The sequence below is a fragment of the Malaclemys terrapin genome, chromosome 1, assembly GCF_027887155.1.
Source record: "Malaclemys terrapin pileata isolate rMalTer1 chromosome 1, rMalTer1.hap1, whole genome shotgun sequence".
NCBI lineage: Eukaryota > Metazoa > Chordata > Testudines > Emydidae > Malaclemys > Malaclemys terrapin.
This window is the reverse complement of record NC_071505.1, coordinates 270,549,646-270,621,734: the sequence shown is the minus strand read 5'-3', so window position 1 is coordinate 270,621,734 and position 72,089 is coordinate 270,549,646. Positions and strand designations below refer to the sequence as shown.

The 72,089-nt window shown below is 42.6% G+C and overlaps 1 protein-coding gene and 1 long non-coding RNA gene across 2 annotated transcripts; both read right to left on the bottom strand.

The window, feature by feature from the left end:
- Positions 1-18,364: 18,364 nt before the first annotated feature.
- Positions 18,365-27,065, bottom strand: LOC128828383 (uncharacterized). The gene is made up of 2 exons (XR_008443186.1): positions 26,980-27,065; positions 18,365-19,977 (listed from the first exon to the last, which is right to left on the bottom strand). It is a non-coding gene; the product is annotated as an uncharacterized LOC128828383 (long non-coding RNA).
- Positions 27,066-37,354: 10,289 nt separating this feature from the next.
- Positions 37,355-57,437, bottom strand: LOC128839396 (uncharacterized). The gene is made up of 5 exons (XM_054032412.1): positions 57,007-57,437; positions 55,609-56,012; positions 49,529-49,580; positions 48,711-48,837; positions 37,355-37,574 (listed from the first exon to the last, which is right to left on the bottom strand). Exons 1-5 carry the CDS (start codon positions 57,407-57,409, stop codon positions 37,355-37,357), a joined length of 1,206 nt encoding a protein of 401 aa, XP_053888387.1. The 5' UTR covers positions 57,410-57,437.
- Between the last annotated feature and the right edge of the window lie 14,652 nt (positions 57,438-72,089).

Genomic DNA, 72,089 nt, shown 5'->3' with positions numbered 1-72,089 from the left:
AAGCCAAAGACCCACCGCCCCAAGCTCCACCACCTGGGGCTGAAGCTAAAGCCTGAGCAACTTAGCTTCACTGGGCCCCGTGTGGTTGGGGCCCCAGGCAATTGCCCCACTTGCTACCCCCTGGTGCTGGCCCTGGCTTTTATATGCAGTAAAACAGTTGTTGTAGCACAGGTGGGCCATGGAGTTTTTATAGCATACTGGGAGGGTGGGGGGCTCAGAAACAAAAAGGTTGAAAACCCCTGCTCAATGGCAAGAGAGAACAACTTTTCTTCACCTTTTTTTTATAGCAGCCTTTCAAATATTTGAAGACCATTCTCATGTCCTCCCTTAATCTCCTCTTTTCCAGACTAAATATACCCAGCTTCTTCAGCCTTTGCTCATATGGCTTGCATTCCATCCCTTTGATCATCATCTTTGTCACTTGCCTCTAGATCCTTTCCAATTTCTCCACATCCTTTCTATACATTGGTGACCAAAATTGGACTCAGTACTTCAGCTGAGGCCTAAACAGTGCTAAGTAGAGCAGTACTATCACCTCCCATCACTTGCATACTATGCCTCTATTAATGTAACCTAAAATTGCATTTGCTTTTTTGCAACAGCATCGCATTGCTGACTCATGCTGAGATGGCAATCCACCACAACTCCCAGATCCTTTTCACCAGTGCTGCTGCCAAGCCAGTTTTTCCCCATTAGTATTTGCGCATTTGGTTTTTCTTCCCTAAGTATAGCACCTTACATTGGTCTTTGTTGAATTTCATTTTGTTGTCTATATCCCCGTTCTCAATTTATCAAGATCCCTCTGAATTTTAGCTTTATCCTCCAAAGTATTGACAACCTCCTCAACTTAGTGTCATCTTCAAACTTGATCAGTATGCTCTGTATTCTTGCATCCAGGTCATTAATAAAGATGTTAAACAACACCAGACCCAGAACAGATACCTGTGGAATCCCACTTGAGACCTCCCTCCAATCTGACATCATTCCATTAATCATTACTTTTTGTTTGCGGTTGTTTAGCCAATTATGTATCCACTTAATGGTAGTTCCCACAAGCCCACATTTCTCCAGCTTGCTTGTCAGAATGTCATGTGGAACTGTGTCAAAAGCCTTGTTGAAGTCCAGGCATATTATGTACACCTCATTCCCCCTATCCACCAAACCAGTTACCCTCTCAAAGAAGGAAATCAAGCTGGTTTGGCATGATTTGTTCTTGTTCATGATATGTTCTTAGTAAATCCATGCTGGCTGCTAGTGATTACCCTTTCATCCTCCAGGTATTCGCAAATTGAATGTTTTGTATATTTCTCTCATAGTTTCACAGGTATTGCAGTTAGGCTGACTGGTCTATAGTTCCCCAGCTCCTCCTTTTTCCCCTTTTTAAAGATGGACACTGCATTAGCCCTTCTTCAGTCTTCTGGGACCTCTCCTGTCATCCATGAGTTTGACAATGTTATTCCCAGTGGTTCCAAGAGTTCTTCAGATAACTCCTTCTGTACCCTTGGGGAATAGCATCAGGCCCCACTGATTTGAATTGATTCAAATTGGTCAGAAGATCTCTGATGTGTTCTTTACTTATCCCCATCTGCATCCTTTTCCCTTCATTGTCTATGGTAACTTCGCCAATTGTCTGGTCACATCACGTTATTTTTGTGAAAAGAGTGAAGCAAAGTAGGCATTGAGCAACTTTGACTTCCTATCGTCTTCCGATACCAGCTCACCTTCTCCGCTGAACAGCAGACGCACACCGTTCTTGATCTTTCTTTTTTGTCTGACATATTTGAAGAACCCCTTCTTGTTGTCTCTAACATTCTTTGCCAGCTGTAATCATTCTTTGCCTTGGCTTTCCTGATTTTGTCCCTACATGCTCGCACTATTACCATATATACTTTCTTGGTGACATGCTCCTCCTTCCATTTCCTGTATGTGTCCCTTTTGATTTTTAGATAGCTACAAAATCTCCTTGTGCAGCCACCTGTGGCTCTTCTTATCTTTCCTCTGCATCAAAATAGCTTGATGTTGAACTCCTAGTATTACATCTTTTAGGAATTGCCAGCCCTGTTCAACTCCTTTTACTTCCTAACTGATCTTTCCATCGGACTACCCTGCCTATTATTTCTCTGAGGTGGTTGAAATCTGCGTTTTTGAAGTCCTGTGGCCTTGTTTTGCTGTTTTTATGTCCTCCTTTCCAGAGGATTGTGAATTCTATCAGATCTACTCACACTGGTGTCCCAGAGCTCCCAGTTTAGTTTACCCTCAACCATGACCCATTGCTGTTTCTACAGCAGCAGAAATCTTTCTTTCCTGTCTCCCCTCCATTCTTTCCTCACAAGATGCTTGAAGGGCAGGACTAACCAAAGGATAGTGTAAAGTAACAGAAGGCAAAGCACTGGAGCGGGGGGAGGGGAAAGAGTGGGTTTGGAATCTTCATAGCTCAAAGAGCTGTGCTGAAGTCAGCAGATCCAGTATTCTGAACTATTGGACTTTCCTTTGCTGGATTGGAAGTGGGGAGATCTGGTAGATGAGAGGTATAGGAAATAAGCTGGGAAGGAGGCAGGGCTTACTGCTTTAAAAGGCAGGATGGGGTGTAGTGAGAAGAATGGGGTGCAGTGAGAATGGAAGGGAAAAGAGTAAGCTGCAACAAAAAAAACAATTGTGAGTAGGGCCAAAACAGTGAGTAATGACAGATAGAGAAGAGATAATGATGAATAAAAAACAAAACAAAAGCTTAAGAATTTTAAAGGGAGGAGGCTGTTAAAAAAAAAAAAAACAGTCACTTCCTTTATCTTCTCCTTTGTATATTGTCCGGTTTTAGACCTTGTCTACAGTAAAGATTTCAGCCATCAGAGGCCAGCCACCGGTGCAAATTCCTAGTGTAGACAGGAACAGCCTCCATTTGCACGGATGGTAGAGCTTCCCTCTTCTTGAAACTGTCTACATTAGAGGGCTGCACTCATGCAGCTGCATCAGTGGCTGTAACCAGTACAAATCCCCAGTGCAGTCAAAGTCTAAGATTGTATATTCTTCAGGGCAGGCACCTAGAAGAAATTAAAACAGGTACAGGTACCGCAACGAGAAAAGATTGAAAGCAGACACCATATTCTGAATATATTGGATAAAGTAATGAACTCATCATAAAGACTGCCATGTACAAAAGCAAGAGATTACTGGCAATAACCCAATAACTGAGTGAAAGGTGAAATTGAATGGCCTGTGCTATACATGAGGTCAGATTAGATGATCTAATGGTCTCTTCTGGCCTTAAACTATGTGAATCTAAACTCTATAAAATGAATTAATAGAAAAAAAATGTGGATGAAACACTGAAATCTAGGAGTACATTACTGTCATTGTCTCGGCTCTCTATGAGCTAAGATCAAGTTTAGCTGTATTACAGCAGTGCAGACAGACCCCAGTTCAGATCACTGTCCCATTGTGATAGGCATTGTCCACATAGTCACAAACAGCAACTATGCCAAGAAGCTTAGAATCTATGTCTATGCTTGGAGCTGGAGGTGTCACTCCCCACTCAAGGAGAGACACATGCACTAGCTCTGACCGAGCTAGCACACTAAAAATAGTAACAGCAGCATGAGCAGCAGGAGGGGCTAGCCATTCTGAGTACATGCCCAGCATCTCGGAGGGGTACTTACGTGGGGCAGCTAACCCCTCCAACTGTTTGCACTGCCACAGCTACACTCTATTTATAGCACACTAGCTTGATCAGAACCAGCACAGGTATTTCTTTTCGAACTGCAATTTACAACTCCAGTTCAAAGTGTGGACATACCCTAAATATATAAGGAAGGTAAAAGGTGGGAGGGAAAACAGAAACAAAGAGACTGTCACTATAGCAGGTCAGTGGCTGAACCAGGAATAGAACACAGGTCTCCTGACTCCCAGTCCAGTGCCCCATCCACTCGACCGTTGGGTATCAAAAGGTACAAGGAGTGGGCGCAAAAAAGAAAAGAAAAAGGTGACAGTGAAAGAGGAGCAGAGGAAGACATAAAAAGAGGACAAGAAAGAGGAAATGTCTTTATTTTCAAAGGTGCTTAGCAGCACCTCTGAAAATCAGGCTAAGCAGAGCAGTTTGGATGTCGAGAGAGAGAGATGATGGAGTTACATGTTGGTAGGTGTATTTATAAACTTGCACAAATGGCCCCGAAGAAAGAAACTCATCCAGGTTATTGTTTGTTGGGTGGATAGTCTTCTCCATGATAAGCATTTTCACTGAGGCTCGCAACAGAGGCAGAAACACATCCATCCTAAGGACTGGCAGAAAAATAGAGACTGATTCAGGTTTGATTTTTTTAAAAGCTCAGGTAAAAAATAGCTGGCCAACCAGTTTTCTTTCTCTGATATGTTTTGTTAATTAATTACAGTAAATTAATTCTGGCACTATGCAGCACACTGGCAAGTTTGAAGCCAGATGGCATTTCTCTGTGCTTTCAGATAACTCAGTAGCATAGACCCACCAGGGGCTAACAAAAGATACAACCTCGTGTTGAGGAAGCCCGAAGTATCATGGTCATGGTGTTTTTGTCATGAAAGTCATATCTATGGCAAAAGATGACCCGATTCCTAAGGAAATAGATGGAGATTTATGCTTGTATTTCTTCACAGCTTGGGTTCTGTTACCACAATTCAAGAATCCAGATAATACTAGTTTAGAAAGAATTTATATTGAACAACTATAAGTTTGGAAGTTAGTGGTCCCCATCTGATCTCTTCTAGCCATTTCAATTAACTCTTTCAGTACCTGTGTCAGACACTTTAGTGCTGTAGGTCTCAAAACATTCACATTTGGTGAATGCTTTAAAAAGGGGTCACCTTGTTGGATTTTCCTTTGGCGATTTCTTGATTCAAATGGAATAAATGTTTGTTATTTCAAAACATGGGTACTCATTCAGCTTGGGTATCACAATGGCCACGGGAGTTGTGACCACCCTGCCTTTACAATATTGCTTATTAGGAGGGGGACCCCAGATTGATCCTGGCAAGATGAGAGAAGGGTCCTAAAGGGGCCAATATGGAAAAGGGGGCTTGTGATGGTTCTGAGAGGGCTGAATTAGGCCATGTGGGCCCAATCAGCCAATTAAGCAGCTAATGATGGTGATATATGTGCTGAGTGGGTGGAGCTAATTGGGAGGAAGCTCACTTGTGAAGGAACAGGAGGGGCCTGTATAAAGTCTGGTAGCTGAGAGTAACAGGGGGCTGCAGGGAGGTAGTCTTCAGTCATTTCCTGGGAGGAGGGTTTGGGGACTACAGATCCAAGGTCGCTGGGAGGAGGGAGTTTGGGCTGGCAGACCCAGAAGAAGGTAGGAGAGGGCTCAGGGAAAGACAGCAGTGTGCAGTGGGGAACAGACCTGCACAGCTGATTAGAGGGTCCCCGAGCTGGAACCTGGAGTAGAATGCAGGGTCCAGATTCCCCTACCAGCCACTGAGAGTGGGATATGGCGCACCCCGAAGCAGTGAAAGGGAAGACTGCCTGAGACCACTGCTGAGAGGGACTTTGACACAACCTTGTGTAGGACCTGACTGGAGGGCCAAGTAATGAAGAAGAGGCTTCAGTTTTGGGAATGAGAGAGGGCAGGGCCACAGGAGAAAAGAAATGGCATGCAAGTGCAGGAAGGGGCATTGGTTGCACAGAGCTAATCCCCAGAACAGCCAGGAGGAGATGCCATCCGGGAGTGAGTAGAGCACCCTGTCACAGAGCTGTAGTATAGCAGAGTTCAAGAAACACTGTGCTAATATATACAAATTTTTTCTGGATGTTAAAAAGGCCCTATCCTGTTCCCATTAAAGTGATAAAACTTCCCATTGACTTCAATGAATGCATGATTAAGGCTGAACAATGAAATATTCAAAAGCACCTCCGTGATTTAGGAGACTAAGTCTTATTGAAAATCATTCTTGAAAATTGTACCTGAAATGAATAAGTCAGTGATGTCCAGCCTTTTCAGCCTTATAGCTGAACGTGTTTCAAAAAAGATGAAAGGTCCATAATCATTACTTTGGCAAGTTTTTCCTGTTCTGTTTCATTCCCTGTGTGTCATTCAGGCAACATGAAAGTAGAAGAAACATCCCAGAAGTCTCTTTCTGCAGATTCCCACAGTGTCAGCTGCGAGTCCCCAGAAAGCATAGAACAAGCTAAGCCAGCTCCATCCTATGCCTCCCAATCTGCAGCCCCTGGCACGGGGGGTATATGAAGGATGCAGCAAGGGAACGGATAGTGCATTGCACTCTGGCTATCCCCAGGTAGCGGGTGCATGGTTTCTTGGAGACCATAGGGAGCAAATCAGAGCAGCCCCCAGGCTGGGACAGAGAATCAGAGTCATTATGGTGCTTGTTTCTCGGCTACTGTCCCCTTTCACTGGTCATGTGGAGCTTTTTGCTAGCAGCTCTCCTACACTCAGGCAGAGCCATTCAAGTTCCTGTGCTGCTCTCCCCACAGTGCCCATAGAGATGCAGGCAATGGAGGACTAGAGCTACTTTTCTCCCTCCCCAGCAATGCACAAGGGAAACAATTGCACAAAGTGCTCCTGGCTCATGCAGAACGGCCCCCTGGGCTGCTGGGGAAGGTGTGGGAGGAGCAGAGGAAGCAGTGCCCCCTCCTCACTACAGTGACATGTCTGATTTACACACTTCAGTTTAAGAATCACAGGGCATGGTTCAGGGAGCACACATTCATTTCATAATCAGATACACATTTTCTCCTTAAAGCTGTGGCCTTCAAGAGTGGCTGTTAACACCACTGAAGTGTTCATCCTGCCGGGTCAGCCAAAAGCCAAGGAAAGTTTTAATCTGAGCCAAAACTAGGATCATAGAAGTTAGAGATGGAAAATACCTGTGCTATTAGCACCTATATGCCACAATGATTGGTGCCTTAGAAATAGAGACACACAGACAGGGGAATGGTACAGATGTGACCTATCAATCAAGATTATTTATCCTATAATATAGTGCTGTACATTTCCCAATGCTTTCTCCAGTCTGTGCGGTTGCTAAAATAGCTTAAATTATCTTGCAAGGTGTTAATAAGATCACTTAATACTTCAGGAACATTTCAAGCCATTTAATCATTTCCCCCTCTTCCAGTGTCCCCCAACATTATGAGGAAACATTGAAAAGAATGGAACACCCTAACTGCACAATTGCTGATTTTTTGTTCTGTGGTTACTAATAGCTGCTGTTGGGGGAAGTACTTCCTTATCCGAGACAGGAGTGAATACAGTAAATGAATGCAAAGAGAGTGACACATCTCCAAACACTGATAAGGGTAAGATTTTCCCAGGGGTTACGTGGGAGAGTGTGTAGTGGGAGCAGACGTGATTTGGGTACTGTCTGTGTCACAGTAGGTGCTAGGAAGGAAGTCTCCAAATGGTCGATTTACCATGACTCTCATGCAGTCACATCACAAAGCACACAGGAGTGGGCTGAACCCTCCCGGCCCCTGTGAGAATCAATCTAAGGAAGCCTGATGCCATAGAGCTGTTTCCTGTATATTGTGTGGGAAATTTGAGCAAGTGCAAACTGCAGGCAACAATGAGACAATAAATTATGATAAACAGGAAAAATTGCATTGGCTCCTGAAATCAATGGCTGGAGCTCATGAAGCATTCACAGCATTGACAAATGAATAAATAAAACAAAAACCATTGGGCTTTTAAAAGAATAGGTTATTTTATCTACACTGAAAGGCTCCTTCTCAGTCTGAAATTAATGCTCCTGGTAACTAAATATGTGCAAAATAGAAATATCAGATCCACTAAATGGCTAAGATTGAGATTTTCAAAGCTGAATAGGGGATTTTAAACAACACAATTCCCATGTCTAAGGCCATGTCTATAGTAGCGAAGTTACAGCCACACAGCTGTGCCGAGGCAGCTGCACCACTGTAAGAGGGCTCGTGTAGCAGCTCTGTGCAGATAGGAGAGAGCTCTCCTCTCAACATAATAAAACCACCTAAATGAGCAGCAATAGCTATGTCGGCAGGAGAAGCTCTCCTGCTGACATAGTGCTGTGCACACAAGCGCTTATGCCAGAAAAACTTGTCACTCAGGTGTGTTTTTTCACACCCCTGAGCGACATACGTTGGCAAAACATAAATGGCAGTGCAGACAAGGCCTAAATCTCTTACTTGGCTTTGTAAATCTCAACCTATATTGCTTGCACTATGTTCAGATTTCACTATATGTAAACACTCACCTTCAGCAATCCATTGCATTGTGCATCCATGATTGCTATTCAGTGTGTAAGAACTGATCACATCTTGAACAGGAGTGGAGGCTCTCAAACTAGTCTGTTTTGCTGTTTTTGTTTTGGTTACAGAAACTTGCTAGCAGCAACCACTTGCCCTTCCAAGATGCAATTAAATACTCTAATGGTCAAATAGCACTCATCTTATGCACAGGCACAGTGTCATCAAATTCAAAGGCACAAATACTGTGATGAAATCAGTGGGAGTTTGAGAGCACTCAGCACCTCACAGAAAATGGTTAGCACCTTGCAGAATGGAGGGATTTGAAAGCACTAAGCCTGCTACCCTGTTTCCCCGAAAATAAGACATCCTCCGAAAATAAGGCCTACTTACAGTTTTGCCTCTCGTTGTAATATAAGGCATCCCCCCGATAATAAGACCTCCCCGATAATAAGGCATCCACCGATAATAAGGCATTTTTCATTTCTGAAAAATAAGACATCCCCTGAAAATAAGACCTAGCGCATCTTTGGGAGCAAAAATTAATATAAGACACTGTCTTATTTTCGGGGAAACAGGGTAGTAACTTTGCTATCTAGCTCAACTCAGCAAAGCACATAAGAATGTGCTTAACTCTGAGCTGGGTGAGTAGTCCCACTGAAACACAGTTTAAGTGCTTGCTGGATCATAGCCAGAATGCAGCACCTTGTAGGATTGAGCTCTCAAACCTGGGAATACCTATATGAGTTATATAAGCAAGATTTGGCCAATGGTGGAGAAGTTTTCTCTTCAGCAGTGAAGGGCCCATGGGAGTTTTGCTATTGATTTGAAATAGGCTCAGAAACAGACCCTGTATACTGAAATATTATAATCAATTATTGTGCCAAAAACAATACATGGAATCTCTTCAAAAGCCACACAAATTCCTGAACTAATTTAATATATATTAACAAATTTTAGATGCGTAAAGAGCTTTTTTGTACAATGGAACCTCAGAATTACGAGGATGTTATGGTTGTTCTTTCAAAAGTTTACAACTGAACATTGACTTAATACAGCTTTGATACTTTACAATGGAGAAGAAAAATGCTGTTTTTAACCATCTTAATTTAAATGAAACAAGCACAGAAACAGTTTCTATACCTTGTCAAAACTTTCTTTCAAACTTTCCCTTTTTTTTAGTAGTTTACATTTAACACAGTACTGTACTATATTTGCTGCCTTTTTTTTTTTTTTTTTTTTTTGTCTCTTCTAATGCCTGATTGAATACTTCTGGTTCCAAATGAGGTGTTCATAACTCTGGTGTTCTACTTTATACATAAGCGTTAAACTTTACATTTTGGAAAATTGTTTAAAAAAAGTCCAAACTGGTTTTGCTGCCTTTTTAAGAGTAACCTATTATAATACATTATTTTTTATTCAAGCTTCAGCAGATCCTTATCCTTGCAGTTTACTTTCACTCAACCTTCAATTTGTAATCAACACTCCCATGTGACTGATTTTCTTTGCTAGCCTTTTGGGTTAGTGACATTAGATGAGTTTCACTGTTCATGAATATCCACAAACTATATCTCCATGAACGTTATATACATATATATCTACATACACACTTACACACACACACATCACTGAAGAAAGCACCATTTATAGAACATACCCTGTGTACATCTTAATCTCAATTAATCTAATCTATAAAAATAATTTATTAAACATGTGGTTTGTATAGAATGCATGATGTTGTGCACCACAAAGGCTTTATTGGCATTCATTTCCAAGGAGCAGCATAATTTATTTCCCACTTGAATTTCTTCTAAAAACACCATAAGATGGGCTGGGTTCAATAACTCCTCAAAGGTTCCACCCTCCTGCTGCCTGACATTCCTCCAATGAGGCCCATACTTGGGTTCGATGGTCATGGAGAGGCATCTGCAGACTCTGAGGGAAGGGAACCAGCGTCACAATGGCTCTCATCCAAAACTGGATTTTTCTCTCTACTCAAACGGAATGAGGCCCTGACACACTATTCTAAAGCCTGTAGGATGTAATCTAAGATTTTTATCCTAGAGGATAGTGGAATTGTGAGCCATATGCAGCGTTCATGTATAAAGAATATTTGTTGCCAGACAAAATGGACTGCTTTCCTGCTGGAAGTTCAGAATTAGTGGTTGAAGCGAATGCAGCAGATATGATATATTTGGATTTGAATACTGTATTTGATGCTGTGTCTCAAAGTCTTACATAAAAAGATTAATTCAAATTGGCTTGGCTAGGAACACAGTGGAAACTGGCTAAAGAATTGTAAACAAAAAGTAATGATAAATGGCACTGTGCTGAGCTGTGGGGAGGTGTCTGGTGGGCTACTCCTAGGATCAATGTTACATCCATCTTCACTGATGATTTGGAAGAGGGAGTACCATGTTGAAGTTCAGAAGAGATTTAATTATAGACACTGACATAGATGGGGGGGGGGAGGAGGGCAGTGGCAGATTTGAGGGTCCTGAAAAATCTCCCCCCCCCCACACAGCTCCAGGGCTGAAGGAGCTCTTGCTCCCCACCGTGGTTCCATATCCGTGATGGGTATATGGAGCTTTTCAGGCCTTGGGGCAGCAGGGGGAGGAGCGAGCAGGGGGCCGGGCCTCAGACGGAAGAGGTGAGTAGAGGGCTAGCCTCCAAGGGGAAGCTTCACCTGCCGCCCATGGACACTGAAATCATACAATGGGACCCAGGGATATTAGAACCATGGTAGAAAACAATGGAACAAGGCTCAGCTTGGAAAACAGAGGCTGATGCATGGCAGAGAAAATAATCAGACACGCTGTTATCAATTAAGTGAAACCTGTTATGCTGAAAGTGATTTGGGATGATCTCAGATTGCAAATCAGATGTGAGGTTGCAATAAATATGACAGCAAAATGGGACAAAGAAATGTTAGCCTGAATACACAGAGGCTTCATGCAATGGGAAAGGAAAATAACAGCACTCTCTTTGTGACTTTGCTACCTCACTTTAAATGGTGTGTTCAGCTGCAGGCATTTCATTGCCAGAAAGATACTGACAAACTGCAGGGAGTTCCAAATAAGCGACACAAGCGGTTAAGAAGCTGCAGGGACTGACCTACAAAAATAGGATAAAGGAATTTAAATATGTATAAGGTTGGATAAGCAACAACAGAGGGTGGGTAACATGATAACAGCTTCTAAATATTTGAATACCAAAGAAGGAGAGAACTTACTTAACACAACAAAAAGGGAGTAAAGAGAAAATTCCGGCAAACTTTCTCACGGCAAGATCCATTAGCTGATGGAATAGTTTCCTAAGGCAAGGGGTAGAATCCCAGTCATTTGGCACGTTTAGAATTAGAATAGACAAAACACCAGTCTAAAGTATTTTAGGGAGTTGTTCTGCACTACCAGGAGGATAGACTGGATGACCTGATCGATACTTTCTAACTTCCTCAAGTGAAATTGCATTTTAAATTAAATCAAATTCTTTTGTAGTTTTTCTTATTTGGAAAGGCAGTAACTTTATGGTGTTTTAATTTGTTTGCACAGTTCTGAGAAATGTTTCCATTTAGCCTAATCAACTCCTGTCCTTGAATATCTATAAACATAACTTTGTGGTAGAAGAAATATGTTTCTACTTCTGTGGTCACCCTTTTGCCATACTATCTTAGTGTTCACAGTATTCCTATATATCCCTAAATATTTCCTATATTAAGTACAGGAATCACCACACCAACACCATGTACTGTAATTGCAAAAGCAAAACTGGAAAGGTTTTTAAGGCTACCACTGCAGCTGTGAAATTGATCAGAAGAGGGCAGCGTATACCAGCACAAGCTCTGAAACAACTTTTTCCAGAAAATAATGTGTAAGAGTTTAGGTCTTCAGGTTTAAGTGCATGTAGATTTGTTACCTGTGATGCACCACAATATATGAAACCACAGGAAGTTGTTACCTGCCCTTCCTCAAAGAGGATCCCTAGCCTCTCTAATGGCTGCCAGATCCCATGTTCTTTCACAAGGTGACTTCACCTGATTTTGCAACTTGTATTTGTGCTGGAAACTGGTGCACATCCTATCCCCTCACTTCCCCCTTCCATCCCATCTTCTAGACTCCATGTGTCAATATCTGAAGTTGGATTTACTGGGGCAGAAAAGCAGATGAACGGGGATTGAATGAAAATCTCGTTTCCCAGGTGAAGGGATGTGTTGCTATTTCATCCTCTCAGCTTTGTTTCTTCTATTTCTTCAAATCTGTTCAGAGACTAAAGATATTAGAGCTGGAAAAGCTTCCCCTCGAGCTGGGCTAGGATCCTACCTGCTGTGGTTGCCTCCTCTTGCTGTCTCCTCTTCTGTTTTATGCCTCTCTCCAGCCAGGTCTGACTCTCTCCATTCTTTTGTTTTAATATAGCATAGAGTTCATATTTTCACTAGTACTTTTGGCTGAGATCTCAAATCTATAGTCCCATGGCCTCCAACCCGTCTCACTGCATTCCATCTGTCTAGAAGTTCAGGTCTCTTACTGTTCCATCTTTACAAAATTTTTCCTTTCCTTTTTTTCTTTCTTCATAAAATCACCAAGATGTTAGGCGTGTACTTTCCTGGGGGAAAAAAAATGCCTCTGCAGTCTTTTGAAGGGGGTGTAAAGCATGGCATAAATGCTTATTGTTCTTTTTGTTACATTAGATCACGTTACATACATGCATGTGCAGTCACACAGGCCCCACATAGAAAGTGCTTTCACATGCACATTTTTCTTGAGGCTACATGAGGAAAGGAGAAGGCTCCAGTCTCAGCCTGTTTGCTTCTGTGAATATGGCTGTTTAAATACCATTGGAATGAGCAGACAGAGTAATATTATTTGAGACTCCAACCAAGATTAGATCACGGTGCAAGACCATAATAAAACACAATCCCTGCCCTGAACAGCTTGCAATCTAACGTTCAGTCTACACTAGAAAATTAGGTCAGTTTAACCCAGGGCCGGCTCCAGGCACCAGCTTCTCAAGCAGGTGCTTGGGGCGGCCGCTCCGGAAAGGGGCGGCAGGTCCTGGTATTCGGCAGCAATTTGGCGGACGGTCCCTCACTCCGCCTGGGAGTGAAGGACCTCCCGCCGAATTGCCACCGCAGATCGCGATCGCAGCTGGTTTTTTTGTTTTTTTTTTGGCTGCTTGGGGCGACCAAAACCCTGGAGCCGGCCCTGGTTTAACCACATCAGTCAGAGGTACGAAAAATCCACACCCCTGAGTGGCATAGTTAAGCCAATTTAAGTCTTTGTGTAGACAGTGCTAGGACAAAGGAACAATTCTTCCATCAATCTAGCTACCACTTCTCCAGGAGGTGGATTACCTAAACTGACAGGAGAATACCTCCTGTTAGCATAGGTAGTGTCTACAATGAAGCGCGAGAGAGGTGCAGCTGTGCCACTGTATTGTATTAAGGATAGGCAAGTCCTAAATAGACAAAGACTGGAAGAGAAACCAGACATGTCCAGTGATTAGCCCAATCACACAACAAATTAGTAACAGCTCCACAATTAGCTCTCTTCTCCTCCTCCTATCCACTAGACCACACTGCTTCCCTGTAAAGAAAATGATTATAATAAGAATATTCAGTCTGCTGTAGAGATGACTAAAAGAAGAGAGTTATAGAAGGAACTATTGCTGGCTCTGGTAAATAAGAATACTGACTTTATTCTGTTTAGGTTTCTGTCTTTCCTCCATCATCATTGTATCTGTATATAAATGAAAAGGGTGAACACCAAATTTTACTACAGAAACGCATTTACCAAGCAGCACAGCTAGGCATCTATATGGTAGTACTGTACCAAACAGTTACGGTATCAATCAATTACACTTAAGAAGAGTCTAGTTATACGGCGCTGACTGAGCAGACCTTTGCATATTTATGAACTTAATTAGCAGCCACATATAAAATATTCAGAACTATAACTTTTAATAGTTTCAACTCAATGGCTCATAGCCACCATCTTGAATTTTTCTTTCTTCTGAGGACTGAGGCCCCAGGCACATTGAAACCTTCAACTTTCCCTGGCAAAAACATATTTGAGCATTTCCCCCATTTCAAAAGCAGCTGTAGGCACTTGCTCCTTGAATAGGGAATTCAAGATGATGGACACAAGAGAGTGCCTGTAGCCAAACTTAAAACAAGGACGTGCCATATATTATCCATTGATAAATATTGGGAAAAAAGCCCATTTGAAAACAGAATGTTACTACACTTCTGCTATACAAAACAGAAGCAAACCCAGCCTTCTTCTCCTTGGTGGCACAGAGCCCTGCCTCCAACAGAAGCAGGGCTCTTCTGCTGCATGTATGAAAACTCACAAGATGCCTGCCTGGAGGTGCACACCCCCTTACCTTAGAGCTCAAGTCTGTGGAAGGTCTGGCCTACCTCCACCCAGAAGGAATTTGGGACTCAGGTAGGGACATGCCAGGGGAAGGTCAGGGGGAGGATGTGGAACCACCACTATACGGAGAGAGGCACCTCATATTCTGACATTGAACTAACTACTATGGAACAGCTCCACTTCCCAGCATGTATGGGCTGGATTCCTTGCTCTTCACCCCCTGAGAAACTCCCCAGAGCACAGTACAGCTGCTCAGACAGACTGTGAAATGGCGAAGAATTTAGGCTTACATGTGTTAAAAGCAAGTATTGGGTCCCAATCAAAAAGAGAGGGCGACCCGCCAGTAAAGGCAAAGCTAGCCGATTCATCAGTCATCACACGAATGAGATAGTCAGGGCTCCATAATCCGGAGAGGTTCCTAAGAAGATAGTATGAAAGGTTCACAATGTAGTTAATATGTCTCAAAACAAAGGGACAGACCCTTGTGTGTAACCAAGCTACACTTGACACTGAACCCAAAGGAATGGTGCAGAGGTGGCATTATGTGATCTTTCTGCCTTCTTACTCCCCAAATCTAGGGCTGCTCTGAGTTTTGTTGGGTGGTAACGACCCTCCAGGTGCTGTTCCCCTGGCTCTGTATCCCCAAAACACTGTTGATGCGCCCCCACAATGGAAAGGAGTTTGGTATACAGGAGTCAATGGTGCAGCGTTGGCTAAGACAGTTTTACACTACTGCTGAATCCCCATAAAAAGAGGAATTTCCCAGATGGCTATTAAGCAAATTCTTCACCTCCGTTGTGCTGCTAGGACAGTGCAAGACAGTCAGAGTGGGGCTGAGAATCTGACCCAAAGCTGAGTGTGTCTCATGAAAAAAAGATTACTGAAGTCTGAAAACAGAAAAAAATCTTGAAACTAGAGTGGGCGGAAGAGACTTAAGAGTCCTCATTCCTGACTGAGACTGTTCCAATAGCACAATACTCTTTCAGCATTATACATAAGAAAATTAGCATAATCTAAACCTTGATAATGGAAAGAATCACGCAGCGCAGTAGTAGCCACTGCAAGGTCTACATGGAGTGATAAATATAGCCCGGTGCCATTTGTCTGACAGTTTAGATGATGAACACAAGTAATTCTAACATACCTACATCTAACAGAGAAACAGTATAGGCCTCAGAATATGTCCCTGAGGGACACCAGATGACATGGGAGACACAGAAACTCAAAGCAATAAATTGTATACAATAAGAAAAGAGTGCAATTACAGCTTATGGTCAAAAGAGTCAAATGCCACACAGAGGTTCAACAGTAACAGGTAAATACAGAAATAACCCTGCTGCACATAGTCAGCACAGACAGCATATGGATAGTCTTGGTAGAGAAAGAAAGAAATGAAACCCAAACATCCACAGTAAATGTCTACAGATCTCTGATGTTTCCTGCATCCACCTTTTCAACAGCCTTTCACATGAATGATTAGAGAGAGTCCCATTTTTTTTCCCAAAAATTAGCATCACATTTCCTATTGCAATTTCCAATTACTTCATGTATCTGTCTTGAGGGAAAGAACACTTCTTATATTCACTGAAAGAGAGAAAGACATCAGAACCAAATAGTCAATTAAGGGAAAAAGAAAACAACCATCAACATGCAACAAAAATCATGGAACAGACAAAATGTTTTATGTGTTCAGACTACTTTATTCTGCTGGCTACTCTTCCCCGTCCTTAATCTGTACTTGGCTATTTAGACTAAAAAAAAATTAGAGAAGGAAACATGTTTTCATATTCATCAGTAAAGGTCTCAGCACAGTTTCTGAATTGCATGTACATGCGAACCCCAATTTTATGAGGATTTTGGGGGATACTCAAAACTTTTGGATTTTTCTACCATCAGGAAACACAAAGACAGGAAACACAAAGACATCTCAGATAAATGAAGTTCTGTATAATAAACAACAACAGTAGTTTACCAAATGGTCTAAACATTTTCTGAGGAAAACACACGGTTGCAGTAGCTCTGCAAAAAAACTTTAAAATTAGGGATGTCTGGAAATCAAGAATTCCATTTCATGAAAAATTTCAAGATATTAGCATTTTGTTCCACATTAGAATGAAATTGAAACCTTTTTAAATTTCGCTTGAAAAAACATGAGACTCCTTCCCCAGAATAGCCAATATCCCAAAAGTAACTCACCTTGGAACCCAATACAAGCTTCTGTTCTGAATCAAGCAGAGCAGGGTCTTGAACCTGGCTCTCTGAGTACCTAATCACTGGGCTGCTGGCAATTCTCAGATTTCTAACCAGAAAATCAAAATTCTATCCTAGACCTGAGAAATATTTAGTCAAAATGGATAAATTTATGTGAGGGTCTGGTTTTGATGAACTGGCATTTTCTTATAAAAATGTAAAGTTAAAAAGTCCCTACCAGCCCTAATTAAAATATTCATTGGAAACTACTAGTTCAACATATGCCATAAATAGGTTCATTCTTAATAACAATGATAGCACTGGCTACACAGCATTTAAACATAGGGAGCTGGAAATAACAGATGGAACAGAGATATGAGAATTCTTAAATTCCACTACTTGTGAATATATTAGCATCTGACTGACAAACATAACATATTGAAATATTCATAGCAGCATTGTCTGTCTATCAAAAAGTTGATCAGTGAAATTTTAACCTGACACATTTTGTAAATATAATTTAAAAGCCTGTACTTTTCAAAATGGTTGAGTCTTCTCTAGAGTTGAGTGAGAAATGATTTTCCCATTCTGTGAAACTTTTTGGTATTTCAAAAATGTCCCTCTTCTGCACTGGGACAAAATTGAAACTTTTCAAAGTTTTTCATGACACAAAAAGAGAGAGCACAGAACAGCCAGGTGTTTAGGGCACTCCTATAGAATGTAGGAGAATAATAGAACAGGGGGTTGAATCTGGCTCTCCTGCATCCCAGATGAGTCCCTAGCCACTGAGCTCTTGGCTATTCTGGGGTGAGTTTCTCTCTCCCTTGGTATTTTGTAGCCTTAAAAATGAAATAAAATAAAAATTACCCTCCCCCCACCTTTTTATGGGGGAAGCTAAATTCATCATTTTAACTGTTATGAAACATGTTTAATATCTGATCCTCCACGTTCAGCACCCTAAGATGTGCACAGAAATCAACATTAATTTACTTCATCTTAAAACTGTATTTCAATTCCCAGGAATGCCTTTGTTTTTTTATGTACTTTCCTCAGCCCCTCCCTCTATGAAAATATGGCTACATCTTATCATTGTCACAAAAACAAGCTGAAAAAAACTTCAGCATTTCTACTGCTTTCAAAACATTTTTTTTCCTTTTAACCAAACTTCCTGAGGTCCAAATATTAGAAACAATATAGGGAAAAAACAAAAACAAAACAAACAAATGTACATAAGGGAACAATAGCAAACAAAGATTTGACAATGTCAAATTAATTTCTATAGTAAAAATAACTGTCTATAAACTGATTCTGATCAACATTTCTAGTGTAAAGAATTTACAATAATAAGAGCTAAGGAACTCCAAATGTATTTGGAACTGAAGGCCTATGGTTTTGTTTCATGGGTTCACACACACACACACACACACACACACACACACAATTATCCACCATATGATTATTTGTCTAGCTTTAATGATGTGCATGGAGAAACACACTAGTAAGGAAAAACAATTAATAATTTGAAAAATAACTGAACTTTCTAATGGAGTCAGTGGGAGCAGGATTGGCCACATAGAAATAAAAACTTGACCCACAGACAAGGGAATTTGATCCTGTTTTATTAGGTGACAAACGGATAGTGGCAGAATCAAAATGAGAGTTTACAGTAAGAGAACAGAAATGCAGAAAAACAGAACATACGGGGTGAAATCAGTTGCTGTGTATACAGGACATACAGTGTTATTTAGAGATGAGAAAACTGGTGTGGATCATCAGTTTGCACATCAACCCATTAACCCCATGCTGGTTAACTGTATTTTTTCAGCTGGACAGGATTTAAGACCACATGGTGAAATTATATTTTTGTTTCTCCAGACGAGATTTATAAGGAGGAAATTTAAAGTAAATTAAAACTAATAGCCATTCCTAAATAGGTATAAATTAGCTAAGTGAACTTCTTAAGAATCTATTAAACAGATGAGGGATGAACTTAGAGGGGCTATAATGAGGAAGCAAACAGACAATCTTTTCCAAATGGAGAATAAACTCTCAAAGGACAGAAAGAGGTCCCACCAGTTTTCAAGTTTGCCCAAAGTAAAACATGTTGGGAGAAGAGAGTACAGTGTTCTAGTTAAGGCACATAGGAAACCTGGGTTCAATTCCCGGTTCTGCCAAAGACTCCCACGAGTATCTGGCAGAGGAATTTTTAAAGGGGAGATCTGAACACCCTGCAGGGAATTTGAACACTCCATTTTATACACTCTATATAGAAGAGGAATTTTCAAAGCCTAATATGGGCAGTCCTGAAGTTTTCAAAATATGGCCTCTGCTTTTGGCGTGTAAGGTGCTTGGACTTCCTCACCAAGACATCCTCCCAACCCACTGTCCACATTCTGCAAACACAGTCCTACATGATATTGTAGCAGTAAAACAAAGTGTATTAACGTCACCTCATGGCCAGCTACTGAGTGAGGCATGCAAAATGTCCATCTCCTCACTGTTGCTTCTAGATCCTAATTTTGTAGATCCCGCTCTGATCTACTGCCGCCTCCATCCCTCACCCCTCAACACTCACCACCCACCACTCAGATGTGGCCAGTAGCTGGGCAACCCCTACCCATAAATGCAAAGCTTGATGCACTCTTCTTCACACACCCTTGCCTTCTGCCTTGTCTTTTTCTGCCTAGATGAATAATTTCCTCTTTCCTCAGTGGCGCATACTAAACAACATAACACTAATCGTGTGTGGCCAGAAATTCCTTGCAGAGAATCTGACATTTTTGTAAATAATTAGACAGGTATCAGTGTACTGTACTTAATACAAATACCCCTAAACAGAGTGCTTGTTGCTTTTAAACATCCTCTGGCTTTTGGCCAAGGTTCCAGCTTATACCCATTGTCAGTTACATTATTTGTGAGCTGTCATATTGTGATCTTTCCTTCACAAAGATAAAACTTTAAAAATAACTTTTTATCTTCCCATGTCCCATTTCTAATTTCTGCAGCAACTAAGAACTTCAGTGAAAGATGGAGAATTACAGATGGAGCTCGGCCATCAATAAAATATCCAGTCTAACTTGGTATCTCCCAAGCACTTGATTATGAGATATAGTACTCTGATATTATTCCTGTGAGGCAAATCCCTGCAGCAAAATTTTGCAGCTAATTTCCATGCAACTCCAGAGTCCCTTCCCTGGAATTCCACTCAGCTGAGATCTGTGGGATGCAAAGACAAGATAAACAGAGTGTCAGTGAGAAGCAAAAAAATTGAGGCAGATGGGCAAATAGTCTGATTGGGCATTTGTAGTTGACATGAAACTAAACACATTGTGAAATTAACAGAGTGTGACAGAGATTCTACTTTGCTCCTAGCATGTTCATAATGATTCATAAAAAGACCCCACTGTATAAAGAAGAACAGGAGTACTTGTGGCACCTTAGAGACTAACAAATTTATTAGCGCATAAGCTTTCGTGGACTACAGCCCACTTCTTCGGATGTAGTCCACGAAAGCTTATGCTCTAATAAATTTGTTAGTCTCTAAGGTGCCACAAGTACTCCTGTTCTTTTTGCGGATACAGACTAACACGGCTGCTACTCTGAAACCCACTGTATAAGTACATTTCCAGCAACGAAGCCGCCCAGCCAATGTTATATGTTCACAGACTTCCTTCCCACAAACATACTTGCAGAGCCCCCTTCTAGCTGGCAGCTGTGCAGTCTTTCTGTTGATGCTTGGCTTTTTTCATCAAGAGCTTGTTTTTCTAACCATTTAAACACATCGGTTTAGATAGAGAGATTAAATTGATGCTTATTTCTGTAAGTTCAACTGCGTACAGGAGAAACTAGAGTCCCTTTTGCTCAGCACAGCTATACAAAAGCTCATACAGACAGAAGGACTTCTCACCCATTAATATAATGTGATTTAAAAAAAAATATATTGAATCCAAGCCAGGTTTACAATCACAATGTGGCTCACATAATTTAAGACCAGGTTATCTCTGGCCCATCAGGGTGTGTGCCTACGCCCAAGTAGTGCCTTCTCACACCCTGTGAATTATCCAGCAACAGTCACTCATGCATTTAGCATGTACCCTGCTGCCCTTGCATGACAGAAATCCTCTCTCTGGCTCAGTGTACCACAACTCCAGCCTCTTCTGCAAGTCTCTCCGTAAACACACCTGACCTGTTTGAGGTGGTTTATTTTGGTGTAAGAGCCAGTTGGAATTCAAATTTAGACTATTTTAAAAATCAAAAATCTCTATTAGTGCTTGCAGCCAAATGATTCGTATTGGTTAGATGGAAGATCAGACTGCCTCTGGGGATAGAAGTTTGGCTTAGCAACCATGCTGACACAGCAGCTAAAAGAAGAACAGGAGTACTTGTGGCACCTTAGAGACTAACAAATTTATTAGAGCATAAGCTTTCGTGGACTACAGCCCACGAAAGCTTATGCTCTAATAAATTTGTTAGTCTCTAAGGTGCCACAAGTACTCCTGTTCTTCTTTTTGCGGATACAGACTAACACGGCTGTTACTCTGAAACAGCAGCTAAAGAGCAGGTAATGTTTCCGAGAAGAGGGACCTAGAATTAATCTCTAGCAGATTAAAACAGAAATTTTGGTCTTCTTTGCCCTCCCTATCCTCCCCCCCCACACACACACACACGCCTTACTTTCCTTTTTTTGTTCTTTTGTCTTTTATTCTGTTGTCCTTTTGGGGGTGGGGGGGGAGGGGAAATCAACCTGGCTGAGCTAAACTTGTACCATTTGTAAACTGAGTAGGTCTGACTGAGCTCAGGACTCCAGGGGGTGAAATGTTTATCCTCTGCATATTCTGACTCCTAGAGGATGCATATTTGTAAGACACAGCCTGCATGTGCTATGCTGAGAGAGGATACTGTGGGCCACATCTTCAGTCGGTGTAGATTGGCATATAGCTCCACAGATTCTGAGGGAACACCCTTAATTTACACCAAGATCATGACCTGTTGGTTTTTTCTAATATACATCAGGAGAGCTAAACTCTGTCACCTCTCTAATGGTGGACCAGACATTCCCTTCCTGCAGTTTACACTAATTAGCATCCAGTTTCTTTTCTCCTGTCTAGGCAAATTCAAATTTTCACTTACAGTGATTTCAAAACTCACAATTGTATACCGAGGTCTTTCCTGATTATAAACTTTGTTTTCAGTGTCATTTTTTGAAATGCTTCTCAGCAAAACAAATTCCCACCCTACCCCTTTCCAAAGTGGAAAGCACATGAGAGTTTTACAGGTGGATATTTGTATATTAAACAGCTAAGAGAAGTCATTCAAATACTTGTTACTGTGAAGAACTGGTTAGTTAAAATACAAGAGCTGTTGCCAAGAAACAGGCAGTGTTCCCCCACCCATCACCCTTAAAGTGACAGGAATGCCTGAGGTAATTGTTTTTAAAAAGGTAAGAAAGTACTTGAAATTCAATTCACTGTATACAGATTTAGGCCCTTCAGGTAGCAAGAGAGGTCTGTGATAATGAGATCCTAGTTCAATCATTTACATTTCTTTGGTGGTTATTTTCTTATGCAAATTTTCAGATTTTTCACAACATAGAAACAGACAACAGACAGAAGACTGAATGAGTTGTCTTCCCTGTAAATGAAAACATCTAGTCTTTCTTTACCGATGGGTCTACAGAAGGATATGTGTTTGGATTATTATAATCCAAACCACTTTGATGTTCACATCACACTGAGTTTTGGAAAACAACCCTGTTATCTGTAATTGTAACTGAGGAGTTCTTTCCTTCAGAGTAATAACACAGCCACTTAATCAAAGGCTGCAAAGCCAAATATGCTATAAGTCATAATGAAGGCCAAAAATATATAGTGGCTTTTATAATGAAGCAAGCTACAGTATTTCTCTTTACAGATCTCCAAAATTAAAGTGTAGACTGTATCTGAGGGGGGGAAAGGGGTGTTTGTACAGGTTATCTACTTGATACATTAACAGGAGAGAACCCCAGTTTATGTCAAAGAGAAAAGGTTATTGCATTTATAAGATCTGTCTTCTTTTACAAGAAGCATGACACCAACCTGGTGAGGTGGTGATGGAGGAGATAAAATAAGGAAGTAATAACTAGGGGGAGCCTTCATCATCTCTTTTAGACAAACCCTAGGAAAGGAAAACAAAACAAACCACTAACTGCCTGGTACTTACTCCCATATTGTGCAAGCAGAACAAAAACAACTTGAGAAGAAGGACTATGAGGTAACTGTTCTATTCTCAAAGCAAATGGTGATCTGCAATTTAACTGGCTTCTTTGTGTCTTCTCTCATTCTGTCTGAGGGTAGCTGCCCCTACTAGCCTTCAGGAATATGATCCCATTTTGTTGGATGTCACTAAAGATCAAACTGAACTTTCCTTGGCCTAAAGCTATGCAGAAGTCTGTAATGAAGGGTTAATCTCTGCACAACTGTAAGGCTGAAATTATACCTTGCTCTCTAAAATACAGCTTGATGTAAATTCTTGTGGGACGTTCTGAAAATCCGTGCAAGATCTCTCTCTAACATCTCACATTGTGTTAAATTTCATTTACTTTATTTATTTATTTTCTTAAGGAAAGCTTTTTAAAATACTGCAAACATTTACTGGGTAAAAAAACAAATATATAACATCTCAAAGGGCCAAATTTTGCCCATAATTACAGGTGGGTACACACATGTAACTAAGAAGATAACTTCGCTTATTATTTATTATTAACCGTTTATAGTGTGGTAGCACTTAGTGACCTCAAGCAAGTTGGGTCCCCTTTGTGTTAGGCACAGCATATTGTAAATGCCAATCTCTGCCCCAAAGAGATTGCAATCTCCAAGATTATTATAAAACCCTATGTATTTTTACCATGCACGTTTTGTACTTTTAAGAGCTCAAACATATTTCTAAATGTGTTTTGTGTTTCATTACCTGCTAACCTTTCTCATAACATAGTGAATGTGCTTCTAGCATTCCTGAACACACTTCTAGCATTCCTGAACACACTTCTAGCATTACTGAACACATTCCCATCAACTCATGAGAAAACAAGTGACTAAGCAGCTACAGGGCTCTCCTGATAGGCTGACTGTATATGTCATATTTGTCTCCATTCTTAGCTATTTATGCTGCTATCATTTATATGTTTAATTACAAAGGAAAATTTCTCTGCACTGTAATCACGTGCAAGCACACATTTTTCCCCAACAAAAGAGTTATTCTTCCATTCAGTTAATACAATATTTTTTCCCTTGAATGAATCCATGTGTAACTAAAGGAAGATATCTGAAAGTATAGTTTTCATAATACTGGGAAAATTAAAATTAAAAATCTCAAAGGGCATCCTTTTCGAATATTCATATTGTGTCCTTCCAAGCTTACATAATAACATTCCAGAGAATATTTCTGTTCCATTTTGCCTACATTTAGAAGTAAAAACGTTTCCACAGTTGAAAGGAAACCTATTTTTCAGTATTTTTTTTTTTTTTTACAATGGAACAGATACAGTTTTTGAGGTGATGTTTTCATTGCAAAAAAAAATGTGCATTTTTTAATCGAGATAGCTAACTCAAGACAGCTATCTTCTCAGTGTAAATTCCTAGTGGAGAAAATAAACTGTAGTTTTACCTCAATGTAACTAGTTGAAGTAGACCGTAAGTGTGGGCAATTGAACTGATCTCAACTACCTACATTCAGGAAAGATAGCCTTCGTAGATTCATATAGTCCAAGGCTAGAAGGAACCATTGTGATCATCACATATAACACAAGCCAGAGAACTTCCCAAAAATAATTCCTAGAGCATAACTTTTAGAAAAACATCTAATCTTGATTTAAAAATAGTCGGTGATGAAGAATTCATCACAACCCTTGATAGGTTGTTACAGTAGTTAATTATACTTACTGATATTACATCAGCAATTACCTTTATTAACCAAACTTGTAACCTCAAGAACAGCTCAATTTAGTTTGACAGAATCTATTTTCTATAAACCTATGTTGATTGGCATTCATTATATTACCTGTGTTTTGTCTCCACTAGGATTTTACATTAGGAGAGCTAACTTAAGTTAGCTATCACCATGTAAAAACACGCCTATTTTTGCAGTAGGTAAATCTTGGGGAAGTCCTGGATAAATTTTTGTCTTTGTAGTAAGCTTTCCCCAGTGGGGTCTGAATCCTGATTAGGATCTCTGGGTTCAAGAGTAAGGTAAGTAATAAATAACAACAATGGAAAGATTCAGTTTGGATGAATACCCAACACTATGGATACATATCTGAACATGAGTTTGTTAAATAAAAATGCCACAAGAACAGACTTCTTCTATTTTCTGCTTCAGGTCAGTCCAGAAAACCTGGATAAACAACCTCTCATGGGGCATTTCAATATTTTTGTTTCCTTTCCTAACCATAGCTTGAAAATGCAAAGATGCTTGAAAAAGGAAAATAATTTGAAATATATATAAATAGTTGCACTGCACCTGAATCTTTGTCTTACATTTGAAAAAGTGTGTTTAATATTTAGATATGGGATCTGTATAGGCCAAAAGCTTAGAATAAAATCTCTCCCTAATAGACCGATAAAGTGTAATATGAAAAAAATTGAGATAAAATGGATGTATAAATATTGTTTTAAAAGTTCTGCGGAGCACATACACACACAAAGACACACACATGCATGCACAAAATCAGATTCCCTACTCGTATTTCTTCCATTTAGTCAAGTGTTTATGTGCCTTTAAAAACTGCTCTCTTGGCATGAACATCATCTCTGTGTAGAGGGGTTCAGACAAGGGCTTAGCAACAACTGTATAAACAGAACACGGAGTGAAAAAGTAATTTTATTCTCCTCTACCAAGTCAAAAAACTATGCAAGGTGCAGCAGGCCTTCTCGATATGAAAACTTCCTGAAGTTCTGTCTGACTAGGGATATTTTAGACTACCTTCACTATCATACAAAAATCCAAACTCTTCTTCCTTATGGATCTGAAGTACAGCCCTGAAAATACATACTAGCATACAGCTCATACAGGAGGTCTCACTAGGAAATTTTGGGCATCTTCTAAAAACTAGATAGGACTGGTGAAATGTTACTTTGTTTTAGATCAAGACAACAATTTAGGCTCCAGTCAACCCTAAGGGGTTGGAGTGGGGGAGGGGAGGAATGATGATATAAGGCCTCATCATATGTTTTTTGGAGAAGCATTGGCCTATATGATCTATGTTTTGACCTGTCTATATTTCAGCTAAGGAGAGTGAGGTCCTATGGGCAAGCTTTCACTTTCACCCTTGAACACTTTATTGAGCCAAAATACAAAGATAAGTCCCTCAAGGGTACAGAAATTCAAATGTGCTATTCCGTACTTCAGGGCAAAGGAATTTTAAACCCAATTGCCACCAAAAAGGAAGGGTATGTCATGCCATTATGGCAACTCCATAATTCATTATACTAGCTATAGTGTGTACATCATGATTCAGTGGGTCAATGAGATTGAACTGCGTTATGTAGTATGATGTGCCCCTATAGAACCTAATGAAAATGGGATGCATTTAATACTGTATCACAGATCTAAAGAGACTGAACAGTTCATATGATTAATAATAATAATAATTTTAAATAAACATTCTTAAACATTCTGAAGTAGGAGCTCTTTGTTACTTTTTGTGAGTAGAAATGGGTATTCCAAACAAATATTCCACAGAAAGGGCAAACAAAATTTGATTTCCTCTAATGGAAAAAAGGGAAACCGGAAAAGTCTATTGGGCTAAATTCTTCATTCACTTATGCCCATGTCTGTCATGGGATGAAGAATCAGGCCCACAGAAGCTTGATTTCTTTCTCCATGTCTGCCTTGTGACTTTGGCATGCACATAAAATATAATTAGCTTTTTAATTCTCAATTGGTTGGCTGGCAGATTCAGTAGTAAACAGACAAACAAAAAGGTTTTAAATAAAATATGCTCTCCTGGCCAATTCTGGGGGAGTTGGGCAGAAGGCGGCTGAGCAGGAAAATATATGTTTGTCAGGTTCTCCTGAGGATTAGCTGTTGTTTACTTTAATCTTCCCTGAATTGCTGATTGCTACCTTCCCCTCTCTAAGGTTGCTTTTAATATATTTATATGTGTATGCACTATACACACAAAGTATAATCCTTAACATCAGAGGATCTCTCTCTCTCTCTCTCTTTGGATGCTATTCGTCTTACCATAAACTGAAAAGAGAACAGGTTTGCCTCAGTCAGCTCTTCTTAAGATACTTCTATCCAGCGTAGTTCAACAGCAATATATTTCACCTGTGCTAGAGGGATAAGTGAAGACTGTTACTATATCATAGTAAAGGTGCTGAAATGTTGATATGTCTCATGCAGTGAATACCTTGGACTCAACTCTGACTCTGCAATAGCACTTTAAAATACTTACAGCAGCTGCTGGCTTAGTTGGTAACCAAACCACTTTTAACTCTTAGCATCAGAAGTCAGTGGTGATATTAGGAATCTCATTCCATTTCTTGCTATTGGAATTCTAGGGTAAGTGTAAAAAAACAAACAAACAAAAAAAAAAACCTCATGCTTTTACCCAGTTTCATGTTCTGTCAAATATAGGGCTAGTCAGTTGCTTTCAATACAAGCTAAGCAGAAAGGGCAAGGGACAGCCCATGATGTCATGCACAATGAGACTTGCTGCAAAATCCTCTTCTATATTTAAAAAAAAAAACCACCTATAATGGTCCTTAATTTACAGGGGGCCATTTCATCCCTGACTCTTCCCTGGGTGACTGGGGAGATGGTGATGGGTAATGAGGCACAAACAACAAGGCAAGATACAAACAGCCTCCTCATTTGCACACCCTTTACAAACTTGGAGAAACTCAGGGATGGCTACCTCTGTGCCATGAAAATCACATCAAAAGAGGCAAAAAGTGGCAAGGAATAGACTGGACCATGGCCTTAGCACTCACATAACTAGCTGGCTGCAGAGAGGAGAACAGGGGAGGAGAACAGCTTGCACACTGCCATGCAAACTGGGAGCTTGAAGAGGGATAGTGCTTCCTGAGGTACAATGCTTCTCAGAAATCCCTATGGGGTGATGCAACACCACACTGCTCCAGGGCAAGTCTGTGCCTTAAAAGCACAATCTGACCCTAAATTTATCCACTTTATTTAAAAAAGACACAAAAATCTATGAGTTACACACAGCAAACAATATGCCAAAAGGTGAAAGAATCCTGAGTCTGACTTACAAACACACACAAAAATCATCGCCCTATGAAATCATTCCACCTTCCCCCTAGTGCTACAAAGAAATTATTTATTTCTATCTTTCTACCTAGGTACTTACATGCCCCTATCACCATAATACCTGAGCAGCTCCCATATATTTTAGAACAGGAAAAAAAAAAACCACACTCTTTTTCCTCCATCCTAGCTTGTAGGAGAAATGGTTTGAGTAGTTTAAAAGTTTTTGGTTGGCTGATGTGTGAGTGTGAGACAGTGTACTGGGTGTCTGTCTGTATATGTGTGTGAATAAATGATTGAGAGAAAGCTGAGTCAAAAACATGAGTTTTTTCATTCAGTTGCAAAAGTAGTGAGGTCCGTGGTCATTCCACTTTCTAGGTCTAGCTCCTGTAAATGTTCTGTTTCCTGCACGCATGAGCTTCCCCATGTGGGTCAACAGTGTGGTGGTTCCAGTGGAGGGAAGTCATGGGGGTGGAGGGATCTCAGGTAGCTAGGGTCAATGCCACTTAGACTCTCTATGACTCAGATCCTCTTCTGTAAATTGGGGTAATAATTCCTATCAGTCTCGTGTTTTTAGATTGTAAGCTCTTTGGAACAAGGACTATCTTACACAGCGCCTAGCCCAACAGAACCCAAATTCCAGCTGGTACCTGTCTGTGCAAGAAAAAAAAATAAAAAAAATAAGGGTTTGTCTACACTGCAATAAAAAAATCTGAGGCACTGAGTCTCATGCCTGGGTCAGCTGACCTGGGCATGCAAGGCTCAGGCTAGGGTGCTGAAAGTAGCTGTATAGACATTTGGGCTAGGGCTGGGGCCCCAGGCTTTGAGACTCTCCCCTCTTGTGGGATCTCAGAGCCCAGGCTGCAGCCTGACATCTACACTGCAATTTTATAGCCGCACAGCCCAAGCACTATGAGCCGCAAGTCAGCTGACCCAGGCCAGCCACAGCTATGACCCTAGTCTTTTATTGCAGTATAAACTTACCCTTACAGTAGGGTTTCCAACTTTCTACTCGCACAAAACCAAACACCCTTGCCCGGCCCCCTGCCCCTACCCCTCCTCCAAAGCCCTGCCCTTTCTCTGAGACCCCGTCCCCATTCACTCCAACCCCCTTCCCTCTGTCACTCGCTCTCCCGACCCTGACTCACTCATTCATTTTCACAGGGCTGGGGCAGGGTGAGGGCTCCGGCTGGGGGTGCGGGCTCTGGGGAGGTGTCAGAAATGAGGAGTCAGGGTGGGGGGGAGGGGAGACTCCAGGCTGAGGCAGTGGGTTGGGATACGGGAGGGGGATAGGGCTCTGGCTGGGGCCAGGGATGAGGGGTTTGGGGTGCAGGAGGGGGCTCCAGGATGGAGCTGAGGGGTTCAGAGTATGTCAGGGGGCTCTGGGCTGAGGCAGGGGATTGGAGTTGGGAGGAGGTACAGGCTCTGTGCTGGGGGGTGCAGGTTCCAGGGTGGGGCCATAAATGAGGGGTTCAGGATATGGGAGGGGGCTCTGGGCTGAGGTGTGGGGGGTGAAGGCTCTGGCTGGGGGTGTGAGCATGAGGAATTTGGGGTGTAGGAGAAGGCTCCGGGCTGGGGCTGAGGGATTCAGAATGCAGAGGGGGTTCCAGGCTACGGCAGGGGATTAGGGTGTGAGGGATGTGAAGGTTCTGGCTGGGGGTGCAGACTCCGGGGTGGGGCTGGGGATGAGTGGTTTGAGGTGCAGAAGGGTGTTCTGGGCTGGGACCAAGGGATTCAGAGGGCAGGAGGGGGAATCAGGGCTGGGGCAAGAGGTTGGGGCATGGGAGGGAATCAGGGGTGCAGGCTCCAGGCGGCACTTACCTCAGGCAGCTCCCAGAAGCAGTCTCCCAGAAGCAGTCTCCTACACAGAGGTGAAGCCAGGAGGCTCTACCCACTGCCCTGTCCGCAGACACCACCTCCGCAGCTCCCATTGACCATGGTTCCCGGCCAATGGGAGCTGCAGAGACGGTGCTTGGGGAGGTGGCAGAATGCTGAGGCTGCTGGCTGCCCCTATGCCTAGAAGCCAGAGGAGGGAAATGCCGTTGCTTCCGGGAGCAACACGGAGCCACGGCAGGCAGGGAGCCCGCTTTTGCCCCATTGCGCCACTGACCGGACTTTTAATGGCCTGATCAGTGGTGCTGACCGGACCCACCAGGGTCCCTTTTCTATCGGGTGTTGCAGTCGAAAACCAGACACCTGGCAACCCTACCTTACAGTGCAACTAGGATTAAAGAGAAGTCTTTTCTTTAAGAAAAGGACTCTATGGGCTGAATAATAGGAAAACTTCCTGATAATGAGATATATAATTATTCTGAACAGTGTCCCCAGGGAAGTAGTGAAAGCCCAAACATTTTAGCTTTAAAACCTAAACTAGATAAAGCACTAGCAAACATACTGCAGGGAATAGTCCTGCACTGGATGTGAGATGGACTGGATGATGTAATAAGTGTTTTCTATCATCTATAATTCCATTGATATTTATGTACTCACTGGCTGAAAGACAAATACTTTCATGTAAACCGACAGTCATGCCACCTGTAAGGGTTAAATCACATTTATTTCCTCAGTCCAAACCTGAATAGGAAGCTGAAGGTCCTCTGTCTTGTTAGACTCAAACTTGTTTGATTCAACTAAACTAAAATATTGATTTGGGGACTGTTAGCCCAATGTACTCAAATGTAAAAAATATATACATAGATGACGATAAACCAGGCATCTTTTTGTGATCTAATCACTGTTTGTTTTACACTTCATGATTAATTTAAGTAATTACTTTAAGGACTAAAATGTCATCTTTGATCATTAGCTCACTATTCAATTACTGTGTAACAGACTTGTATTTGAGTCTGCAACAAAGCCGTTCTGATTGCACATTGTGTGGGATTTCTAATGTGTCATTGAATGCCTACTTTGTTCATCCCTTAGTTGTCAGAGGCCTGTTTTCTACATTTAACCCTTTCTCAGTAAGATATTTTTCAAGGCAATTCTCTTTGATGCATTATTGAAGTTGACCAGATAGTTATTGTAGTTACAGTTAAGTCAGCATTCATGCATTCAGAACCTTGTTGACTCAGTTGCAATGACATAGATTTTCCCACACTGTTTACTTGACACTTGTAAGTCCAGTCTGTACCAACTTCCATTGTATTAAGCAAACAGCCCTACTGCACTAAAATTCCACTCATTGTTAACACTGAAGCAACAGGATTTTCTCCAGTTCACAGACAGCAGAACCTATTGTTATCAGAAAACTCTCTTGAGATGGAATCTGAAAAGAATCATATGACCCAGAAAAGGATTAGCCTTCAGGAAGTCTTTGGGCTTTGCCATTTTGTGAAGACATCCCCCAAGGGAACAGAAAATAACAAAGTAAAGCATATTTCTGGACTAAAGCCCATTCCAAAATAGATTCTATGCACTTTTAATTGTGTGAAAACAGAACTCCACAATTAACAGTTATTAAATGAGACTATGATTTAGGCAAGAGGGATTGTAGATAATTTAACTTGAGTGATGTCAATAAAATTTTAAATACCAGAGTTTCTAACTGAAAAGAGGAAACAAAATCATCTTTGTGATTGTGACTATAGTTATCAAACTAGAGGCAAATTACACACCATGCTGATACACACCAATCTACGGTTGTTGTCAGAATCCTCAAGGGTCTCTCCTGAGGAGAAATTTCAATTGTTTCAGATTAATTTTCCACTTTGTCCTTCACAATGTGCTGTCTTTCACGTTTTCTGGATCATGCCTTTCAATGTTAGAAACTGAATTAAGTTTTAGATCCATGCAAGCAGTCTGCCCATAAAACAAAAACTGCTGAACTCCAGCTTTTTTGTTTTCCCCTTTTAAAAAAGGAGGGAGGGAGGATCACTTACCGCTTCTACAGACTGACACCTAAGCAAAGGGTTGGACTAGATGACCTCCTGAGGTCCCTTCCAACCCTGATATTCTATGATATTCTAAGCAAATGGTATTTGCTTACCACTGAATATATACAATTCAAAGTCCATTGAAAATTGTGGAGAAACAAAGTGTACATGAAAGACTTACATCTATCCATAACTGACACAAAAAAGATAAATCTGTTCCCTTGGTTAGACTGAAAAATGCACATCTCTCTACACTGTGTAACAGCTTATATATTTCATTTTCCATCAGTACTAGACCTTGCTGTAAATATTCACTGGCATATAATACTCAACAAACAGTACAAACAGAACGGTCTAAATTGTGGCATTTAGACACAGCCCTGCATTGGGGATGAAATGGAGCCATACTGCCCCCGAGGGAATGCTAGAGACATTCTGCCCAGAAAGGCAGAACATTTCCCAAGATTCTTGCACAATCCACTACACCCCATTAAAGAGTGTTACATACTCCCCATTATGTAGCTAGCCAGCCGTGCACAAGTGAGCAGCAGAGCCATATATCTGCCTGCTCCCAACCCCATCCTGCTCTCACTCTCCCAAGTGGAGGGACTGTTATTGTAGCTCTCCCTCCCAATACATGGCCTCTTAAGGACTGACCACATGCCTTATTAAACTTAGTAGATGTGTGATCTTGTCATTTATGTCCCTTGTCTCCCTATCCGGCTTCTATTTTTTGTATGCCCCTCACTTCTGGTGTTATGTTGAATTTAATCTGTACACTCTTCTTATGGAGCTCGTCTGAACTGTATTGGTTCTGTGAGGGCTTCTCAATAGTCTCACACATGAGGAAAAGCACCATTTAGGGTAGAAAATGGCCACTCAGGGTAGGTCAACACTGCATTGTAAATCCGGGCTCAGGCTCCGGTTTGAGCCCAAACCCCCTATCATCCTCACACAAATTTTTCTGATTTGGGTCAGCAAGCCCTCAGGACCCAGATCCTAGAACACAACTGAGGCTGGGGGAGACTGGGGGTCTGAGCCTGCATCCTGGTGGGACTCTGGTCCAGGCCCTGTCATTTGTCAGTGTGTATGTAGCTTAAACCTGCGTCCCCAGACTCATATCCAGAGAGTCCACCAACATTATCCCACAATCCCTCAGCCCTGTGTTTCTTGGTCCTTCTACCCCAAAACATCCCACTCAATTCCAAAGACATGGAAGTAAGCCCTCATGATTCAAATGAAGCTGCTCAGCTGAATGAAGATGGTTTAGACCCATGCAAACAGTCTGCCCATAAAACAAAACTGCTAAACTCCAGCAGACCACTCACTTGGAAACACTGAACAGTCTCCTTCGTTAGCTATGCCCACTGATAGGAAGAAGCCCTATGCCAAGCTGCCACTACCTGGCAAGAGGAACACAATCAAATTCTGGTAAATCTCTGGTGCAAGGCAAACAAAACACTGGACTTCAGTAAGAGGGCAAGAAATGATCATGTGTGTACAAACAAATCACAGTGAAGCTTGAGGATCCACCACAGAGAGCAAGTCAAATGGCTTAAAATGAACCACCGCGAGGTCAGGGATAGTAACAGCATCCCTGGGAAACTTGCCTTTTACCTGCCTCTTCTACGAGCAATTTGACCCAGTTCTGAGCCTGAAGAGGTGCATGAGAACCTGCTAAGGAAAGATGGTGCCCCTTATAAAGCCTGAGTCACAAGAAGCTCTGGAGGATAGTCAGCAGCCACTGAATGAAATGGTTCTCATTGTGAAGGCTCATGGGCCTTGCACCTAAGCCCATGGGTCCTCAGGCTGTTCTCAGACTACAGCCACCACCCAGCAGCTCACCTGAATAACTGGAGAAGGGGGCCAGTAAAGCTCTAGCTAGCAAAGGGCTCCACCCACAAAGCTCCTGATTGTGGGAGATGTCCAGCCCCACCGGCTGGCTGGGAAGCTGTACTTAAACCAGAAAGAGGCACAGGAAGTTGTCTGAGCAATTAGAGGAATCCTTGGCTGGCAGCTTATACAGACTCTCCTGCTTAATTGTCTGACTCCTGAGCCTTGTCTTCATGCCTGTTCCTACCCTCCTTATCCCAGACCTGGTTTCCTGCCTCACTCCAGGTCCTCATATCTATGCCCTACCCCTGTCTCCAAGCCTTGGTTTGGCACCTGACTCTGACCCAACTCTGGTTCCAGGCTCCTGTTTCTAACCATTCTGCCCAACTGCACATACCCTAGTCCCGACACTTATGCTAGTCCTTGAGGAGGCTACAGCACATCCTGTGACCCTACTCAGAAGAGCTATTTGAGAGTGGCACTGGGGAGCACCCCAGCAGAAGAATTGTCAGCAGAAGCACATGAGGCAAAAGTAGCACCAGAGCCTGATCCACGGCCCGGTATGTTTCTTCATCCTCATTTGTTGTTAATATATAAATGGGAGGGATTTCCAGCTTATGACCCAATGAAATAGTTGTTATAACCCAGCAGTTATAGTGTCTTTCCATTAATGACAGAACTAACACCAGTGCTCTGCCACCCTTTTCCCCACCCCAACCACATGGAATTCAAAATGGATACAGGGAAATTAAACAAGCAGTTCCCATGAAATTTTGACTAGATACTCCCAGATTATTACAAAGATCACTGAGGCAATAAAAATGAGAGCCTTACATTGGCTTCCTTGCTAGCATGCCACACTGTATGAACAGGCCCTGCTGGACCATCCCAAGCCTCCTGTCAGAGTATTCCAAACAGGGGGGTGTGAGTATATGTTGTCCACAGGTCCCATGTTATGAGCAGAAAGTGTCCCCAGGGTTTGTAGTCCATGGGAATGAATGAAGGCAAAATGCTTTCAAGAAGGCTGAAACAGGTCTCCAATCCAACACAGAACCCTGTTGATTTTTCCCACAGATTTTAATTTACACCTGGCTAGTTTTACTTGTGTACTTCTCACCAAGTAGGAAGTCCAGGCGGTTGGTTAAATTTCAGGGCAGGGCATACTTATTAGGTCCGCCTCTGTAGCTCACAAGCCCCCCTCCATTCAAAGATGTGCTGGCAGCTATCAAATGCCTAACAAGCTCTTTAACATAGATTAATGGATGGCTTCCAGTGGCTTGGAACAGAAGGTCCTGCTGTCAGTCAGAATCTCCAAAACTATAATGTTCTCCAGTAATTGTCCTGCATAAAATGACAATCAACCCTTAGGTACTAGAACATAGTGAGTAGAACCACCCCACACAACCACAGGGGGGAAATGGGGGGATTGATACATAATTTACATTGAATTTGGAAAGTGCATTTTACCATCATGGCTGATGATTAGAGCTCACAAGACTGTCTGTGGCAAGAAATGTTTGTGGTGTGGAAAAAAATAAAACCCAATGATAAAAGGTAGCATCTGTTGACCTTGAGTTGCTGCAGCCTCTTCCTGTGCAGCAGATGCAATGTAATGTCTTTCTCATGCTCAGACAACGTGTTCTTTCTTTTGCCTTGGCAGGCCCTTCACCTCTGCTGGGCACACAAAGGCAACCAGGAGCCATGGAGGATAAACTGTGATGCAGCGGTCAAGGAGGAAGTGAGGCCAAGGTGAAATAATGGGTGAGATCCTACTGAAGGCCAGCCAGCAGTTGGAATACTAGAGAGAGAAATGCAAGACAGATGGTGAGAGAGAGAGAGAGAGAGAGAGAGAGAGAGAGAGAGAGAGGCTGGACAGCATGAAGAGCTTGGCAGTGCACTTTTTGGAGCAGGAATGCAAGTGGAAATAGAGCGCAGCAGAAAGAATTGTTTAAAAGGATGCTTGCACTCACTTAAACAAAACTGCAGGAGCCAGCTCCAGCTTCACATTCTGCTCTGGCCCCAGGCCCTGAGTCCCCTTCATGCTACCACGCACTCTTTGGGTAATATTGGAGTAGGGTGGTCTACGTCTGAAGGAATGAACAGTGATTTCATCCCCAAATGTACCCCCTGCGGTCCTCCACGTCACAAAAGAAGCAGCCTGTGCACAGAAAATGTGTTAGAAGGGCCAAGGAAAATGCAGATACAGCAGACACCCAGAAAGAGTTAGTTATTGCATGGCACAGAGTTTCAGTGTTTTTCACCCTTGGCATTTCATTTCCTCATATCCACTGTTCCCTGGGTTTTGCACTCTTTTTGTTTGTTGTGTTGTAAGTTTTGCTGGCAGCTGGTTGGCCTCTCAGGTTTTTAACATTTCATGATTGTTTGTAAATAAAGCATTCCACATGAACACAAGGTGTCATTACCACTGTTTTTTACATTTACTTTGGAGGAACTTCATCACAGTAATCCATAAACTGGGCTTTGAAGTACGTAACAAGTTTTAATAACATGCATAAAAAGGCTCATTCACTTCAAAACATCAGACACTTAAACACATAGCTTAAGTACATGTCCAGTTATTACAAACTGAATAAAAATGTTCAACCATACCATTGCAGTGAATGATAAATTGTGTGATGAGGTACAGGACCCAAGTACACAAAGTGCATAATACAAATACTATTTCATTCCCTATTCATTCATATTACTGTGTATATACATATACATTATTTTATTCCCCCTCATCCATATGGCCATGCAAACTCATATGGGCACACAAAGTACCTCTGATTTTTGTTGCATGTATGGATCCTGCCCCAGTAATGAAAGGTACACTTGCTGGCTGTGTATCTGTCTAGAAGTCCAGCAGTGCCTTGAGTCAAAATGGCTAAAATGTTCTTGCAGAAATGTCTGCTCTGCGTGGCACAAATAATGCAGATGGCATCAATGGCACTGGTATCCAAACAGTTCTTTATGCACCACCGTCGGGATTTCAATCTGCCAAATGAATATTCTACCACCAACCTACCACTACTGAGTGTGTAGTTGAACATTCTTTTGTCAGGCCCTCTGAAATCAGGGTACAGTTTCATAAGCCCCGGCAACAGAGAGTATGCGGGGTCTTAGAACAACAGTGGGGAGAGTGGGTGACTCAATTTATAACACTGCAATTTGGTGGAAATAATGTCCCTGCTCATCCATGAAGATAAAGTCCTGATCTCCAGAAAACCTGGCATCCCACATTATTTTGAATCTGCTCATGTTGTACTTCCTGCATACCAATGGAGTGGTACCCTTTGTTGTTTATGTACTCTTGCACTCCTTGCAGTGGGCAAACTATGGGAACCTAAGTCCCATCAATGGCCCCAACACAGTTTGGGAAGCCCATTTTCTCATAACCAGCAATTATTTCAGAGGCACTATTTATGCCCACCACATATGGGTAAATCACAGTCCTGATCATCTCACAAACCACCACCACCGCAGGCCAACAGTGGACTTGCCAACACCAAACTGGTTAGCCACTGACCTGTAGCAGTCTAGGGTAACCAGCTTCCAGATGGCTGTAGCACCCACATCTGGACTGGCATGACCTTCTTATACATCTGTCTTGACACTGAAGGGTCAAGGCAAGCTGCTCACAAAGCTCCAGGGACGCTGGCTTCTTCATGAAAAATTTCTAGAGCAACTGCTGCTCGTTCCAAGTCTGCATGATGATGTGATCCCCACCAGTCTGTGCTTGTGGCCCCCCTCCAAAAGCGCCAGTCTACATCTGGATAATCTGTGGTTATGGCAACAGGTATAAGCCACATCAGCTGGGTGGCGTCTGCCAAGTCTATACCACCCTCCAAGAGGCACCTTCAATAGGATAAAAGACACTGAGAAAGCCCACCAACACCTTAGGGACGCTCGGTCTGTCTCCTGAAATAGGAGTGAAAGTGTGAGCTGTACAAGTTCTTCCATTGGTGCTGTATCCATATTGTTGGGTCCAGTTGCTGGGAGCATATGCCCCAGAAATATCCCAGCTGCATGTGTTTATGGGCTAAGACAACTTTGATTATTGTGGGATGGACAGTCAAGTTTTCTCACAATACACCTTGAACAAAAGTTTAGAGTGGCTACTGCTGGTGAGGGTGCTAGGAATCCAGGGATATGCTAGGATATGTCCCCAGAAGCAAAAGATCTGACTTGGGTATGAATAGTGTAGTAGATTCATAGATTCCAAGGCCAGAAGGGACCACTGTGAGCATCTAATGTGGCCTCCTGTATCACACAGGTCATAGAACTTCCCCCAAAAGAATTCCTAAAGCACATCTTTTAGAAAAATATCTAATCTTGATTTTAAAATTTTCAGTAATGGAGAATCTACTACGACCCTTGGTAAATTGTTCCAATGATTGATTAATGTCACCATTTAAAACTGAATGCCTTATTTCCAGTCTGAATTTATCTAGCTTCAACTTCCAGACATTGGATCAAGTTATACCTTTCTTTGTTAGACTGAAGAGCCAATTATTAAATATTTGTTTCCCATGTAGGTATTTATAGACTGTAATTAAGGCACCCCTTAACCGTCTCTTTGTTGAGTTTAATAGATTGAGCTTCTTCAGTAAAAATTTGTAACCATGCTTAGAAAACTTGCCAAAATAATGAGAGATACAAAAATGAATGAAATAATCCCTTACAGTAATTCATAGCACAAACCTGTATCCATTTCTTATATGTGCTGGGAATATTTCAGATTAAAATATACACCGTTGAGCAAAAGGACTTATTTTACTTCAAACATTTTATTAAATGGTAAAACCAAAAAATGCTATGAAATTTCACAAACATTTCCCAGTACAATATTTTGTTTAATAGTGAAGTTTTAATAATGAATCCATCCTCAAGAAAATATGTAGATTTTTTTTTTTCACTTTTAGTGGCTCTGAAAAAACAAATCTTAAAATTTTGGATTCTTACCTATATTTCATGGTTTCCTTCATCATCTTGCACCAAAACTCTGAATCCAAATTAGATTTCAGAATGTTCAAAATCTGGATCCAAATGTTGAGGCTCTGTCCCATCTCTTAATAAATAATATAATCTCATTTAAATATAAATGTATAAGTGGATGCAAGTAATATAACTAGAGAAACCTAAGCACTGTTGTAAATCGAGAAGCATAATTCAACCATGTTTATAACAACTCTTCACTATGAGCAAGCGGCAAGAATTAGGAAGGTAGCCGTTGCACTCCATTATTCTAATAATTATCAAAAGAAGAGACAAAATTAACTTACTGAAATGGGAGCAAAGAAATTAGATTCCATACACCCACTTCTTTATCTTCATGCCTCCTTTCACTGTAATGCAAAAGTTATATGCTCTCTTACGGGGGGGAAAGTTGTTTTTGAAAACATATTTACATTGTGTACATGGAAGTTTTATAAATAGCTTTTTTGAGGACAAATTCTGCCCTCAGTTATCCCCATGCATTAAAGGGAAATTTTGGCCCTTTATTCTTACAGAAAAGTATCACTTTTGACCAACTTTTGGTGAAAAAGTCAAAATGTGCCTGTTTCACTTTACATAAGAAACTTTTTTCCACCACAGCTTTAACAGTGGTCCATGTACTAGCAAAATGTTAATATTTGAATTTATAGTAGTCAGGAGTGTAGAGGTAAATCAGAAGAACAACAATTATTGAGCCAAATTCTATTTTGTTACACTCAGGCAAACCCACTCAGTTCACAGTAAATGAGAGCAGAATTTGGCCCATTACGAGAAATTAATTGAGGGACCCAATCAAAATACAGTTTGCCTCTAAGCTTTTCAAACACCAAAATCAATAGGCTGTTGAGTTGTGACTACACGCTCACCCAATGAAATATGAAATAGAAACATTTTATCATCAGACCAACTTGAAGGGCTAGATATTGTTAGCAACTGTTGATTGCTGATTAACCGTTTAGTCATTGTGAACTACTGTACAAAAATAGTGTGCTGAATTCTGTATTCTTTACCAAATCAAAATTCCGATTGACTTCACTTGGAGTTTTGCCAGATTATGGAGTTTAGCATTGGGCCCTTACTCAAGTTGAGAATCTATACATTACATACATGTTGACACCACATCTTGATGTCATAGAAGCTGTTGGCCCGGCAATGCATGTGTCTGAATTATATAAGTCGGTAGCACTTTAGGTAGGACTTAATTTCTTATTTACCAAGAATCTAATGAAAAATAGTAAGGCAGATCTTTAAATAAAACGTTATGATTTTTCCCCCTAGGATATCAGGGTGGAATTCTTATAAGTGCCTATGTTATTTAGGAGTACAAGTCTATTCAAATCTCCTTTTGAAAATCTCACACATAAGTCTAAAAAGAGTTATAGAGTTAGCATTATACTTTTAAAAATTCCAAATATTTTTATATCAAGTGAATCACAAAATACAGGAATCTAAACCTTTTCTAAGACTGTTCTGAAGATATTCATTATGGTCCACCTTATAAATCTTTTTGAAGGATTCATGCCTGGGGTGGGGTGAGGATATACAAGTGCCAGCAGGGTGAAAGGAAATGTAGCTAAAATAAACAGATGGGTGGACAGATGGGCATACAAAGAAGAAATAATATTAATCTGCAAAACAGATAAAAGTCCTATAAAGAAAAAAAGTAAAAACTAAGCAAATATGGCTTAAAAGACAAAAAGTAACAAATTTCACTCAAGAGGCTAAGAGAGAGAGAAGGTTCCTGTATTGTGTACAAATTCAAAAACCTCAACTTGGCCAGAGAGCTGGCGCTCAGTGCTTTACCTAAATCAGGCTCTTTTCAGTTATCTCGAGATAGGCACTTGAAAATGAGGCAACCAATGTCACTAGTAACTTTTGCAAATCTTGATCTTCATTCTAGCAGCTTTTCAAATTAAAAATTTAAGGGCATGTGTAATGGGGTTGCCACTCACCCCTCGGGTCTCCCCTTAGGGTTGGGGCTGGGAATTAGTGCTCATTGCCTTGGGTGTCCCCTTACTGCTCATTGCTCTAACTGCAATAATCTTTCTTCTGGTAACTTGGCCCTCCAGTCAGGTCACCAGTTAGTCCACTCTTTCTGGGCGTGCAATGTCCAGTAGGACCACTGTCTGCTTTCAACCTCATGGCTTTATATTGCTGGCCAAACCCCTCCCCAGATGGGTTTCATTGTCAATTAAGCCTGGCTGTCCCTCTCTTTGGTGATTCCAGGTAACCTCATTAGCCTTATCATGGCTAGTGTGGGGTCCAAACCCCATCATATGTCTACACTGCCTCACAGTTCAGACTAAGTGGGTATAGATAGCAGTGTGCATAAAAATGCTGCGCTATAACTCCTGGGTGTGGATGCTGTGGGTGCCAACTTAAAGATCCACAGTATTTGCACAAGGGAATTACAGAGCAGCACTGTGGTGCACACTGCTATTCATACCCCCTTAGTCCGAACTGTTGGGCCATGTAAACATGCCCTAAGTAAGTTCATATAGTAAATAGCAAAAAGAAGAACAGGAGTACTTGTGGCACCTTAGAGACTAACAAATTTATTAGAGCATAAGCTTTCGTGGACTACAGCCCACTTCTTCGGATGCATATAGAATGGAACATATAATGAGGAGATATATATACACACATACAGAGAGCATAAACAGGTGGGAGTTGTCTTACTAACTCTGAGAGGCCAATTAATTAAGAGAAAAAAAAAAAAAAAACAAAAAAAAAAAAAACAAAACTTTTGAAGTGATAATCAAGCTAGCCGAGTACAGACAGTGTGATAAGAAGTGTGAGAGTACTTACAAGGGGAGATAGTCAACGTTTGTAATGGCTCAGCCATTCCCAGTCCTTATTCAAACCGGAGTTAATTGTGTCTAGTTTGCATATCAATTCTAGCTCTGCAGTCTCTCTTTAGTAAATAGCGTCTTCAGTCTGCAATACACATACAGTTCAGTGCTCACTTAGGGCCTGATCCAGATCCCAATGAAGTCAGCGGGATTTGGATTGAGCACCCACAACTGCCAATGAATTCAGTGGGGGTTGCAGACACTCAGCATCTCTGAAAATCACAACAATGACTAAATGTGGATTTAGTTGCCTAAATTGAGCACCCACATTTGAAAAACATGGCTCATGTGTCTGTGCTGGAGGGGCTGTCCCCATTCAAGAGTAGCAGGGCAGCTTGCTGGCACAGTGCCTGGCTCTATGGTGGCTGCTCGAGTGCCAGATTGTGGTCCCTAAAGAATAACGAGAAGAGATATGTTGCATTATAAAAATACATCAAATATAATCTAAACAAAATGGGTGTTGCTTTTTGGACATGGAGGCCATTGTTAATATTGTATCTGCTAATGATAAAAGGAAATCTCTGGAGAATCATTTGGGATTTGATACAATTTGGGGTCTCTATTAAGACAAAGTAGTTTTTTTTAGTGTTTTTGTTCTTTTTAATTAACTTTTCAGTTTATTAAAGGGCAAAGGTGCACAAAGACATTCCAAAATTAATATGTTGATGTATTTGTTATAAGATAACCTAGGACAAGTAAGCATCAACTCTCCTCTGAGATCTCTCTGAAAGGAAGGATTAGAGTGACTGGAGTGATCCCATCCACCCTACCAGGTTCGGTTGTCATGAACAAAATCTTGTGATCGGTGGCACCAAAGGCAGCCAATAAATCTAAAATAAGCAGCATGGATACCTGGCCTTTTTACCATCACTGTCTCCCTACCATTCCCGCCCTGACTGATAGGGTGCCAAGAAAGCTGAGTACTCCTGGTACTGTTAGATTTGCCTCGCTACAATCTTCTCATTAAATCTCACCCAAGTAAATTAGGGCAATATGCTTGCCTGAGAACTGGCTTTATGAGCATTCATCTGAGGAAAGCTGGTACCCTATCCTCAAGGTATCTTTGTTAATAATGGACCCAATACTTCCCCACTTGACTTTACTAAGAGTGGTGTGGGTGTTTACTTCACCAAGAGTGGTGTGGGTGTTGCTCACAGGTGGCTGCCCTGTGCTTCCCCCATCCATCAGGATCTCAATGAGAAAAACTGGCCAAAATTCAGCCAAAGATTACATGGTGCTTGTTCCCTCTAGACAGAGCTGTTCCCACAGAAACAAACAGTCCGGCCTGGATATGAGGGCTCTTATCTACTGAAATATTGGAGTGATCAATTTTTAACTGCTTCTAGGTGATGGGAGTATGGATTCACCAGGATCCACCACCTTTTGCAGGATCAGAGCCTAAATTAGTAGCATTCATAATTAGCTGGGCTTGTTCTTACATTTTATTTATAATTTTTAATAAATAATAATCAGCTTGTTAAATTCTTTAGAATTCTGCATCAGATGCTTTCCATCTGTCTTGGCAGATATACAGAGCTGTCAAATTCCATCCAGAGGCTTCAGGCAGATTTGCACACTGCTGGAAGGAAATTGTTCAGATTAGGTAGAGATAGGTTGGCTTTTTTTTCCTTTTTCCCAATTTATATCCCCCTCACTTTCTTCCTTGTCTTCTCTGAACAGGTTAATTCCTCTCTCCCACATCTCTGACTCCTCTACAGTCCTGTTTGTAGAGTCTGAGTGCTCCACACTTGCAAGCTGACAGTTCACCTCTATCATTCCATCCAGTCATCAGCATTCTGCTGCCTCTGAAACATATGGTCAGAGCCTGAAGCATATGGGGATGTGAGCCTCTCCTCAGGGGAACAGTCATGTGTTAAATGGAGCAAGGAAAGCTTCCATGATTAGCGCTCAGCTCTCATTTTGGCCGAATTGTTTCACAGGGGAGTGAGAACAGGAATAGACAGGAACAGGATGGCATAGCCTAATCCTGACAGTCAAAATAAGGTTTACGTTGTAGTTAGGCCTTGTAATACCCTTTGAGCAAATCTGAATTTTAACACATCTGAAGAGGGGTTCCCCATGGGCCAGTGAGGTTGGGAAAAGGAGGTAGCTGAAAGACAAGTGGGAGTTGAGTGTAAGAATACAAGAAAAGTACTAATTGTGGGACATTCCTATATCAGGTGGAGGTTTTGGCAATGCTAGATATCAGAAGCTTTCCCTGTACAAAAATCTACACTATTTTACATTGGTCAGTAGTAAAATAGCTCAAATCTGTGGTGATTGCCTTTAACTACTGATATCTGCACAGTAAAATAAATGTGCTTCTAGGATTTATGCTTAAGCACGAACAAATCAACACTCACATGAATAACCTGTGTATAAACCAGGCCTTAATGTCATTAAAGCAATTTTCATTTCAGGCTTTCATGCTAAGGAAATATAACTAGGAAAGAGTTGCTAAATCATAGCAATTAGTTTTACCTGAATAATCAGATCATGATTTGTGTCAAATCAAATTGTGCATGTGTATACATTTTATGTAATTTTTAAAGCTAAGTATTGTATGCATAAATTTAAAATATGTAACTGCAGCAATATATATAAGGCACAGACAATGTGATTCTGGGTCTCTTCAAGTGAGCCATGCAAGACATGAGAGGTTCCTTACCCCCTTCCGTGACCTGCTCGGCTGGCAAAAGCCAAAACACAATCTAGCTCATAATGATATAAATATCCGAGGAATACTCCATTGTAAATCTGTGGTTGATTTATATGCTGTATGAACTAATAGCAGGATAGTCCTGTGCTCATAGGATGTCACCAGGGCCGACAAGAGCGGGGGGAAACCGGTACAAATTACCAGGGCCCAGTTGTCCGGAAGGGGGCCCAGGGCCCGACTTCCCCGGCTTCCCCCCACTCTCGTCAGCCCTGTTTAGCCAGTCCGCCCTTGCTGGGGGACACGAAAAAAAAATTCACCGGGGCCCGAACCCGCGCTAGGCGGCCCTGGGTGTCACACGTCCGAGTTGTTTCTGTAATAACTTTCTCAATAAGTAATCACCACTGTGTGAGTTATTTCTGTTCATATATAGTAAAACATTTTCCAACATATTTGAGCCCAAACTATTTAAAAATAATAGTAATCCTGAGATTGCCACTGGCTGCAAATTTTAATAAACAATTCAAACAATTTACTGCTCTCTCACTGATCCTGGCATTTCTCTGCTTTTGTTACAAGTCAAATAGAGAACAAACTCTTTTATCCCTATGCCCATCACTGGACTGTATGAAACATCACTGATGTTTAACATGCATGAAGTTGCTACTGGATGGTCTGTTATTTATACTTATTGTAAATCTAAAACTCTATCTAAAGTAAAGGTCAGAACTGCATGCTAGTGATCAGTACCCACTATCTCACTACAAAAGTAGCAACATGCCCTACAGGATTCTGTCTGCATCAAATCCAGCCATCAAGGATATAAGTCCATCATGAGCATCTCACTAATAAAGTCTATAAAAATGTTGAATGATGAGCTGCAAAACTAATATACTTTTCAATTTTAACAGGAGCAAGAAAATGATGTTTTTCATGTGGAAATAACAGCAGTTCTTCTCAGAGGGCATTATTTTTCATTCTGATTGTAGGTACAGTTTATAAAAAAAAAATCAACTGCAGACCTGCTCTTTGAGTAAGTTTTCTTGATGGAGGAGGAAGTGAATGATAGATAAAGCTGGGTTGTATTGTTTCTGCTACTTTATCACATGTAAATAATTGGGAAAACTTACACAGGGGCTGGAGCAGGCATATATAGGTAAGAATACAGTTGAAAGCAAAAATCAATCAGCATGGGGAGAAAATTTCTTTTTATAGGTGAATGATGCACTGACCACAGTGCACCAGCTGGAAATTGCATGGATTCAACTGTCATTAAATAATAGTCATCCTCTTGATGTAAAAGCACAGCTTTTGGTGGTATTCATCTGTACAAGCAAGTTGGTGACATACTCCCTTACCTATTTAGTTGTACCATTTTATAGTCTGATGAAGGTGTAGGTGTCAATATGATGAAGAGTTTCTGAAAATATTAGTAAAATTAATTTTAAAAAATGCAGTAATCACCGTCTCCATTAGGCAATATTACTCTTTATTTTAGCAACTTTTAAAATTGATTTAGCCCTCTTTAGATTTCACTAATCATTTAGTTAAAGTTAATCTTTCTTAAGCAACTAACTTCAATGGGAGTTGAGGATACTCAGCACCCTCAAAGGAAGGATTCAGCATCTTAAGACCCCTAATTTCTAGGGGAGGCTGAACATAAGTTTCCAAAAATTTTGTCACCCTCTGCCAAAACCTACATACATGCCACAGAGTGTCAACAATTTTTAGCAGAACTCCTCCCTGACTGGAGAGTTCCACAGAAAAAAATGATGGGTTTAGTCTTTTGGGATATTTATGAGTGTTTTTTTCCCCAGATGTAAATGCCAACGTTTAAAGTCAGAAGGGTGTGAGTATTTGGTGATGTTAGACAGTCTTCTTCTTCAGCGCTTAGCCAAACCGTTGGCTGTAGCGATCATTCACCATTTGGTCCGTTCCTGTACAGCTTCAAGGACTTGAGAGCCTGAGAGTCCAACATCAGACCAGACTTGATGAACCCATGTAATAGGGGGTCTGCCTCCACCCCTCGGTTGGAGGGATTTTATCCCGAATGTTACAAGCCACCCGAAGAACGGCGTTCACTGGAATTTCTTGTGGCATTCTTGTGACATGTCTGAAAAGCGTAAGGCACCGTCTGAAGACAATGACCCCAGTAGCCGGTAGACCAGAGTAGTGATTGCTGGACCCAGGCTAAAAGGAGATTAGTCTGTAAAAGGGAGCATTCTGGAACTGGTGAGGATCTTATCTGTATTTAGTTTGATTAGACATAGATTTGCACATTTTATTTTATTTTGCTTGGTGACTTACTTTGTTCTGTCTGTTACTACTTGGAACCACTTAAATCCTACTTTCTGTATTTAATAAAATCACTTTTTACTTATTAATTAACTCAGAGTATGTATTAATACCTGGCGGAGCAAACAACTGTGCATATCTCTCTGTCAGTGTTATAGAGGGTGAAAAATTTATGAGTTTACCCTGCATAAACTTTATATAGGGTAAAACGGATTTATTTGGGTTTAGACCCCATTGGGAGTTGGGCATCTGCGTGCTAAAGACAAGCACACTTCTGTGAGCTGTTTTCAGGTAAACCTGCAGCTTTGGGGCAAGTAATTCAGACCCTTGGTCTGTGTTGGAGCAGACAGGAGTGTCTGGCTCAGCAAGACAGGGTGCTGGACTCCTGAGCTGGCAGGGAAAACAGGAGCAGAGGTAGTCTTGGCACATCAGGTAGCAGCTCCCAGGGGGTTTCTGTGATCCAACCCGTCACAATCTGCATTACAGATGCAGTCATTCCACTTCATGCCCAATATATGACATTGGCATTTTGTGTGGAAAGCCTTCAACTTTGTCCAGTCTGAGCGGTGCAGTGTCCATGTTTTGCAGCCATACAACAGTACAGGAAGGATGCAGCTTGAATAGATCCTGAACTTGGTTGTCGTGCTGAGATGATGTTGGTTTCATATTCACTGTAAAAGAGCCATGGCAGACGCTACGATGCCAATCAGGTGGAGAACCTCCATGTGAGAGTTGGAGGAACCGGTGAGTATAGAACCCAAATAGCAAAAGCTGGAGACTGCTTTGACAGTTTCGTTATTCAAAAAGATTGGAGTCACAGGTGGACCTGGTCCTAGATTTTGCAGCTTTGTCTTTGACCAAGAAACATGGAGGCCAATCTTAGCCAACTCCTCTTCCATTTGAAGGAGTGCCTCGTGAAACCTGTTGGGGCTTTGTACTAGAAGAACAACATCATCAGTGTAGTCAAGGTCTGAGAGCAAGAGATCACCAATCTTAATGCCTATGGACCTGACAGAATGCTGCATTATGAAATCCATTGCTCTACAAAAGAGTGCAGGGGCCAAGACACAGCCCTGCCTGACACCTGATACTGATTTAAGAGGTGCTGACGTCCCCCAGACATACATGGGCAGTGGTTCCAATATGCAGTTATCTAATCAAGTCTAGCAGAGTGGTAGGGACCCCTATGCCCTTTAAGGCCTTCCATAGCACGACATAGTCAACTGAAACAAATGGAGCCTTAAGTTCGATGTACACTACATGCAGGGTCTTCCTGAACTCATGGTGTATCTCCGATAACAACCGGAGGGCCAAAATGGCATCTAACGTGGACCTGTTCCTCGTAAAGCCTGACTGTTGGGGGCAACACTTCCAATACAACAGGGGCTCCAAGCATGACAGCAGAACAGGCACAAACACCTTCCCTGGAATGGACAGCAAGGTAATGGGCCTGTTAGTTAGTGGCTATAGCGAAAGAAGTCTCATATCTGTCTATCTCACCTTTTATACCGTGGTTTTCATCATATTGTATGAGGGCTTGATCCTGTGATTTCCAGAGAACTCTGGCCCCAGTCCAGCAAAGCCCTGAAGCCTGTGCTTAATTTCAAGCCCTTGCATAGACCTACTGAAGTCAGTGTAACTATTTGCATACTTACAATTAAGCACATGTGTAAATGCTTTGCCAGATCAAGGTCCAAGTGCTCAGCAGCACCTTGCAGGATACAGCCCTGAATGCCTAAAAAAGTTACCGTTACCATTAGAACAATGGCTTTGGAAAGATTCTGCTACCAAATAAATTCATCAATCAATATTTTTCTTGAGCTGTTGATTGGGATTATGATTTGAAATATTGGTCACAGGTTTTTAAAAACCAGATTTTCAAATAAAATCAGAAGTCAGACTGGTCCAAAAAAACTATACTATCAGGCTGATTAGTATAACCCTGAAAAACTCCGGACTACAGCAGTACTGCAATGTTTTCATTACAGCAAGTTCAGTATTACATAGCATTTAAGCAAATACATTGCTTTGAGATGACTTCTTAAGGCGGCGTGTTTGGTGTATTCCTTTGTAGCTAACATCAAAAGAGACAGGAGAATGTGTAACCAAATAAATAATTTGTTTCAATCAAGGAGAAGATTTTCACTTTCTCTTATGAGAATTGCACATCTGACAGGATTAGGTATGACAAACCAAATCTTGCTGCTCTTCTTCAGCATCTCTACAATCCATCCTCTATCCCCACCATGAACAATCTCATCCAGGCCCTCATCTCCCACCTTGACTACTGCCACATCCTCTTCTCTGTCCTCCCGGACACCTACAAAATCCAGTCCATACAGAATACTGCTTCTAAGATAGTCCTCATTGCCTGTCACTTGGACCATGTACCCAGTTCTTTGAATCTCCAGGATGACTTTTCCTCATCCACCACATCAAATTCAAGCATCTTGATTTCACTTTCAAAGCCCTGCACAACTGTACTGCTCCCTGCTGTGGTGTATTAAAAACTCTGTTAAAACTGTAGGCTGTCACTTGAAATTTCAGGGGGGTTTCCTGGCCTGCTTGCAGGCTAGGAAGCTCTATAGGGAAGTGTGTGTTCTGAGCCTAGCAACCAGAGTTTTGCAGTCAGCCAACCTACAGTAAGATGGAATGAATTGTGCCTCTCTGTTTTAGACAGCAGCCTGCTTTGTCTCTCTCTGTTTTTGGGGTTCTAGTGAGGTATCCTCCTGAATTCTAAGAAATAAAGTAATGAAATATTGGAACTGTCGAGCAAGTATTTTATGTTTTTATCCAACTTCTCTGTGTGTGTGCCCTGAACACCTACTGATCCATCTTTATCACTTTCCATGTCCCTCTGCCAATGATGCCAGCCTCATCTGCCCATTTGTCTGCTTAGCAAACAAACACCTCTGTGCCTCTGTCTATGCTTCCTACAAATATCCTTCCTGAGATCATCTGCAAGGCCCCTATCATCATCATCATCATCTAAGTTCTTCTTGAAAACTCACCTATGTCATGATGTGTATGAGAAACTTGCTGACTGACCTTATACATGGAGGACTAACATATATAAAGAGAACATACATTTAATGCATGTGTGTTAACATAAGTGTACCTCTAATGCACAATCTGCATTCTATGCTCTGTTTGCCTTTAGATTGTAAGATACCTGGGAGTAGGAATAATACCATGTTGGAGAGAACTAACACTTTATGGAGAAGACTTGAAATAATAAGTTACTCAGAAAAAAGACCCGTTAATTAATATAGTCCATCTCCCAGAGAGCTGTGAACATAGGGCTAGATTCATAAAGAAATTTGGGCACAATGACACTGAGCACTGCCACACCTAAATTTTAGGTGCCAAGAAAATCAGTGAGATTCACAAAGCCTGGGTGAGGCCCCTAGGATTCCCGTACATTGAATGGGCCGAGATAAGCACCTCAAAATGGGATTCACAAAAGCCATCATTCTAGGCACATTCTCACCTAAAATAGCGAATGAGAGATGCAAAATCAGTCTGCATGGGAGGCACCTCCCTCTGTTTGGGCTTATCAGCTGCAAACCCTCTCTTGGCATTAGGCATCTACACCATCTTAGCAGGGGGTTGGAGGAGGAAGGGGCCCATCATAACTTTCAGCCCAGTAGTTAGGGGTACTCACCTGGGATGTGGGAAACCATTAGTTTAAGTCCCCCACCCAACCCCTAGAACAAGGATCTACCACACCTTAGGTAAGTGCTCAAACCATTGGGCAACAAGATATTCTCATGTGCAGCTCCCTCAGGCTCTCCTATTGAACCTGCTCTGCTGTGGATCAATAAGAAAAGAATCATTGGCCCAGAGAAAGGGAGCGAGTATGGATAGAGCACTCAGGTAGGAGATCCAGTATCCAGTCCCCCTGCTCCAATGACCTTTTAAAAATTAGTTATCCCCAGTGTAAGAGCTTCAACAAGAGAGACTGAGGGAGCACCTCATCAGAATATTCCATAGGTAATGGTCAAAGCATTCACCTAAGACATGGAAGAGCCCTGTTCAAATCCCTTCTCCCCTTCAGGTGGAGGAGGGACTTGAACCAAGGATCTCCTACATCCCAGGTGAGTACCTTAACCACTAGGCTAAAAGTTAAGAGGGAAATGGTGCTTCCCCACCACCCCAGCCATTTTGTTCAAGCGCATCAGGAGGCATGCTCACCGGATCAGGCCACACCCAAGTTAGGTGGAGGGACATCTATCTTCCCCCCAGTTTGTGCATCTCTGTGGCTTAGGTGTCCAGATGCCTGGTGTGAAGCTGCAGTCCATATGTTCATGGGCAGAAACAGGTGCTTAGGGAACTTTCACTGCAAAAATTTAAGCACTTGGTTTAGGCACCTACAGGGCTTGGCAGCAGCTGAGCATGGAGCTTTGTGAATCCCAGTGGGGCCTGAAGTGGCAGTTAGGTGCCTAGGTCCTTTTGTGAATCTAGCCCTTAGCCCAGGGGTGGGCAAACTTTTTGTCCCAGGGGCCATATATGGGTATGGAAATTGTATGACAAGCCATGAATGCTCATGAAATTGGGGGTTGGGGTGTGGGAGAGGTGAGGGCTCTGGCTGGGGGGTGTGGGCTCTGGGGTGGGACCAGAAATGAGGAGTTCAGGGTGCAGGAGGGGACTCCAGGCTGAGGCAGGGGGTTAGGGTGCAGAGGGGAGGGGGAGGACTCTTGCTGGGGGTGCAGGCTCTGGGTTGGGGCTGAGGATGAGGGTTTGACGGTGCAGGAGGTTGCTCCAGGCTGGGATGGAGGGGTTCAGAGGGCAGGAGGGGGATCAGAGTTGAGGCAGCATCCATTTTTAGGTTCACTGTGTTTAGAATATTCACTGTGTTTAGAATGTTGTCTAATCAACACCCAGTTACGTCAGGGACCATATGTCTGACATATCTGTCTGAAAAGAAACTTTAACCCAGCAGAGAATACAGTCATATTATTGATGCAATCAGCTGTGATACCAATTGATTTTATGATAACAGGATGTTTATATCCCATTCTACAAGATTATAGTATAATAAATATTGAGCAGTTCTTATACAATGGGCAGATTTTCTCCAAAAATCTGGTATACCTCTGGATTTATTAGAAGGCCCATATATTAATATCTGTTTTCAATTTGCTCACAGTTATAATAAAGAGGCAAATAATTCAGTTCTATCTCTGACATCTTTGTCTCTGGTTAGTATAAATCTAATAAGACTCCTGTGATATTGCTCACTGCCTGCTCTGTGCTTCAGGTTATAATACAATTTGACATGGTTATTTAGATGGGCTGTTTGTATTAAAAGGGGAAACAACTGTCAATGATAAAGCCCAAACAGACACAAACTGAAAAGCTTATAATGGATTAAACTTTGTACCATTTTGTCTGATTAAAAGAGGAGATAATAGGAGACACAGGGATAAATGTAATGAAGAGAAACAATACAGAGATTCTTAGGGGTTAATCCAAGCCCATCACTGAATACAACAGAGTTAAGCTGGCCAAAATAGGCTTCAGGCTAAATTCTAGGACAAAACTTGTTACTTTATGATCCAGTTGTACCTAATGAAAGGCTCTGTTTGCAAAGAAGATTTTGGATTTGGGACCAGTGGGGCAGAAGTTACCTCCATGATTTCTCTCTTGTTTGACACACCAGGGGCCTTGTTTTAGCCTAATAAATGGTTTTCAAAGATCTTCATTGTCATCTTTTTTTACCCTCTTTTTAAAAAGAACCCGTTACAGAAAAAGGTACCGGTACTTAAGAAACCACATAACTTTGACCTAAGGCACAAAGTCTTTGATGGTAGAGGTTGTAGAATACTCAATCTGTAAAATTTCACTTTCAAGAACAGTAAATGTTTCCTAGTCATTTTTACCACCAGAGAAGGATAATTTAAAAAATCTACATTTTCCATATGATGACTAGTCACTTAAAAATTTTTCGATTTTACTGTCTCACTCAAAAAATACCAATACATTGAACAAGTATGTTAGATTACAAAGTGCTTTTACTACTGTAGGGAGTAAATTATAAAATAAAGGCTAAAAAAAAAAAAGAAAGTATTAAAATTCACCTGAAATGTTATTTTAGGCTCAACTATAGTAATGATACTTTGAACTCAGTGGTATGTATATCATCTGAAAGAACATAAATCCTCACTACCTAGAGATGAGATTATACCATGCAAACACAAACCATCCCATACTTTATACCAACACAAACCTCATTGTCAGAATATATGGTAATGTCTGAATGTCGTATTAGAGTTTTAGACAGTAGTACAGTAATAAAATTGTGACTTTTTAAATTCAGATAAGTTTGTATTAACTATATGCATAAAATGTAAAAGGTCCTTTACATAAGGTATAATATTTTCCCATTTCTGTGTGTCTGGTTTTAGTTACAATTTCCTTTTCCCCCAGCTACCTTTCATTCTTTAAATTACATAACTCATAAAAGGAAAGAGCTGAGATTCCTTATATTGTACTAAATCTCAAAACAAACATTTTGAGACAGAGCTCAGATTTTGAAATGAAAGGTGGAAAAGAGGGAAAAGGCTGCAAAAAAGAAAGTGGTATATTGCATTAAGATTACATTTCTTAGGCCTTGTCTACACTACGAGAGTAGTTCGAATTTACTTGCATCGAATTTTTGGAATCGATATTGCAAAGTCGAACGTCTGTGTCCACACTAAGGACAGTAATTCGACTTTGTGAGTCCACACTAACGGTGAAAGCGTCGACATTCGAAGCGGTGCACTGTGGTCAGCTATCCCACAGTTCCCGCAGTCCCCTCTGCCCATTGGAATTCTGGGTGTAGCCGGCAATGCCTTCTGGGTAAGAAAATGTGTCGAGGGTGCTTTTGGGTAACTGTCGTCATCCGTCCATCACTCCCGCCCTCCCTCCCTGAAAGCGCCGGCGGGAAATCAGTTCGCGCACTTTTCCAGTCATTGACAGCGCGGATGCCACAGCACTGCGAGCATGGAGCACGCTGCGACCATCGCTGCAGTTGTGGCCGCTCTCAACGCCTCGCAGCTTATCATACAGGTTTCCCTGAGGCAGATGCAGAAAAGTCAGGCGAGGAGGCTACGTTACCGCGGTGATGTCCTGAAGTCTGAGAGTAGCACAGACCTCTCAGAAAGCAGGGGACCCAGCGCCGAGGACATCACGATGGCAATGGGTCATGTTGATGCCGTGGAACGGCGATTCTGGGCACGGGAAACAAGCACTGAGTGGTGGGACCGCATAGTGCTGCAGGTCTGGGATGAATCCCAGTGGCTGCGAAACTTTCGCATGCGGAAGGGAACTTTCCTGGAACTTTGTGAGTTGCTGTCCCCTGCCCTGAAGCGCAATGACACCCGGTTGCGAGCTGCACTGAGTGTACAGAAGCGAGTGGCCATAGCCCTCTGGAAGCTTGCAACGCCAGACAGCTACCGGTCAGTCGCGAACCAGTTTGGGGTGGGCAAATCTACCGTGGGGGTTGTTGTGATGCAAGTAGCCAAGGCAATCGTTGATGTACTGCTGCCAAAGGTAGTCACCCTGGGAAACGTGGAGGCGATCATAGATGGCTTCGCAGCGATGGGATTCCCAAACTGCGGTGGGGCCATAGATGGAACTCACATCCCTATCCTGGCACCGGACCACCAGGCCACCCAGTACATTAACCGAAAGGGCTATTTTTCCATGGTGCTGCAAGCACTGGTGGACCACAGGGGACGTTTTACCAACATCTACGTGGGATGGCCGGGCAAGGTTCATGACGCTCGTGTTTTTAGGAACTCTGGTCTGTTTAGACGGCTGCAACAAGGTATTTACTTCCCGGACCACAAAATAACTGTTGGGGATGTGGAGATGCCTATAGTCATCCTCGGGGACCCAGCCTACCCGTTAATGCCCTGGCTCATGAAGCCCTATACTGGCGCCCTGGACACTGAAAAAGAACTCTTCAACTACCGGCTGAGCAAGTGCAGAATGGTGGTGGAGTGTGCTTTTGGCCATCTCAAGGGGAGATGGAGAAGCTTACTGACTCGCTGTGATCTCAGCGAAACCAATATCCCCATTGTTATAGCAGCTTGCTGTGTGCTCCACAATCTCTGTGAGAGCAAGGGGGAGCCCTTTATGGTGGGGTGGGAGGTTGAGGAAAATAGCCTGGCTGCTGATTACGCACAGCCAGACAGCCGGGCGATTAGAAGAGAACAGCGGGAAGCGCTGTGCATCCGGGAGGCTTTGAAAGCTAGGTTCCTGAGTGAGCAGGGTAACCTGTGACTTTTAAGTTTGTGTACAGAGAAGCTGAACCTGCCCCCGTTTCTTTACCCAGTTAATGTTGACTAACCTCTCCAGTTACATACCCCCTTCACCCCCTTCCAACACACGTTTCGAAATAAAAATAGTTCTACTTTGTTAATGCACACCGTTTTCTTTAATACTGTTTTCGCAGGAATTTTTAAAAACTGGGACGCAGACTGTGGTGCGGAGCGGGTGTAGTGTAGTGACGCGAATGAAGCTTCTAAACTCAAGGATTGACAGGCTCCGCTGCGGTGGGATGGTTGTTTCAACGGAGCCTGTCACCCCTCCTGATCGGGACTGTGTGTATGGGGGGGCTATGTGACTTTGTGGCAGGGGGAGGACGGTTACAGATCCCCTGCTGCGTGGCTCTGTGATCCTGCATAAGGACCGCCGCTTAAGATCTGTAACTGCCCTCCCCCGCCACAAAGTCACAGAGCAACACACCCCCCACCACATAACATGAAAACAACCTCCCAGACTAACCAGGGTAACTAGTCACTGCATCACTGCACTGTGTATGTGCCCTGCTGCTGTGCCTGCCCCCTCCTATGTACCCTGCCAAAGGTGACTGTCCTGTCTAATTACCAACCCCCTTTCCCCTCCTCCTCCAAAAGAACATGATTGAAACAGTAGTTAACAGAAACGTATTTTTTATTATCAACTACACATGGAAGTGGGAGGTGAAACTTGGACGGGGGCTTGTGTCAGGCGGGAAGGAAAGAACTTTTCAAGTTTTGGGGAATGAGAGCCTTCTGCTACTAGAGCTCTCTGCAGGGGTGGAGTGAGAGTTAGCAGGGACTCTTCCGCCTCTCCTTCTTTGCACTTTGGGTGAGATGGGTATGGGACTTGGTGGCGGGGGAGGGCGGTTAGAGATGGACTGCAGCGGGGCTCTGTCCTCCTGCCTCCGTTCCTGCAGAACATCCACAAGGCGCCGGAGTGTGTCTGTTTGCTCCCTCAGTAGTCCAAGCAGCGTTTGAGTCGCCTGCTGGTCTTCCTGCCGCCACCTCTCCTCCCGATCCATGTTTGCTTGCTGCATTTGGGTCAATTTCTCCCGCCACTGGGTCTGCTGTGCTGCCTGGGCTTGGGAACAGGCCATAAGTTCAGAGAACATGTCCTCCCGTGTCCTCTTCTTCCTATGCCTAATCTTCGCTAGCCTCTGGGAGTGTGATGCCAGGCTACGTTGTGAGACAGTCGCAGATGTGGCTGTGGGAATGGGAAAAAGGGAGTGAATTCCTCAGAAAGATAAATGTAGTTGTGAACAAAGAACATAGTCTTTCTCTGTGAACAAGACCATGCACAGCACCTATCACATGCGCACTCAGCACAAGGTCGAATTCTCGGCCTTCGCATTCAGTGCCTGGGGTCTTCCACAGCACATTTGAGAAGCGGGGCAGCACAACGGAATTTCTGTTGCAGGTAGACATGGTAAGCCGTAGACTTGTGGCAGTTTAAAACTTTTATATTACCACTGGCCTCATTTCACATTTAAAGCAATGTCAGTCCCTGCTGCCAGCAATCCGGCAAGCGGGAACTCTGCCCCTGTCCCACCCCCTCGCGGCTGTCCCCAGGAACGATCCCTTTCGGCAGCCCCTCTCCCGCCTCCACCGCGTGGCTGCAAACCAGCGGTTACAGTTCTGTAAAGGAACGAGCAAGCAGTCCCAACACTAACATTCCCCTACCTAATTCAAAGCAGGTCACCATGGGCGACATCACCCTGATGAGGATCTCTGACAGCGAGAGAGAGAGAATGCTCCGGGAAAGCCTCCAAAGACCAGGGCCGTATGCCGCCCTGATGTGCAGAGCAATGATTCCCGAGTACTTGATAGTCTCGTGGCGCGGCAACGTCTCGTACTTCGGAGGACCCAATAAGGCCGCTCTCCCCAGGAACCTCATGCAACGGCTTTCCAATTACCTCCAGGAGAGCTTCATCGAGATGTCCCGGGAGGATTACTGCTCTATCCCTGCACATATAGACCGCATTTTACTCTAGCTGCAGTAGCAGGGACTAAACAGTAGAGCGGCTTGGGCAGGACAATCACGGAAAACCGGACATTGCTAGATTTTTTTTCAAAACTTGCACTGCCCATGACTGAACCGTTAAGTGCCTAGGGCAAAGTAATCATGAACAACCCATTCTTTCAATTGTTAATATTCCTGTTCTGTTAAAAATAAATGTTTAGATGTTTACAACACTTACTGGCTGATCCTTCCCCAGATTCTGTGTCCGGGGTAACGGCTGGGGACGCTTCGTAGGGGATCTCTGTAAGGGTGATGAAGAGATCCTGGCTGTCGGGGAAATCAGCGTTGTGAGCGCTGCCGACTGCCTCGCCCTCCTCATCTCCTTCCTCATCTTCCCCGTCCGCTAACATGTCCGAGGAACCGGCCGTGGACAATATCCCATCCTCAGAGTCCACGGTCAGTGGTGGGGTAGTGGTGGCGGCCGCACCGAGGATGGAATGCAGTGCCTCGTAGAAACGGGATGTCTGGGGATGGGATCCGGAGCGTCCGTTTGCCTCTTTGGTCTTCTGGTAGCCTTGTCTCAGCTCCTTGATTTTCACGCGGCACTGCGTTGCATCCCGGCTGTATCCTCTCTCTGACATGTCTTTTGAGATCTTCTCATAGATCTTTGCATTCCGTTTCTTGGAGCGCAGCTCAGAAAGCACGGACTCATCGCCCCACACAGCGATGAGATCCAAGACTTCCCGATCAGTCCATGCTGGGGCCCTCTTTCTATTCACAGACTGCACGGCCATCACTGCTGGAGAGCTCTGCATCGTTGCCAGTGCTGCTGTGATCGCCACAGTGTCCAGACAGGAAATGAGATTCAAACTGGCCAGACAGGAAAAGGAATTCAAATTCAAATTTTCCCGGGGCTTTTCCTGTGTGGCTGGTCAGAGCATCCGAGCTCGTACTGCTGTCCAGAGCGTCAACAGAGTGGTGCACTGTGGGATAGCTCCCGGAGCTATTAGCGTCGATTTCCATCCACACCTAGCCTAATTCGACATGGCCATGTCGAATTTAGCGCTACTCCCCTCGTCGGGGAGGAGTACAGAAGTCGAATTAAAGAGACCTCTATGTCGAACTAAATAGCATCGCAGTGTGGACGGGTGCAGGGTTAATTCGATGTAATGGCGCTAACTTCAACATAAACGCCTAGTGTAGACCAGGCCTTAGAGTTTAGTCCTACATAATGCACTTAAATGTCAGTATTTTTGTAACACGTTTTGCCTTAGCTGTAAGGAATTTGTAGAGATTGGGCCATAGTCGTTAAGTATATAAATACTTGTTGTGTGTGTGACATCCAGTCTGATGCTGAATTTTTCATGCAAGTTTGGTAACTGTAAAATCTAGTTTTGTTTTGTTCCCTGGCATGTAGGATGTAGCTAGAGTGAAATCACTGGGTGAACAGAAAGAAGTTTTAGAGAAAAATTTCCTTTCTCCCCAATTTATAAAGCAGGGATTGGCAACCTTTGGCACATGGCCCACCAGGGTAAGCCCCCTGGAGTGCCGAGCCGGTTTGTTTACCTGCTGTGTTTGCAGGTTCGGCCGATTGCAGCTCCCACTGGCCGTGGTTCGCCACTCCAGGCCAATGAGGACTGCGGGAAGTAGGGTGACCAGATGTCCTGATTTTATAGGGACAGTCCCGATTTTGGGATCTTTTTCTTATATAGGTTCCTATTACCCCCCACTCCCTGCCCTGATTTTTCACTCTTGCTGTCTGGTCACCCTAGTGGGAAGTGGCGCAGGCCAAGGGATGTGCTGGCTGCTGCGGCCCGTAGCCCTCATCGGCCTGGAGCGGCCGAATCTGCGGCCGCGGCAGGTAAACAAACCAGCCTGACCCGCCAGGGGGCTTACCCTAGTGGGCCATGTGCCAAAGGTTGCAGATCCCTGTTCTAAAGCTTTTCAAGATGTTCACAGCTGTGGTTTTCAATGGGACAAGAAGAGACTATTGTTTCTCATTTTTTTATAGCAGGATAAAAACTAAGGGCCGTAAATAATGCTAATTTTTAAGATATTGTTGTGTAACCTGCAATGTTCAGACCTGGCCAGCTTTTGGCCAGACAAACATGAGAGGACACTCACTACATTGAATGTATTGTGATCTTTCCTTCTAGGGTAGAGAGAGTAAAAAGGAAACAAGATTAAAAGGAACTGAAGATCTGAGGAAAATGCTGGTAATTATATTTAGTTCCAAAATTATTTAAAATAAACAATAAGAGCATCAAGACTTAGAATGGATCTGAGCATGGGTTGCCAGTCTCTATGAAAATACCAGCATTGAAATATGTACTGAAAGGCGAGTCACACAGGTAAACTCAGGGCTGGATTTTGCCCTCTCAGATAGCCCTGAGTGGGAACCTTTATGCCTCAGAGAAGGTGTGGGGGTGAGGGGATAATCATCAATTACATTTCCTTTATGGCGTGCAGATTACTCCAATGGCTGGCATGGGAAAAGAAAAGCCATAGTTCCATCTACTCCTCCCAGCCTGTTCCTGTGTGAGGACCATCTGTCACACAGTCTCAAGCCCCAAAACCATAAACTGCATATCCCTAATATAGCTGCACAAGCAAAGGTCGGAGTCCTCCTTCCTATTCCCCCGCATGCCCATTTTAGGGCAACACACAATCAAGTCCCTGCAGTCTATATTTTGATTGACTTCTGTGATGGACCCACATATTTCCCCTCCCCGAATAATGAACTCTGTTCCCTTGGTCACCTTGCCACAGGCAGGAAACAGTGAAGACTCCAATGATGCTCCATATTGGCCAGAATGAGAAAAGATTTTTCTCCCTCAGCCCAAGCACTGCTGAATAAGTTGCCTATACTGAACTTTCACCGTAGGGAATGAGACAGCAGAAAATAACATGGATCCTTACTACACAGTTAACAAGCTAATCTGTGCCAAGCAATCTAAATAACAGAAAGCGATATTAATAATTTTGGTGTTTCTATATAATTGTATTCTCCCTGTCACGTCAAGTACCACACATTTTCTCTGGAAATAGAATTTCCCATGGCCTTGTATCAATTTTCTTTGCACTATGCCTAGTGACAGGCAAACTTCTGAATGTCCAGTGTTCAGATTAGTTTTGGAACATCATACCAAAGTGTGGATGTTCAGCCTGCAAAACATTTCTTTCTGATGGTCTCTGGTCCTAGGCAGAATTTGCAACTTCAATTGCACGTGAAATTTTAATTTAAAAACAAGCTATCTGAATGTATCCCAACCTTCAAATGTTTTGAGTTCAGTCCTAGAGAGAAGCAAATGTTTGTGAGGGTGGGAAGATTAGTTTTTCTAAAGCCATTGGTCTCTGCTTAATTGTACCCCGCAAAGATAATTCTGTGATAAACAAGAAGCTGTATGTGTTGTGACAGACCCAGACCAGTGGGGTACAGGAGTCTGGTAGAGGGCAAATATACTGGGCACTGGATGAGTAGTTTTCTGTTCCCTGAGTGACCAGAGCAGGGGCTGCACTAGAGTAATCAGGAACCTGCTAGAACCAGTTAAGGCAGGCAGACTAATTAGGACACCTGGAGCCAATTAAGAAGAAGCTGCTAGAATCAATTAAGGCAGGCTAATCAGGGCACCTGGGTTTTAAAAGGAGCTCACTTCAGTTTGTGGTGTGAGTGTGAGGAGCTAGGAGCAAGAGGTGCAAGGAGCTGAGAGTGAGAGGGTGTGCTGCTGGAGGACTGAGGAGCACAAGCGTTATCAGACACCAGGAGGAAGGTCCTGTGGTGAGAATAAGGAAGGTGTTTGGAGGAGGCCATGGGGAAGTAGCCCAGGGAGTTGTAGCTGTAGCTGTCATGCAGCTGTTACAGGAGGCACTATAGACAGCTGCAGTCCACAGGGCCCTGGGCTGGAACCCAGAGTAGAGGGTGGGCCTGGGGTCCCCCCAAACCTCCCAATTGACCTGGACTGTGGGTTCTTCCAGAGGGGAAGGTCTCTGGGCTGTTCCCCAACCCACATGGTGAATCTCTGAGGCAAGAAAATCCGCCAATAAGTGCAAGACCCACCAAGATAGAGGAGCAACTGTGTCAGTGTGATGTAAAAAACTAAAATATAGGTACCCTCTATTAAAAGTGGATGAATTGTACTTTATGAAACGAATGCAGTGTCTTAAACTGGTTCTTCGGACACTATGAAATTGAGAGGAAGGGTGCTTCCACAGTGAGGATACTAGCCTAAGGCTTGGGAAAATCCAGTTCAATTGCCTGCTTCACCACAAACTGCCTCTGGCCCATAGATTGTAAGCTCCTAAGGGCGGGGACCTGGGGTCTGATTCTCCACTACCTTATTCCTTGGTTTACTTATTTACACCAATACAAGGTGGGTGTCAAACACTCCTGGATCAAAATGGTAACATTTTATACCCACTTTGCACAAATGTCAATGATTACACAAGAGGCATGGGAGTGGAGAATCAGGCCCCTATAGACTGGGAAAAAAACAAATCCTTTCATGTATTAATAAAAAATATGTTTTGCTTAGTGTTGTTGGGGTATCATTAATGGGAACTACACACAAAAAAATAACTTTTTTAGACCTTCTCCCACAGAGTGGGTTGTTTATCTCTAAAAGACTTCATTATAAAGGCACTCTACGGATGAGGTTTGGTGCTGTTTGATAGGAGAGACTAAAGGCCTAATTCCTTACCCTAGTGGAGCTCAATTGACTGCAGTGGAATTACTCCTGATTTACACCAATGTAAATGAGTGCACAACCAAGTCCAAAGGTTCTAGCACAACCATGAATTGAACAAACAATGAACAAACAAAACAAAATCACACACCGATGGAAAAGAGCAAGTGTGCGTGTGTGGGCAAAATGCAGCAATGCGGCGGGTACCTCAGCACTCATACAATTCCCTTGCACATCATGTGGCCTGTTTTTATTTTTATTGATGGTTGAATGAGCAAACAGAAAGCCTTGATGGGTAGATAAGAGTCAGAATGGGAAAGGACAGTAATGTTAAGATGAGTTAAAAGCTCTTGCTGACCCTATCCTCTAACACCATCTCCCCAACTGCTTCCCCTGTGAACTTTTTATGTTGCATTCAGTTTGCTGAAATAGAGGATAGAGGGGCCAAGCAAAAGATATATCCCGCTTCACTGCATAAAGCTAGGCTACTAGGGGGTGTAATGGGTTAGAAGTTAATGAAAGTGACAGTTCTAAGACAAAGTTAGCCAACGCCTTCCTGTAGAGCCTAGTGCTGAGAAGGGACCCCCTGCTGGTCTTAACTCTTTATATTTCCTTTTGCTCTCCTTCCCCTTATCAGCAGGCCCTGCCGTGCCAAACCAAGGGATCCTTATTAAAATACAATGTGCTGTTGCTAATAGAAGTGAGCAAAGCCTCATTAGCACAAGGGTTTGAAGAGGACTAACTCTAATTACAGCACACTTAGAAGAGATGAGCAAATGAACAGAAACACTTGGAGAGAGAAGTGAAATTTTCCTTACTTGGAAAACTATTGATTTCTTGTACTTACTCCTTTAAAGAGGGTCATCCACTTCTGTGGTTCCAGCCAACCCAATTTATTTGAGAGGATTTTGCACATTTTTTCCTCCAACAATATTTTCCCCGTAAGGTTTTTACAGAGCACATTTATATTACCCTGGAAGGGTAACAGGGGGGCACTGTGCACATGTTGGCCGGTAAAGGCAGGTTATACAGAGATTAAGCTGGTATCATTTAACACCTCCCATCAAAGTTGTATTTTATGGGATATGGGAGAGGGGTGTATGTTCAAACTTTTATAATCATAGTCCTGTTCTCTCCTCCCTGATAAGCAGTCAGTCTGAATTATTGGAGTACCACTGTCCACAGTTAGTCAGATTCCCAGCACCACCACCAAAACAAACTCACGGGGACAAATTAAAAAACTTCACTAACATTTTCAGGCAAAAGTTTCACCTAAATGTATCAATGGTAACTCTTGAACATTTAGTTACACTGCAAATCTCCTGTGCCTACAGAGGACTAGGTTCCCTACCGAAAGGAGGAAGAAGGAAACAAGGACTTAAAGAACAAAGCAGCAGAGATGGTGAAAAAAAAATCAAATTTCTATTTGACTTCATTTTTTATGAGAGGGACAAATTTTTCACAAAAATATTCATAAAAATCCATCTAATTTTTTGAGCTCTATAGGATCTCCTCTAGCACTCAAGAGTGCGTGGCTAGAAGGCCATCTCCCACACCACCTCATGCACCAAGGGGCTGGTGAGTATGTGATTTCAGGCTGATCCTTTCAAGAGCAGCAGTAATGCTCCCCCAGCAGTATATCTCAGAAGCCCTCATCATGGAATTCTACCCTGTATCTGCCAGATTTCCTGCTCCCCATAGAAGCACTGGACTACAAAATATTTGGGCCAAGTTATTTACTTGGAAAATATTTCATAGCCACATAGCTGATTACTCTCTCATGAATGATGCTAGTTAATTTTTAGTCTTAGTGGATGAATTGTGATAATTGCAATAATCTGCAGGGACATGAAACTTCTATGCACTGTGATTCATGTGTGTATTTACCAAAGCAACGTGACAAAGTCACTGTTTAAGGGCCAGAATAAATTGCCATTTTGGATCAAAGCAGTAGTCCATCTAATCCAATGCTCCATCTCTGACAGACACCATTGATAGCTGCAGATACAAGAAATCTTGCTGTAGGCAGTTGTGGAATAACCTGCCTATAGGGAAAGTTTCTTCTTAACTCCCATCCATCAGTTAGAGGCTGGCATATGCCATGCCCTGTGCAAAGGCCTGTCATAGTTGCATTCCTTCTAATTGAGGAAGCACAAGGACTGCTTTCTTCAAGCACAAAGGGCAAACATTGCCCCAAAGGGTATGGGAACAAAAGTGGCATCATGGCCCCAACCCCTCTTCACTGGCCTATGGAACATGCTTGGTGCATTAAGGGAAGCAGACTGCACCACCTGGCAGTCCCCCTGAGCACATGCAAGCACAAGAAAGGAATGAGCCTCATCCCTATATTCCCTCTTAAGCAGTGTAGCTTCCAACTCGTACAGGGTGATGTCTTAAAAACACAGTCTGGCCCTAAGTAAGGAGTAAAGGGTTACTGGACTTTCTTCTCTTTGCACATACAATTTGGCTTTTCTGCAACTGGTCTGTTCTAAAGAGATCAAAACATCCCTCCATGAAGCTCCAATGTTCAGGCTGACAACAATCTAAAGTGGGGCACTTAGCACAAAATCAGTAAATGTTATAACACGACCTAAAGCCTGAGACCCTGAGTTTATTCTTGAACTTGGATCTCTCCTGCTCCTGCCTTACCACAGGGTTCATACAAAAAAAGAATTATGATGAATTATTACTATAAATGTGGCTCTTTGGGATTGTTCTAAATATGTTTAGGTATTCAGTGGCCCTTTAGCAGAGGCATTAAATATGTGAAACTGGTTACTAATTACTGTGAAAAGAATGTTGATGATAAATAGTTGCTTCCACAAGTTGGGACAGTGCAAAGGGTCACAATTAGGTCATTAGCCAATTGGATTGGACCTTGTTCATGGAACCATAGATAATAGAGAAAAGACCAATGATCAGCTAAGGCAAAGTACTGAGTGCCCCAACTTTAATGGGAGCCAAAGATGTTTGTACTGCTAATGTAGGATAATTCTTTGCAACGCCAATCTATTTCTAAATGATTGCAGCAAAAAAATGGCAGAGGCGTTTCTGCTTATTTAAAATATTGGCTCTAGTTCAACCAGGAGTTATGGCCTTTGTTATATAGGAAGGAAACCTAAATGATTGTAACACTTCCTTTTGGTCTTCAAATCTATTAATTTATTCATTTCATTATGTGTTTCTATTTTGCAATTTCATGGGGAACCCTTTAGAGCTTTCACTTTCCTGATGCTAAATGGAAACATCAAAAGTGAAATGATGGAAGTTAAGTTCACTGCAACCAGTGACTGATATTTGAAGTTGAAGATAAATCCATTGAAAGTTGTATTTATTTGAACATGTAGATAGTAAACTTGCATAATGGAAAATTTAAGATATAATAACAGATTTAAGATATAATAACACCTAATGTTGCATATAGTGTGCCGAAATATGCCTCAAAAAATGAAGTATGAACACAATAGGTTTTAAAAAAAGTTCAAAAAAGGGTGTGTTCATACTGAAAGAATGGGAGCTTCCCTCCCATGCCCCAACGGCTCATCAGGATTAAAGTTGATCAGATTAGAGCTGCAGGATTCCTTACCAGGTTGCCTGGTGTGGGCTGCTGGGAGTCAGGCTTCCAATGAGCCTGGAACAGTCCTATCATGTGGACTTTCCTGGGACTGAAGACCACAGGTTTCCAGTCTACTGTCTTGGGGTAGCCTCACCTGGGGACCCCAGGTTTCCAGAGTCTGCAGCTCAGGGGCAGCTCCACCATGCCAGGGCTCCCAGAGTCTAGGCTCCCTGCTCCACTGAAGGGATCCTAAAAGCCATGAGAACTGTATCTTGGATCTCCCCTGAAACAGAGTCATGGGCCTGGAATTCCTGGGACAGGGCCCCCCACATCTGCAGCTCTGGGGTAGCACCACTATATGGACTGCCTCAGGGTGGGGACCCCAGGGCTTCCAGACTCCTGGCCCAACTGTCTCCCTGGGCTGTCTGACTCTCAAGGCAGTTGACTCACCAGTCTGCCAGATCCAAGCACTCTGGAGATGCAGCTGGCCCTGGAATCTGGAAGCCCTGGGGTCTCCAACCTCAGGACAATCCACATGGCAGGGCTGCCCCAGAACCACAGACCCTGGGAGCCTAGGCAACTGCTGAATCAAACATTTGTCAGTTTCACAGCTGATAACTGCAGTTGTGAAACTGACAAGAATGTCAATTTGAATGAGCGGTAGTCAGTCTATTTCATTTTGGAAATAATGTCAGTGTTTCTGAAACAAATTTTTTGCAGGATTTCTGGTTCATGAGGAGTTTTAAAAAATGTTTGCAGTTTTTATTGGACAGACCAAAACCAAATTTCCAAAATCTCAGAAATATTCAAACTAGAAATCCAGAGTTTTGACCAGCTCTAACCAGGATGGAAATACACACACACACACACAAAGAGAGAGAGAGAGAGAGCTGCTTTAAGCAACGTGGTATTTGACAGGGTTCTATGCAGGGGTGACACAAAATAGCCTGTATTCTCAACATTACATTTTTTAGATCTCAGGACAGATTAACAGCTGGTGTAAATCAGCATCATTCTTTTGAAATCAGTGGAGATGGGTTCATTTACACCAGCTGGTGATCTGGCTCTCTAGAGCTGGCTGAAAAATTGAACTTTTTAATGAAAATTCCCTAAAAAAATTGAATTTTTTTGGACCAACTCTCCCCTCAGTTTTAGGAATAGCAGATAAGAGAGATCTCAAACAAAACCAAGAAAAATATAGAGTAGAGGGTGTAATAATGAGCAAAATATCCACAGTTGCGTACTACTGTCTATGACTGAGCACTCCACAACTGTCACTGCAGGTTTAAGGGGACTGTCCCTGACCAAGGGCTGAGCATCCTCCGCTTCATTGAGAGTCAGTAGGAATTGGAGACATTCAGCATCTTACAAGAGATGTTCAGCACATACCAGGATCAGAACTGAAATGCAGAGGCCTTGTCTTCTGATTAATATGAAACTTTCTTTAATTACCTGCTAGTGACAATGAAATGGTCTCTGTCCCTTTCAAGCTGGGGGTGGCAGCAAATGCTTAGGGTTAAAGATACTCAGAGTTTGATATAACAAGCATTGCGGATTACACGTGTTCAGCCTTATAAAAGTGACCATTTGGGATTTCATGCTGATATTCTTCACTGATTTTTAATTAATTTACACCTCTACCTCGATATAACGTGAATTTGGATATAACGCGGTTAAGCAGTGCTCTGGGGGGGTGGGGCTGCGCACTCCGGTGGATCAAAGCAAGTTCAATATAATGCGGTTTCACCTATAATGCGGTAAGATTTTTTTGGCTCCCGAGGACAGCGTTATATCGGGGTAGAGGTGTATTTATTTAGAGTGTATTTGAAAAAAAGAACAGGAGTACTTGTGGCACCTTATGGATACAGACTAACACAGCTGCTACTCTGAAACCTTTGAAAAAAAGATCTCACTAGGAGAAAGTTCAGCTTATCCTGCTGAAAACTGATGAAACTGGAATAAAAACAAGTTTGCTGGAGGGACCAAAACATCAGGGACTGAGCAAAGGCAATCATGACACAGGAAGCAAGCCTATAGTTCAGAACCTAAAAATAGCCCCCTTCCACTTTGCCACAGTTCAATCATAGCTTAAAGCAGAAGCTGCTGCATTTTTTCCCTGTAAGTTTTAGCTTTGCGGAAGTTTTTAAAGACTTCCCCTAAGTGAAAATAGGCTTCTTACAGTAAATGGCATGATCCTACTCTATATTACATCCTTGCAAACCAGGGATAATTAGAGCAAAACCAGAGACGTTACCATTGTATAAAAGCAGTGAAAATGAGAAAAGAATCAGGCCCAGCATATTCATAAGTACTGATTATTTTATTTTTTTTTAAGTGAATCTGTTTTTGAATGATTAATAAAGCAGTATATGAACAGTCAAAAGCCTTTTATCTGCACATTTCAAAATGTTGTGGGTGTTTTGAAGATCCCAGGTAATAATCAAGCTCTTGAGGGATCAGATAACACTCCCATCATCTTTATTTTATTTTTTTGTACTATAGATAATTTAATAGAGATCCTGAATTTTACACCAACCACCAGACTTTTCTGAAAAGGACTTTACACAGTTGACAAAATCAGTCTAAATGTCACTCCCCAAAGAATAAGCACAAATATCTTGTATATGTGTATCTCTGTTCATATTTGTTTGCCAGTTGTTTTGCAGCACAGGTACTTGGACCATGTTCTGGCAACAGAAAGTAGGCCTAAGCTGCCCTGTTCTGCCTTGGAAGCCTGCACAGAAGAATCTGTATGTGGTATTTTCTCCTGGCTGCCTTTGAAGGGGACATGGACAGGAGAAAGAGTATATCCAGGGTGCCCCTGCACCTCAGAAATCCCCAGCTGCTGATGGCCCCTGGCTGTCATTGGCATCCAGGATAAAGCAGAGCAACCTTAAGGCTGCTCTACTTAGCATCAAATATAGGACTGGCATTCGAACAGTCCCAGCACCAAGGAGATGAATGGGTTCAAAGGGGATCCTTGTTGTCCCCCCCACCCCCAGCCTCTCCAACTGCACTAAATAGTGCTCAGCTACAGTTGAGGCTCTGCCCAATGGATGGAACCTGAACTGAATCTGACTTACATTGGTGTAAGTAGGAGTTAACTGACGTCAGTGGAGTTATAACGGTGAAAAAACAGTGTAAGACAGTATAATCAAACTCAGGGACTTAATTTATATCATCATGGAAAATGTTTTCTTTCTTTATAATAAAAAAATTTGCTTTTATAGTCCCATTTTAATTGTGTCCATGAATTCTCCCGAATTAACAGAAATAACACCTTTCAAATACAGAACTATAACTTGGGCAACAGGGTTTCATCTGGAAACTCTTAAAAATCATTGCACTTTTAAGGGAGCAAACAAAAGAATCTCCTCGTCCGTCATATCGATCAGCTAGACACATTGGAAGCACTAGCTAATGGGCCCTATTCTGAGGATTTCTGAGCACCCTCGGCTCCCACTGAAGTCAATGGGAGTGGTTCCCTGCTGCCTTGGGAGCTTTCCATGAATTTCACCCAGTATTTCAGATGTCAAAGTGGCTGCATAGAAGGTGGTGTATCTGAATTGGTGCTATGGAATGGGCATTCAGTATGCAAAGCCAACATATTTTTATCAATATTGCTAGCAGAATCTAATTTAATGGCTGCCTTTTATCTGTTTATGAACAGGGAGGTGGGAGTGTACCCCATGCACAGTATAGAGAAGATGGAGACTCTCTGCCAATGTTTTAAACTCACGTTCAAAGAGCTATTACATAAATTATATCCCTATGGCAGCTTTCAGAAAGGAGAATCTAAAATGGATATTGTTTGTTTGTAGTTCTGCACAGATCCTCATCTTAGCTTGAGATCAGGGTGGAAAGATCTTACAAAAACAAGCTGGTCCCTGAAGCCTAACTGGCCTCAAACACAACCCAGTCATTATCTTTAACCTTATCAATATCCTGAATGTCACCTGAACAAGGCAGCCACAAAACTTCAGTAAACAGAGCAAGGAACAAGCGGGAGGATGTGGTGATCTAATTCAGAAATCAATCATCCAAGACGCTTTTTCAAATGAAAAAAAAAAGCAATCAGCAGCCAGCAACTAGAAAACCCAGGGTTTTTCTCTCGCTCTCATGTGCACCACAGTGTTTTGGCAAACAAAAATAATAAGGGCTCTCAGGTCCTTCCAACAAAGTGAAACATAATCCCTTCATGGAGAGTGCATCAATATATGAATGGAGTTTCCCAGTCTGTTTGGAAGGATAGAATCAGCTGTGCTTGGGGGATCCTAATACTGCTCTTATTAAGAACCTGAGTAGTTGAGAGATTTGTTTTTCCTGTAACACCTGAAGCAACAAACGTCCAGTGAGAGAAGGAGAAAACATTTTTCTTAGGTTTGACTTTGAAAATAGCATTCCCTCTTTGGCAGGGGACTGTCAGTCAAACTCCTCAGGAGAGGAAAGGTTCCTCTTGCCCATGCAATCTCTGAGAGGTGCATATTTTGAAGAAATTAATGTGCCATTGAAAAAAGCCTGAGGGAAAAAACTAATCTGCTTTATTACTTTCAAAAATCTCTTATTTTGGGAACTTCATTTGCTCAGCAAATGCACGGCTGATCTGTAATATTCAAATAGTTGTAAAAATCAGGGCACTTGTACTTTATCTCCCTGTCTATATAGAATGTAAGGTCTTTAAGGCAGGGACTGTGTCTAAGCATGTGTTTGAACTGTGGTAACACTGCTAGGCCCTGCTGTGGCTTGGGCCTCTGGACACTAATGTAATACAAATAATTATGGGCCAGATCTTTGCTGGTGTAAATCAACATAGCGCCACTGAATGGAGGTATGTCCAGTGATGACCTGCCAGAATGTTAATAACGGGTTCCCTACCGGGTCTTCGGCAGCACTTTGGCGGCGGGCCCTTCACTCGCTCTGGGTTTTCGGTGGCACTTCAGCGGTGGGTCCTTCAGTGGAGCGAGTGAACGACCCGCTGCCAAAGTGCCGACGATGACCCAGTAGGGAAACGGTTATTAAGCGCCGCCCGGTGAGTACAAGCCCGAGACCCCCCACCCTAACTGCCCCCCAGGGCCCCACTCCCTACCCAACTCGCCCCACTCCCTGTCCCCTGACTGCCCCGACCCCATCCACCACCACCCCAACAGACCCCCGGAACTCCCACGCCTACCCAACCCCCCCCATTCCCCGTCCCCTGACCGCCCCCCCAGAACCTCCACCCCCTCCAACTGCTCCCTGCCCCTTATCCGACCCCTCCTCCCGGCCCGGCCCCCTTACCATGCTGCTCAGGGCAGCGTGTATGCATGCCGCGAGGCCCACTGGAGCTCGCAGCCCCACTCCCTTACCATGCCGCTCAAAGCGGCAGGAGCTGCAGAGCTGCCCAGGAGCGGTCCAGAGTGCTGGCGCCGGGCTCTGCGAGAGGGGGGTGTGGGGTGAGGGGCTGGGGGTTCCTCCCCAGCCAGGAGCTCAGGCAGGCCAGAGAGGACTGTCCCGCGGGCTGGATGTGGCCCGTAGGCAGGAGTTTGCCCACCCCTTTAACAACCGGTTCTAAACCGGCTTCTAAATTTAACAACCGGTTCGCGTGAACCGGTGCAAACCGGCTCCAGCTCACCACTGGGTATGTCAAAGTACCAGCTGTGACCCCCGGTCTGCGACATACTAAAGGTTATATTATATATATATATATAACACCACCACACACATTTTCTCACCTCCCTCCCCCACTTTATTTTATTATTAGACTATTTTACTATGAGGTTTTAAAATTCATCCAGGACCAGATTTTCACCCTCTTCGCTCACACAAGCAGCCCAATTCAGGTCTATTTAACCACACTTGTGAGTAATTTGCTCACCAATGGGAGGAAGCAGGGGAAGGTCACAACCTGGTACTAAGGTCTTTAAAAAGTAAGTTACATAACTAGAGATGGGTTGAAATCACTGAAGAAATAAGGGGTGTTTGGGGATCTGTGGCCTCAGCAACATCTGGATGATACGGATCTGTTAGCATGAAGCCATTTGACTGCCTATAGTGCTAGCTATGTAACTGAGGCCCTCAAATGGTCCTTTTTTGTGTTTCTATATACCTTTAGTTATGGGGGGGGGGTTAACTTAACTTTGAAAGTTTTAGTATTGGAAATGCTAGCGAAAAAGCTGGTAGTAAGTATAGGCCAGAATCAAAATGCCTCTACACTTTCCCTGCCCCTCACCAACAAAATAATTACATCGCCATGGTAGCCTGAACCATGTCTCATGTCATTCTCCAGAAGTAGCACTTTCAGAAAGCAGCATTTCCTGAAATGATAAGGTATTCTCCCAGTCTACCCCAATATCTAATCCATACAGTTGGTGCTAAGGTTTAAGTGTAGGACACTATCTGTTTTGCTATGGTCCAAGGATTCAGAATAAAGAAGACCATATAAACTGTCATGGGATTTAGTTCTTTAGGGATAGATATTTCCGACACGAGTCACCATTTCTGAGATCAGTTAACTGGCAACAATAGCAAGTACAATCATTTTTTATCCTGAGATCATATAAAAATTAAAAATTGGTCTAAGTTCTAATTAAAAATAAATTACTCAACCAAATTTGCCTAACGATTGCTTAACCACATCACATCTTTCCATTTAAAAGACCATAAAACACTTCAAAGCTGATTTTTTTACATACAAACAATGTGATTTTAATATCATAAATATGAAATGTTAACACACAACATGTATTGACCTCCAGCATTAATTATAGCATGGCACATTCAGCACCTCAGCACTGGGTTTTACCTGATACAACTCTACTTAAATCAATAAAACACTGGTATAAAATCAGTGTAGAATGTTATGTCTATTTAACATTAGTCATTCTTAACTTCTTTACTCTTGTCTTGAGTTGCTTATCATCACATAAAAAATGCACATGAGTCTGAGTGGCTGAGGGACTTGTAAATGATTATTTGGAATTCCTTGCTAGATCACTAGGTGACATATGACACCAAATGACATATTAGCCGTCAGTTAAGGTGAGCACGCACTATCTTCAGTGGGTACATTATGGCCTAAAAGTCTTTAATGGCTAGGTCGCAAGA

What these genes read in the sequence shown, in the direction of transcription:
- LOC128839396 (XM_054032412.1), bottom strand. Translation starts at nt 57,409, where the DNA reads ATGTCAGAGAGAGGATACAGCCGGGATGCAACGCAGTGCCGCGTGAAA. An exon ending in AAAGAAGGAGAGGCGGAAGA is followed by an intron (nt 49,581 to 55,608) that starts GTCCCTGCTAAC and finishes TATATATGTTAG; the next exon opens with TCCTCCATGTATAAGGTCAG. An exon ending in AAGAAGAGCAGCAAGATTTG is followed by an intron (nt 37,575 to 48,710) that starts GTTTGTCATACC and finishes ATCCTATTGAAG; the next exon opens with GTGCCTCTTGGAGGGTGGTA.